Source organism: Parasteatoda tepidariorum, chromosome 4 (assembly GCF_982258835.1).
Source record: "Parasteatoda tepidariorum strain Cologne lab strain chromosome 4, Ptep-v5.0, whole genome shotgun sequence".
In the NCBI taxonomy this organism is placed as follows: Eukaryota; Metazoa; Arthropoda; class Arachnida; order Araneae; family Theridiidae; genus Parasteatoda; species Parasteatoda tepidariorum.
Genome location: NC_141758.1, coordinates 54291930 through 54350635, shown reverse-complemented (window position 1 = coordinate 54350635; position 58706 = coordinate 54291930). Strand labels below are relative to the sequence as shown.

At 30.4% G+C, this 58706-nt stretch overlaps 1 protein-coding gene across 1 annotated transcript; it reads right to left on the bottom strand.

Annotated features, from left to right (window-relative positions):
* Window positions 1–3123: 3123 nt before the first annotated feature.
* On the bottom strand, window positions 3124–38020 carry LOC107440352 (pancreatic triacylglycerol lipase). Its single transcript, XM_016053257.4, has 7 exons — window positions 37755–38020; window positions 35597–35865; window positions 10661–10807; window positions 10464–10572; window positions 8584–8700; window positions 7333–7440; window positions 3124–3457 (listed from the first exon to the last, which is right to left on the bottom strand). Exons 1-7 carry the CDS (start codon window positions 37939–37941, stop codon window positions 3150–3152), a joined length of 1245 nt encoding a protein of 414 aa, XP_015908743.1. The 5' UTR covers window positions 37942–38020; the 3' UTR covers window positions 3124–3149.
* Window positions 38021–58706: the final 20686 nt, after the last annotated feature.

Below are 58706 nucleotides of genomic sequence, written 5' to 3'. Positions count from 1 at the left end.
ATATTACAATAGCATTTTAATATATAATAGTAATTATTAATATATATATAAATTATTAATTATAATTTTCATCTGTGAAGATAAATCTCACCAAATTGGCGATTTTGAAAAAAGTTTGGTAACTTTTAAAATATTTTATTTATTTGTTTAGAAATTAGAACTAGTTTAGAAATTAAATATTTGACTCCATGCACTAAAACTGTGTTGTTTTTTTTAATTTCCTTGGGCTTTAGAGACTCGAAAGACAATTATATTTGTTTATAGTTCACATTCTTATTATTTTTAATTTTACTTATCCACCTTGCCATTATTTTTGAAAATATTACTTCCTTTTGAAAATTTAAAGCGAATCCCTTAGTTATAATCAGTGGACTTCCGAGGGGTCCGTAGACCACCAGGGATACATGGACCACAATAGGATTTGCGGTAATGGTATTAATGCAAATCATTGAATGTTGCTGAATCCTGTTTTGAGAATAAGCCTTAAAATAGACAGAAGTATTAATTTAATAGTAATATGTATTTAGAATCGGGACAGTTTTCGCTATTTGAGACGTTAAAAATTAAACAACTAAGGAAAACACTTTATTTACTCTGTTATCCTATTGTTTGGAGGCTAAAAATTATCTTTTAAAAATCTCGCTGAGTTTAGAAAAATAAGATATTTAATCACGATATATTGTATTTATTATGTTGTATTTTCAAGTATCAAATAAGAAATATAAAACATTCATCATTCAAAGGCGAAGAAAAGTTAAACCCGTTAATCTTAAGTGAAGAATAAAGCATTCATTTTGAGAAAAAAGTCAACTTTCACTAGGATAAGATAATAATTATATCAGCCCTATTAAAGGAATATGCGTGTGATAAATAGCACATGCTGATATATTTGCTCCTTTAAGCTTATCTTTTGGGTTTTAACTTATTAATGAAGTAATGAATATGAATAGAAAATAAAAAAACTGTTTGAAAAATAATTTATATGGCTGACTAGAAATAATTGGGCAAGTAGGAAATTATATAATTCGTATTGGAGGTAACCTGCGTGCACAAATTTCGGGATACTTTCTTCGTTTTTGACGAAATTGTTTCCTGGTATATATTCGGAGCAAAAATTTCGTCGAAGTGACAATATAACTGTCATCACTTTTTAGAAGAAATACATTTCGTCAAAATTAAAAAATATATTTCACCATTTTCTTTTTTTCTTTTTCAAAAAGGAAAACGTAACTCCTTATGAATTCAACTTTTCTAATGACCACTTCATCGTGGGCAACATAAATGGATCAATGTCGCCTAAGCAGCAGGGGATGAAGGACTGATAGAACCGAGAGATAAATTACACATATGACCTAACGGGATTCGAACCCGTGGTTTTAGTCCAATTCCTTGATCACAATAATCGGTTTATCTCGTCTCTTTATCTTCCATCGTCTTCTTCCTAGTTTAATAATTCTAGTTATCAATCTCACGCAATGGACTACAATGAAATTCCGAGTTGAGGAAATATTTTCGCCATACGTTTGAAACTACATGTTACGTCCCAAATCACGTGATTTCGTGACAAAATGATTCTAAACATTAACGAAATATATACAACGAATATATAAGAATTGCTTAATCATCAGAAGTAAAAATTTTATTTCTTAGTGTTAAGAACGAAAGAATGAACATTAGAATGAAAGGTGTACAGCTAGTCTGGAATACTCCCCCAGTAATTATCTGGTACTCCTGGGATAAACCGGGTCGTGCTTTGGCCTTCAGAGGTAATAGATGCGATCAGACCGCGTTCACTAGATTCATCAGTGGTCATATAAAGTACATGAGATATGAACAGCAGCGAAAGGTCTATCCCACTTGCAACAAATGTTTCTCCAGTGCAGACAGCCAGGTCCACCTCCTTAGCTGTGTGGATTTTGAAACGGAGGATTTTCTGAGCGACCCGGTCTTGTTTTTTGATTTCCTGAGGATGAATGGACTCATGGACCTGGTCTAGCTTCGCTAAACCAGTGGGGATGAGAAACAAACAAACAAAACAAGAACGCTATTCATTTTTTGTCGTTTTTAGATTAAATGGAAAAAAACAGCATTTTATTTAAAACTCCAGTTAAAAATAATAAAATGACTGCAAAAATGGTATCAATGTTCTTCTAAAACTAGCTGTAATTACTGCTTCAGAGCAGCATACATCTCCATAAGTATCCATTGGTGACGGTCTGGGAAACATCCCTGAGGATGATCCAAAGACATGCATCAGAATTTTGATCCTCTGCAGGAAGGAATGGCTTTACCGTCTTGGTAGCCTGACGACCAGCACGCAGTGTCGAGCACTATAACGGTCGAACAGTTTTGTTTGAGTGGTTTGTTACTCCTCTGAACACATTACATTAATAGAATTAAGTTTCGGTCGTGTGTTGGTAATAGATATTTTCTTTTCAGGTAACATAAGTGACGTCATCCATGCATATCATTACGGAATCTGTACATAAGACATGCATTGTTTAAAGCATATGCCACTTCACTATGTTGTTTCCTGTGATGATGTACCATATCTTGTTAAGCTGTATTCAAAGTAATTATTTTCAGTTGTTTGCTGTATCGAGATGACACTGCATGTAATTAAAAAGTTTTTAAATCTACAAGTTTCCTCATGTGAGTTAACACATTCACTAACTACTGTGCATGCTCTGCTAACAGGTTTAGCGAGGATTGATGCCGCGCAACCTCGGTCTCTACACAGACTGATCAAAATGATCAGTCCACATGCTTACTGACCGATGCCAATGATTCTGTCCTGGGAACTGTATCTTTACGATCAATCCACTTTGGGACTAAAGGATATAAACCTCGAACATAATATTATCGCAATAAACATGAAAGAAGACTGGAAAATAATAAATCAAGAGTCAACTGTGTGGTTCTGGAGCACCTATGAATAGAGAGCACCTCCATTGCTGTAGGAGGCTCCACGGACTTGACTCGGAGACCGCAAGATATTGGCGTGCGAGAGAGCTTTTGGGAAGATGACTTCAGTCTTTTGTTATCTTCTATTTTTATTGTTCCTCTGTGTTATTATTTGTATTCCCTGACATTGGAAATAAAAAAATAATAATAAATCAATAATTTCAAAAACATAATTTTATTTAAATTTATCCAAAATATAAATACGAGTATTTATTTGTGCTAGTTGGCATATTAAAATCATCTTTTTTTTGGCAAAATGGTTCACTTGATGTCGTACGTAGGTAAAATTTTGGATGTTTTTTTAAACCCAATATCTTTTGTGCATGGTATCCCATCTCAGAAATGACAGAGTTAAAATTAGTGCACATTTTGCTCTGGTACATCAAGTAGTTCTGGCACATCACAGCAGAGTAGTCGCAATCTGTTATGGACGATATGAAATATTCATAGGCTCTACTGTGATCACAGGAACTGGCTATCAAATACTGAAAACCTATATAAAAATTTTAAAAATATATAACAGTTTTTTTTCATGAACATTTATTGAAAAACTAGCTAAAAATTGAAAACAGATATTAATTAAAATTGAAAATACGGTAATGTGATGCATATAGTATTTTTTCCAATGCACAATGCGCAAAAAACGGACCACCCTGAATAAATTTTGACTAATGATCGGATCTTCACGTTTTAGGTCTCATCTTAATGATTTGAGGGGGTGACCTCGAATATTCTAATTAATTAGTGCAGAGGATATTTTAAGTTACGTAATCAGACACAAAAACGTACTTTAAATGAACATACTTTTTTTAACGGATTCAGATTTCTGACCATGAAAATATAGGGGGAATCCGCAATCTTGGAAATATGATCCCCATAAAATGTTTGTGCACAATAATTTATTTGTTGTTGTATACAATAATTTATTGTACATTCGCTTTATTCGAAAATAATTCCTTTCAAAAGTTTACTTTTAGTAACTTTTATTATTTTATAATATGGAATGTAATGTATGTAATTATTATATCATTTTAAAGGTTGAAATTTTAGATGGGAAAATACAAAATTTGAGCGAAATCGGTCGAATAGTTTCTGAAAAGTCAAATTTTAAAAAGTCGTATTTTTAAAATTTGATTTCTCAGGTCACCGATCTCACTCAAATTTTCCGTAAAATTTTAAATTTGTTATGAAAAACATTTTTTGGCTCTAAAACAGAATCAAAACTAAGTCATTAATGAAGTAGTATTCAAATCTATCACATCAAGTTATAAATATTTCATGTACTGTAAACCAATGTGTTTTAGAAAAACGCATGAGACTTCCAAAAGTGTATTATAACTCTGAAAATAGTTAAGGCACTTTTAACATAAATCATTGGGCTCTTTTTGTATCTAACTATATTATTTTCTGACATTTCATTTTAAATATTAGTGCTGTAATTGAAATTTCCTAATTAATTACATTTTAAAATCATATTAACTAAATAATAAACATGTAATTAAATAGAGAGTAATTAGTGTAAATATGTGCAAAAAATGTATAAAACTATACACAAAGAGGAGGCCCCTAATCTAAAAAATTAGAATTTTTATAAATTTTATCAGTTATAATCAGTTATTACTTTCTTAACTGTTTACCATCATTCAAATAAAACGATGCTGCAATATTTTGGACAGTTTAAGACGAAGGTGGAAAAACTGTTTTTAAATTAGTTGTTTTTCACGGTGTATATTTTTGGACAGTTGACTGAAGAGTTGTGGTCAGTTGATGTTAGGGTTTTGTACAGTACAACGTATAACATGTTTTCACCATTGATTTCAACATAATGCCTTGCAATGGAATTATTTGAAGATATTAAAGTTACTATTTTGTAGAAGAAGTTCATTGATTTACCATTAGTTGGAGGAAAGAAATATTTGTAGAATATTTATTCAGAAGACGATGATTAACACGAGTTGGATAAGATATGCATTGTTGTATTTCCAATTGTTCATTGTTGTATTTCCAATTGTTCATTGTTGTATTCCCAATTGTTCATTGTTGTATTCCCAATTGTTCATTGTTGTATTCCCAATTGTTCATTGTTGTATTCCATAGCGATGCAGGCCATTAATTATAGATTAAGCACCATAAATTACTTTAATAAAGAATCAGATTATGATTAACAGTAAAAATGTTTTATTTTTGAAAAATACGGAGCTCCAAAGTAAAGAGAAATCTTCATTCTTATTCTACATATGAACTGTTAAAAATAATAAATTTTGAAAATGGCTTGGAGGGTGTGGCCGCTGGGCTTAGTTCTACAGGGCACCTCAGTTCACTCAGTAATCCAAAACTGCAACTATTATGTGTATGTTACAGTTACAGAGTGAAATCCGTTATTTCGTAGAATAACTAGGTATTTAATGAAATAACTAGGGAAGTCAAAGTATATAAAATGATTGAGTTCTACGATTTAAAACGGTATTCTATAGAATAACGATTAGTCAAAGTAAGAAATACGGTATCCGAAAGCTCTTTGAACTAGTTCAAGTTGCTTTAAATCAATTTTGTGCGGCTTATAGCTGCTTTGTAATGACGTCTGTGTGTGTACACTTCATTCAGTTGCTTTTAGACGTATTTATTAATCTGAGCAATATGAGCAATAATAAATTATATCATCTTCTTTTCCTTATTATTTATCAATTAATCATCCGCCATAGAGATAAAATGTATTTTTCGAGTGATTTGAGCTGTTTATGATCAATTAATTTATGAAATAACTTAGAAATTGTTTATTTTTAGCTCTAACAGTCTATCATTAGTTATTTCATTGCATAACTAAATAAAGTATGAAATTTTTCATCTATTACATACTTTAACTGTTTTATCTAGCTATTTCATGAAATACTTAGTAATTCTATAAAACAACTGAATTTTACATTTTAACTGTAGCACATGTATACATTAGAATAGCTTTCGCCAAAGAAACTTAAGGAATCCATGTCTTGGCTATTAATTGATTTAATTTCCTACCAAAGCTTTTTTTCATAGCCTCACCAATATAAATATATTGACGAGAAAGAAAGTGTGAGAAATAATGCTGAATTTTAATGAATTCACTATATTAGCAACTATATAATGGTTGACGAATTCTATGCTGATGTATTAGGCAGATGAATCTCTAAAATTAGATTTTATTCTGCACTCAATTCAAATGTATGGTATTAAAAGATTATCGATTATATAAATGATTTCGATTTGCTGATGATTAAATAAGATAGTAATTCAGTTTTTAAATATTAGCAAATATTTTATGCTTATTTCAGCATAACATGCCTAATGACTTACTAAGCCTACATTCAGTAAAAAGCAACAAAAAAATAAAATTTGGGACAAGTGACAGCAAACAGTCTTGATTTCCTTTGCTAAAATATTCTGTTTTTAGAAAATCGCGAAATAGGTAATTATTGGGAGTACAAATTAGTTCGGTTCATTTTTAAGATATGGCTCTGCTGTTATGAATGCTTCATAGTGACAGCTGGTGTCGGTGGTTTCAGAGAGGTTAAACATCTGTCAATAATATTCATTTTACATCGCTTTGAGTTTCATACAAAAACCCTGTTTTTTACTTTTTTGGGTATGTCAAGTTTTGTGGTAACGAAGCACCATTTGCGAGAGGTTTTATGCTTCTGCTTTAATTGGAAGAAAAGTGCAGTTGAAGAGCATCGAATTCTTGCAGAAGTTTATGGTGACAATGCTCCAACTGATAAATCATTTTGAGAATGGTTTCGATATTTCAGGAATGGTGAATGATGAATAGTGTTGTATACTATGAGCTGCTACAACCTGGTTATTCCATTACGGGCGATCAGTATAGGCTACAATTGATTCATTTGAGCCGTGCATTACGAGAAAAATGGCCGGAATATGAGCAAAGACATGACAAAGTTATTTTTCTGCCTAATAACGGTCAGCCTGATGTCGCAAAAGTTGTAAAAAAAATATTTGGAAACGCTCCAGTGGGATATTTTACCACACCCGCTGTATTTGCTGGACATTGCTCATTCTGATTACTGGTTGTTCCGACGGATGCAGCACGACGGCAGGTCACCAGTTCACTTCTTTCTCAGAAATCGAAAATTGACTCCTAACTTGGTCGCCTCAAAAGACGAGGCGTTTTTTCGAAATGGAATTCGAAAATTGCCTGAGAGGTGGGAAAAAGTAGTAGCCAACGATGGACAATACTTTGATTAATCTGTTCATTTTGTTCTGAAATAAATGCATTTTTGATCACAAGAAAAACGGACCGAACTAATTTGTACATCCAATAGCATTCTGAAAGAAATTTAATTCTATTTGTAGATCTAAAGCTCTTTCTGTTGATACCTGCAAGAATTGAATTCAGCATTTCTACATTTGTCAAACATCCAGGTTGATGATTGCCACCATTAGGATAATAGTCAATGTCTCCAATCATTTGCTCAAGACCTAAACCTAAAAAGACAATAAATTTTGTATTTTCTAACAAACTAAACTGTTGGAAGGTACAATTAATGGAAAACAGAAGAAAATGTACCGTTTTCTGCATTTTGTTTAGGAAACCAGCGGTTTATTCTCACAAGTTTTAAAATTCGTCACTAATATTCTCGAAGGGAGGGGCTGGAAAAATTGTAAAAAGATATTTTTTAAGCATGTCAAACTATTTCAGCAGAAATGTCTGCACCTGTATCGATAAATTTTTGTCCTCTGACTACGCTACGTTGTTGCTGAAAATGATGAAGATTTTGAAAACATTGTATTATTAGCTTTACCAAGTTGACTATATCATCTGCTTCAAATTTGTAACTAGTTTTAAAACATAATGAGAACAATTTCGCTGGTTTCCTAAGAATACGGTTCGGAAATGATCGGAAACCAGAAGTTTATTCTCGATGGTATCGAAGTTAATGACTAATATTCTCAAAAAGAGACTGAAAAATATAAAAAATATTTTTTTATGCTTCTCAAACTATTCCAACAGAAATGTTTGTACCTCCATCTGTAAATTTTTATCCTATGATTGCACAAAGTTGTTGTTGAATAGTGAATATTTTGAAAACATTGTCTTATAGCTTTCCCTATTTGACCTTGCATTTTTTTCGAACTCAGTAACTAACTTTGTAACTGATTTTAAAACTTAACGAGAACTAATTCTATACGTTCTTAAACAGTTTCATTTTGCTCAGAAATAAGAATATGCTGTTTCAATTCTTAACACATGAAATTTTCAAATTCAGTTATTATTTGACACTTATAATTCTTTTGAATGCTATTTTGACACTTTTTTTTTACAGTGTAGTTGAATTTCAGCAGCCTGAAATTCAGCACGCACGGTATTTTTTCCAACAAGTTTATCAGTTAATCATTTCCGAACCAATTATCGAATTTTTTACTTCATTGTAATTCCTGTATATTTTTTAACAGACAATAGAAATTTTAAATTTCCAAGTTATACAGTATTTGTAAAGCAAAACAAAATTGCAATTTGGACGTTAAATACAATTGAAACGATAAGTTGGACACGCAAAGCAGCTCTTACGACTTTTTAATGTAGGGAGACATTTAATTTTTTTAAGATCTAATTGTATTCATCTTTACCTTGTATAAAATTATTAGCTGCATTTGTATGAATAATATCCACAAACTTAGCATCGGTTCGATCTAATCGCAAAATAGGTATGGCATTTTGAAAGTATGGACCAGCAGGATCCAAACCTAAAAATTAAAAAGCATAAATCTTTTAAAATAAAGAATTATCTAACTGCGAACAGAATTAAGGAGAAAGATATTGCTTAGAAATCAATTCATTAGAAATATACATTAAGAAATTTGTTCTTCAATGGCATAATTAACGATAGTATAATGTAGACTAAAAAAATAATTGTACTTACAAATAAAAAATGAACAGTAAGTCAAAGCATTAGAGCCACATAAGGAATCATCTTTTTTTTCTGTTGCATAAAGTTTTTTTTAACTTACCTTAGATACTTTCGTATCACTGACTTCAATTCTGATTCCCTCTACAGTCAACATTTTTAGTCCATTTTTTGTCGAAATATACAAGTTTAAAATAGTTATATATAACAGGTGATAACGCAAATGTTGCGACAAATTTCTAGAAGAGTTAGGGCACATCATTATAATTTAAAAATGAATTGGAACCCATACCCGGAAATATTATCATACGCCGCTATTGTGAATTGTTTCTTCGTGTGCTTCTGAACAAAACATAATAGGGAAGCGCCCTTTGCCGCGTATGATGAGATTGCCGGGCATGGGTTTCTGTGCAATTTTAATCCTGGTGATGCCCCCTAACTCTCCTAGAAGTTATATTTTATATCCGTCGTTGAACAGACGACCCAATTTTTGGGTTTACGATTACTAATGTTCAACTCCGTAGCTTTGTAGTTTTCAATCCAATCCAGAAGACAAGGGAACTCCTCGATCAAGTATTGGGAGAAATTTGCCTTCGTGGAAGACTTTTTGATGGAACTAACCCGCATTTGCGTTACATGGAGAGGAAGACCACGAGAATCTCCAAAGGGTACCCAGATGGCAAGGGGATCAATCTACCATTGAGGATATTTCACATCAGCACTGTGGTCGGAGCAAGCCGGATGCGGCATTCGTATCTACAAGCCATTGCCGGAATCGAACTTCCCCTAATTAGAAGGCGAACGCTCTATCCCCTGTCCCATCGGCTCACCTCCTATTTTATCTAATATTTTTAAACTTCTACATTTCAACAAAAAACATTAGTTGACTTAAAATGTCATTTTTAAAAAAAATCTCTAGCTTCATACGCAAAACTATCTTTAGACTTGAAATCCCCACACCCAAATGAGGCAAGATCAAGTATTTGTATAGTAAATGCAACAAAATATTTGTTCCCAGTGTTATAATTCATCATCAAGCAAAGAAATTTCTAATCGAAAAATTTTCAAACAGGCTAAAAATAAAGTTTTATATTTAAGAGCTGAATCGGTTTATCAATAATTTACGCATTTTTTGTGAAATTTTGGTGTGTCTTTAGGCTGGCAAAAAATGGCACAGATCGATACAGTTATCACGATTTTTGCGAAAAAAGTTAAATCAATGAGAAAATCCACCCAACACCTCGTAGAAGAGAAAAGGCCTCAGCACGCATCAATTTAGACGGATCAAATCAGACAATTAATCACGAAGTAACGAACATAAACTGCACACTGGAAGAAAATAAGAAAGACGTCCCTACGTTCGGGCTACTAATCTGCGCAGTGGGAACAGGTACATTATGCTTGGATTACTAAAGGATCACATTTCTTGTTTATGTCTACCCGTGTAGAGGCCTTTTCTCTTCTAGGAAGTATTGATCAGCCAGGATTCGATATCATTCTCCTTCCCACGAAATATACAGTTTTGGAAGTGCTTGTCACAAACCTCTAACTACCATAGATACAGAGACTCTTAGTTAAATAAGTAACAGTAGCTGACTTTACCCGTTATTCTTGATACTCCATTCAATCTCTTTCCAGCAAATCCAGCTATATGAGCTCCCAAGCTATGGCCAATAATGTGGATGTGATCCAAGCTTATGTTCTTAATAATCTACAGGAGAGACTTTTGTGATGAAAGAAAATCTCTGCTTAGTTATGAAACTCTCAAAAAATATATTCGAAGATTCAATCATATTTACCTGCAAAATATTTATTAATTTAGCAACTTGGGCTCCGACAACTCTTCCATTGGCAACAGCTTGAGGATAGGGAGGCTGGTTATTATACGACCAATCAACGATTATCACGTTGAAAGATCCTTGCTCCAAAAGTGCTTTTTTTATACGCTGAAATAGTAATTTAATCAATTTACAGGGTGCGAATTTATGTTCGTTACTACTCTCTTAGCTATATATACATATATATATATATATATATATATATATATATATATATATATATATATATATATATATATATATATATATATATATATATATATATATATATATATATATATATATATATATATGAAATGGCTGTGCTAAATTACAAGATGAGATTGCTTACAGCACCACCTGGTGATGTCTGCAGAGTTAGTATTTTCATCTCGATAACTTTTTGTCATTTAGTCATGTAACATATATTTTTATGTATTTCCCTTCATACTCATGAATAACTATTTTTGTTGGATACCTATGAATGCGGTTTAGCAGTCATTTTAAATTATTTAGCTGTGATAGTGTTTTAATTCAATGGAACAATACTCCTGGATTTTAAAAAAAACATAATTAAAAATGATAACATTAGAAACTTAAATAACGTTCGCAGTAATAATTGACGTAAAATTGAACACCTCAAATTAATTACTCTGAAAATTATGGTATATTATTTTACGGTAAACATAAACTTCACAGTAAAATGGATTTTACAGATGATGCACTCAAAGTACCGGTACTTAATACCGTAATTTGATCCAGAATTCTCACACTGTATACCCATGATGGTTTTCCATTGATGGACTAACATAATCTTGATGGTAATTATCAATAATTTCATCATGAACCATTATATTCTTGATGGTAACCAACATAAGCAACCATCCCCCTAATGCAGGAATTCGGACTGATTTATGATAGTCCAACATAAGAATAGCAACTTGTTTTGATGGTTTGTTCCTGTTGAACCATCAGGAATTTCAATCATAGTATCTTAGAAATCAAAAATTGGCACGATCATGGACAACCATCATCCTAGAATAAGAATTCCGACTGATTTATGATTTTCCAACATAAGAAACAAATAAAAAATTGTTTTGGTGGTATATTCCTGAGAACAAACAAGAATTCAAAATCAACCATCAGGATAATGTATAGTTGTACCATCATGAACCATCACGGATCATCATGGATTGTTGGTCAATGAGAGTGAAATTTCTTTCGATGGTTAACCATCATAGTATAAAGTAGTTTACTGGAATTCGGACTGATTTATTATGATCCAACATAACAGAACCCAAATTGTTTTGGTGGTATATTCCTGAGAACTAACAAGAATTCCTAATCCACCATCATGATAATGTATAGTTGTAACCATCATGAACCATCACGGATCATCATGAACTGTTGGTCAATGAGAGTGAAACTTCTCTTGATGGTTAACGATCATAGTATAAAGTAGTTTACTGGAATTCAGACTGATTTATGATGATCCAACATAAAAGAACCCAAATTGTTCTGGTGGTATATTACTGAGAACTAACAAGAATTCCTAATCAACCATCATGATAATGTATAGTTGTAACCATCATGAACCATCACGGATCATCATGAACTGTTGGTCAATGAGAGTGAAACTTCTCTTGATGGTTAACGATCATAGTATAAAGTAGTTTACTGGAATTCAGACTGATTTATGATGATCCAACATAAAAGAACCCAAATTGTTCTGGTGGTATATTACTGAGAACTAACAAGAATTCCTAATCAACCATCATGATAATGTATAGTTGTAACCATCATGAACCATCACGGATCATCATGAACTGTTGGTCAATGAGAGTGAAACTTCTCTTGATGGTTAACGATCATAGTATAAAGTAGTTTACTGGAATTCAGACTGATTTATGATGATCCAACATAAAAGAACCCAAATTGTTCTGGTGGTATATTACTGAGAACTAACAAGAATTCCTAATCAACCATCATGATAATGTATAGTTGTAACCATCATGAACCATCACGGATCATCATGAACTGTTGGTCAATGAGAGTGAAACTTCTCTTGATGGTTAACGATCATAGTATAAAGTAGTTTACTGGAATTCAGACTGATTTATGATGATCCAACATAAAAGAACCCAAATTGTTCTGGTGGTATATTCCTGAGAACAAACAAGAATTCAAAATCAACCATCAGGATAATGTATAGTTGTACCATCATGAACCATCACGGATCATCATGGATTGTTGGTCAATGAGAGTGAAACTTCTTTCGATGGTTAACCATCATAGTATAAAGTAGTTTACTGGAATTCGGACTGATTTATTATGATCCAACATAACAGAACCCAAATTGTTTTGGTGGTATATTCCTGAGAACTAACAAGAATTCCTAATCCACCATCATGATAATGTATAGTTGTAACCATCATGAACCATCACGGATCATCATGAACTGTTGGTCAATGAGAGTGAAACTTCTCTTGATGGTTAACGATCATAGTATAAAGTAGTTTACTGGAATTCAGACTGATTTATGATGATCCAACATAAAAGAACCCAAATTGTTCTGGTGGTATATTACTGAGAACTAACAAGAATTCCTAATCAACCATCATGATAATGTATAGTTGTAACCATCATGAACCATCACGGATCATCATGAACTGTTGGTCAATGAGAGTGAAACTTCTCTTGATGGTTAACGATCATAGTATAAAGTAGTTTACTGGAATTCAGACTGATTTATGATGATCCAACATAAAAGAACCCAAATTGTTCTGGTGGTATATTACTGAGAACTAACAAGAATTCCTAATCAACCATCATGATAATGTATAGTTGTAACCATCATGAACCATCACGGATCATCATGAACTGTTGGTCAATGAGAGTGAAACTTCTCTTGATGGTTAACGATCATAGTATAAAGTAGTTTACTGGAATTCAGACTGATTTATGATGATCCAACATAAAAGAACCCAAATTGTTCTGGTGGTATATTACTGAGAACTAACAAGAATTCCTAATCAACCATCATGATAATGTATAGTTGTAACCATCATGAACCATCACGGATCATCATGAACTGTTGGTCAATGAGAGTGAAACTTCTCTTGATGGTTAACGATCATAGTATAAAGTAGTTTACTGGAATTCGGACTGATTTATTATGATCCAACATAACAGAACCCAAATTGTTTTGGTGGTATATTCCTGAGAACTAACAAGAATTCCTAATCCACCGTCATGATAATGTATAGTTGTAACCATCATGAACCATCACGGATCATCATGAACTGTTGGTCAATGAGAGTGAAACTTCTCTTGATGGTTAACGATCATAGTATAAAGTAGTTTACTGGAATTCAGACTGATTTATGATGATCCAACATAAAAGAACCCAAATTGTTCTGGTGGTATATTACTGAGAACTAACAAGAATTCCTAATCAACCATCATGATAATGTATAGTTGTAACCATCATGAACCATCACGGATCATCATGAACTGTTGGTCAATGAGAGTGAAACTTCTCTTGATGGTTAACGATCATAGTATAAAGTAGTTTACTGGAATTCAGACTGATTTATGATGATCCAACATAAAAGAACCCAAATTGTTCTGGTGGTATATTACTGAGAACTAACAAGAATTCCTAATCAACCATCATGATAATGTATAGTTGTAACCATCATGAACCATCACGGATCATCATGAACTGTTGGTCAATGAGAGTGAAACTTCTCTTGATGGTTAACGATCATAGTATAAAGTAGTTTACTGGAATTCAGACTGATTTATGATGATCCAACATAAAAGAACCCAAATTGTTCTGGTGGTATATTACTGAGAACTAACAAGAATTCCTAATCAACCATCATGATAATGTATAGTTGCAACCATCATGAACCATCACGGATCATCATAAACTGTTGGTCAATGAGAGTGAAACTTCTCTTGATGGTTAACGATCATAGTATAAAGTAGTTTACTGGAATTCAGACTGATTTATGATGATCCAACATAAAAGAACCCAAATTGTTCTGGTGGTATATTACTGAGAACTAACAAGAATTCCTAATCAACCATCATGATAATGTATAGTTGTAACCATCATGAACCATCACGGATCATCATGAACTGTTGGTCAATGAGAGTGAAACTTCTCTTGATGGTTAACGATCATAGTATAAAGTAGTTTACTGGAATTCAGACTGATTTATGATGATCCAACATAAAAGAACCCAAATTGTTCTGGTGGTATATTACTGAGAACTAACAAGAATTCCTAATCAACCATCATGATAATGTATAGTTGTAACCATCATGAACCATCACGGATCATCATGAACTGTTGGTCAATGAGAGTGAAACTTCTCTTAATGGTTAACGATCATAGTATAAAGTAGTTTACTGGAATTCAGACTGATTTATGATGATCCAACATAAAAGAACCCAAATTGTTCTGGTGGTATATTACTGAGAACTAACAAGAATTCCTAATCAACCATCATGATAATGTATAGTTGTAACCATCATGAACCATCACGGATCATCATGAACTGTTGGTCAATGAGAGTGAAACTTCTCTTGATGGTTAACGATCATAGTATAAAGTAGTTTACTGGAATTCAGACTGATTTATGATGATCCAACATAAAAGAACCCAAATTGTTCTGGTGGTATATTACTGAGAACTAACAAGAATTCCTAATCAACCATCATGATAATGTATAGTTGTAACCATCATGAACCATCACGGATCATCATGAACTGTTGGTCAATGAGAGTGAAACTTCTCTTGATGGTTAACGATCATAGTATAAAGTAGTTTACTGGAATTCAGACTGATTTATGATGATCCAACATAAAAGAACCCAAATTGTTCTGGTGGTATATTACTGAGAACTAACAAGAATTCCTAATCAACCATCATGATAATGTATAGTTGTAACCATCATGAACCATCACGGATCATCATGAACTGTTGGTCAATGAGAGTGAAACTTCTCTTGATGGTTAACGATCATAGTATAAAGTAGTTTACTGGAATTCAGACTGATTTATGATGATCCAACATAAAAGAACCCAAATTGTTCTGGTGGTATATTACTGAGAACTAACAAGAATTCCTAATCAACCATCATGATAATGTATAGTTGTAACCATCATGAACCATCACGGATCATCATGAACTGTTGGTCAATGAGAGTGAAACTTCTCTTGATGGTTAACGATCATAGTATAAAGTAGTTTACTGGAATTCAGACTGATTTATGATGATCCAACATAAAAGAACCCAAATTGTTCTGGTGGTATATTCCTGAGAACAAACAAGAATTCAAAATCAACCATCAGGATAATGTATAGTTGTACCATCATGAACCATCACGGATCATCATGGATTGTTGGTCAATGAGAGTGAAACTTCTTTCGATGGTTAACCATCATAGTATAAAGTAGTTTACTGGAATTCGGACTGATTTATTATGATCCAACATAACAGAACCCAAATTGTTTTGGTGGTATATTCCTGAGAACTAACAAGAATTCCTAATCCACCATCATGATAATGTATAGTTGTAACCATCATGAACCATCACGGATCATCATGAACTGTTGGTCAATGAGAGTGAAACTTCTCTTGATGGTTAACGATCATAGTATAAAGTAGTTTACTGGAATTCAGACTGATTTATGATGATCCAACATAAAAGAACCCAAATTGTTCTGGTGGTATATTACTGAGAACTAACAAGAATTCCTAATCAACCATCATGATAATGTATAGTTGTAACCATCATGAACCATCACGGATCATCATGAACTGTTGGTCAATGAGAGTGAAACTTCTCTTGATGGTTAACGATCATAGTATAAAGTAGTTTACTGGAATTCAGACTGATTTATGATGATCCAACATAAAAGAACCCAAATTGTTCTGGTGGTATATTACTGAGAACTAACAAGAATTCCTAATCAACCATCATGATAATGTATAGTTGTAACCATCATGAACCATCACGGATCATCATGAACTGTTGGTCAATGAGAGTGAAACTTCTCTTGATGGTTAACGATCATAGTATAAAGTAGTTTACTGGAATTCAGACTGATTTATGATGATCCAACATAAAAGAACCCAAATTGTTCTGGTGGTATATTACTGAGAACTAACAAGAATTCCTAATCAACCATCATGATAATGTATAGTTGTAACCATCATGAACCATCACGGATCATCATGAACTGTTGGTCAATGAGAGTGAAACTTCTCTTGATGGTTAACGATCATAGTATAAAGTAGTTTACTGGAATTCGGACTGATTTATTATGATCCAACATAACAGAACCCAAATTGTTTTGGTGGTATATTCCTGAGAACTAACAAGAATTCCTAATCCACCGTCATGATAATGTATAGTTGTAACCATCATGAACCATCACGGATCATCATGAACTGTTGGTCAATGAGAGTGAAACTTCTCTTGATGGTTAACGATCATAGTATAAAGTAGTTTACTGGAATTCAGACTGATTTATGATGATCCAACATAAAAGAACCCAAATTGTTCTGGTGGTATATTACTGAGAACTAACAAGAATTCCTAATCAACCATCATGATAATGTATAGTTGTAACCATCATGAACCATCACGGATCATCATGAACTGTTGGTCAATGAGAGTGAAACTTCTCTTGATGGTTAACGATCATAGTATAAAGTAGTTTACTGGAATTCAGACTGATTTATGATGATCCAACATAAAAGAACCCAAATTGTTCTGGTGGTATATTACTGAGAACTAACAAGAATTCCTAATCAACCATCATGATAATGTATAGTTGTAACCATCATGAACCATCACGGATCATCATGAACTGTTGGTCAATGAGAGTGAAACTTCTCTTGATGGTTAACGATCATAGTATAAAGTAGTTTACTGGAATTCAGACTGATTTATGATGATCCAACATAAAAGAACCCAAATTGTTCTGGTGGTATATTACTGAGAACTAACAAGAATTCCTAATCAACCATCATGATAATGTATAGTTGCAACCATCATGAACCATCACGGATCATCATAAACTGTTGGTCAATGAGAGTGAAACTTCTCTTGATGGTTAACGATCATAGTATAAAGTAGTTTACTGGAATTCAGACTGATTTATGATGATCCAACATAAAAGAACCCAAATTGTTCTGGTGGTATATTACTGAGAACTAACAAGAATTCCTAATCAACCATCATGATAATGTATAGTTGTAACCATCATGAACCATCACGGATCATCATGAACTGTTGGTCAATGAGAGTGAAACTTCTCTTGATGGTTAACGATCATAGTATAAAGTAGTTTACTGGAATTCAGACTGATTTATAATGATCCAACATAAAAGAACCCAAATTGTTCTGGTGGTATATTACTGAGAACTAACAAGAATTCCTAATCAACCATCATGATAATGTATAGTTGTAACCATCATGAACCATCACGGATCATCATGAACTGTTGGTCAATGAGAGTGAAACTTCTCTTGATGGTTAACGATCATAGTATAAAGTAGTTTACTGGAATTCAGACTGATTTATGATGATCCAACATAAAAGAACCCAAATTGTTCTGGTGGTATATTACTGAGAACTAACAAGAATTCCTAATCAACCATCATGATAATGTATAGTTGTAACCATCATGAACCATCACGGATCATCATGAACTGTTGGTCAATGAGAGTGAAACTTCTCTTGATGGTTAACGATCATAGTATAAAGTAGTTTACTGGAATTCAGACTGATTTATGATGATCCAACATAAAAGAACCCAAATTGTTCTGGTGGTATATTACTGAGAACTAACAAGAATTCCTAATCAACCATCATGATAATGTATAGTTGTAACCATCATGAACCATCACGGATCATCATGAACTGTTGGTCAATGAGAGTGAAACTTCTCTTGATGGTTAACGATCATAGTATAAAGTAGTTTACTGGAATTCAGACTGATTTATGATGATCCAACATAAAAGAACCCAAATTGTTCTGGTGGTATATTACTGAGAACTAACAAGAATTCCTAATCAACCATCATGATAATGTATAGTTGTAACCATCATGAACCATCACGGATCATCATGAACTGTTGGTCAATGAGAGTGAAACTTCTCTTGATGGTTAACGATCATAGTATAAAGTAGTTTACTGGAATTCAGACTGATTTATGATGATCCAACATAAAAGAACCCAAATTGTTCTGGTGGTATATTACTGAGAACTAACAAGAATTCCTAATCAACCATCATGATAATGTATAGTTGTAACCATCATGAACCATCACGGATCATCATGAACTGTTGGTCAATGAGAGTGAAACTTCTCTTGATGGTTAACGATCATAGTATAAAGTAGTTTACTGGAATTCAGACTGATTTATGATGATCCAACATAAAAGAACCCAAATTGTTCTGGTGGTATATTACTGAGAACTAACAAGAATTCCTAATCAACCATCATGATAATGTATAGTTGTAACCATCATGAACCATCACGGATCATCATGAACTGTTGGTCAATGAGAGTGAAACTTCTCTTGATGGTTAACGATCATAGTATAAAGTAGTTTACTGGAATTCAGACTGATTTATGATGATCCAACATAAAAGAACCCAAATTGTTCTGGTGGTATATTACTGAGAACTAACAAGAATTCCTAATCAACCATCATGATAATGTATAGTTGTAACCATCATGAACCATCACGGATCATCATGAACTGTTGGTCAATGAGAGTGAAACTTCTCTTGATGGTTAACGATCATAGTATAAAGTAGTTTACTGGAATTCAGACTGATTTATGATGATCCAACATAAAGAACCCAAATTGTTCTGGTGGTATATTACTGAGAACTAACAAGAATTCCTAATCAACCATCATGATAATGTATAGTTCTAACTAGGACTGAGCTATAAATCGATATATCGCGACATATCGATTTAACGCCTATATCGGCAAACCGATACAGCGACTTTCATTCCAAGCGATGCATCAGAAATCTGATTTAAGCCGTCGAGTGAAGAAGACGATATAACGATATAGCGATATAGCGATACACGCAAAGACTTTCTCTTACGTTCCGATGCCAACTCGCGCTGTGGAAGACGATATTGTTTCGTTATGTTGAGACCGCCTTGACTGATGAGCGGTAGAATCAGAATCACTTTTGAGACCTTATATCGTTATATCACATGTTCGTTTTCGCACCTTCGCGATTTGAAATCGTTTCTTGTAGATTATTTTCAATGGGATTAACTTCGTGATCGCCGTCGTAACCTTGTTCTGAACGCAATCTATTATTGAAAAGACTTTATAAAGAAAAGTTTCTTCATTAACTAGGTAAGTTTTTTATTTATTTTCTGACAAAACTTTTTTTATATTTTTAAATGTGAAAATTATCGGAAATCTAATTTAAGGCACCCATAAGGAATTAAATTACAAAGTAAATAAATTTGTTAGGTTATTTTTTTACTTTCTTTTAATTTATTAAAAACCTTTCGGATAAAACTTCTAATAATTTAATGGGCTTCTATTACTGATTTTAAATTTATAAATCTTGAGTTGTTTTTATTTTTAGAAATAAAGCTAAAACAAAACTTATTTTTTTGGACATAAGTCAATAAACTTTATTTGTTCAAAAGAATTTGAAAAGTTTGCGAATTTTATTCATTTCTTTTTTTTTTATCAATTACTACTTCGTTTTATTAGAGAGTAAAATCATTATTTTTTTTTAATTTTCGTTTTATATTATTAGTTAATTAGCTAAATATATTACCAAATATCACAATTCGTTTGTTTTTATTTTTAAGAATTTAATTAAGAAACTTTGCCTTACTTTGTTTTTCGTTCATAATTCGGTCATTATTTAATTTAATTTAATTATTTATATGAAATAATAATAAAAATAGTGCTTAAGAAGCATTTTTTTTCTAAAATTTATTTAGCTCTTTGTTTTAAGCATACAAATAATTTTTTAACGAACTTATTTTTTAAATTTTGTTCCTATGCTGTTAGGTAAATATATTGATAAATTTCACTTTTATTTATTTTTTTATTTTTAATCTAAGAAATCTTTTGTTATTTGCGTGATCATTTTTAGAAAATATAATAAAACTTGTGTTTACTTGTTCATTAAGAATTTGAACATTACGATCGAACTTAATAATTCTGTAATTATTTACGCATAATAGTACAAGCAAATATTGATTTGTTAAAAAAAGTTTCTTTTTTAAAAAAAAAAAAAATATTTTTAACACTTTGTTTTAAGTGTATAATGAATTTCTTAACAAACTTTTTTTTTAATTTTTTAAATTTTCTTTCAATAATTTCAGCTAGATATCTTTATAAAATTCCCTTTTTATTTTTAAACTGAGAAATCTTTCAGAGAACGAAAATTTTAAGAAATTATTACAAATCTTATGTTTACTTTTTAGTTTAAAATTCGAACAATTTTTAATTTTAAACTTCGGCTTTTAGTCAATCTAACTTTTATTTTAATTAAAATATATTTTGAAATTTTAAAATCAGCTTTTGTTTAATAACAATATTTTTTTTCATTAAGGGTGTTTTAGGGGTTAACTTAAATTAAGACTGCTTATACCTTATAAACGATAAAGAAGTGCAAATATTTCATTCTGTATCTACACACATTTTTTCAATAAATATTTTAAGTAAGATTTGTACATCTTAGTCCATTTATTTAATATCTTTCTTTAGCAAAACATATATATTTTCAAATTTATAAATTGATTTAAATCAATATGCGTATGAAGTCTTGATAGAAATCTGACTTTCTGTGCCTTAAAGTAAATGAAATTCAAAAATACTATATCGCGATACATCGCTATATCGCGATGCAAAACTGACGATATATCACGATATATAATTTCTAATATCGCCCAGTCCTAGTTGTAACCATCATGAACCATCATGGATCATCATGGATTGTTGGTCAATGAGAGTGAAACTTCTCTTGATGGTTAACGATCATAGTATAAAGTAGTTTACTGGAATTCGGACTGATTTATTATGATCCAACATAACAGAACCCAAATTGTTTTGGTGGTATATTCCTGAGAACTAACAAGAATTCCTAATCCACCATCATGATAATGTATAGTTGTAACCATCATGAACCATCACGGATCATCATGAACTGTTGGTCAATGAGAGTGAAACTTCTCTTGATGGTTAACGATCATAGTATAAAGTAGTTTACTGGAATTCAGACTGATTTATGATGATCCAACATAAAAGAACCCAAATTGTTCTGGTGGTATATTACTGAGAACTAACAAGAATTCCTAATCAACCATCATGATAATGTATAGTTGTAACCATCATGAACCATCACGGATCATCATGAACTGTTGGTCAATGAGAGTGAAACTTCTCTTGATGGTTAACGATCATAGTATAAAGTAGTTTACTGGAATTCAGACTGATTTATGATGATCCAACATAAAAGAACCCAAATTGTTCTGGTGGTATATTACTGAGAACTAACAAGAATTCCTAATCAACCATCATGATAATGTATAGTTGTAACCATCATGAACCATCACGGATCATCATGAACTGTTGGTCAATGAGAGTGAAACTTCTCTTAATGGTTAACGATCATAGTATAAAGTAGTTTACTGGAATTCAGACTGATTTATGATGATCCAACATAAAAGAACCCAAATTGTTCTGGTGGTATATTACTGAGAACTAACAAGAATTCCTAATCAACCATCATGATAATGTATAGTTGTAACCATCATGAACCATCACGGATCATCATGAACTGTTGGTCAATGAGAGTGAAACTTCTCTTGATGGTTAACGATCATAGTATAAAGTAGTTTACTGGAATTCAGACTGATTTATGATGATCCAACATAAAAGAACCCAAATTGTTCTGGTGGTATATTACTGAGAACTAACAAGAATTCCTAATCAACCATCATGATAATGTATAGTTGTAACCATCATGAACCATCACGGATCATCATGAACTGTTGGTCAATGAGAGTGAAACTTCTCTTGATGGTTAACGATCATAGTATAAAGTAGTTTACTGGAATTCAGACTGATTTATGATGATCCAACATAAAAGAACCCAAATTGTTCTGGTGGTATATTACTGAGAACTAACAAGAATTCCTAATCAACCATCATGATAATGTATAGTTGTAACTAGGACTGAGCTATAAATCGATATATCGCGACATATCGATTTAACGCCTATATCGGCAAACCGATACAGCGACTTTCATTCCAAGCGATGCATCAGAAATCTGATTTAAGCCGTCGAGTGAAGAAGACGATATAACGATATAGCGATATAGCGATACACGCAAAGACTTTCTCTTACGTTCCGATGCCAACTCGCGCTGTGGAAGACGATATTGTTTCGTTATGTTGAGACCGCCTTGACTGATGAGCGGTAGAATCAGAATCACTTTTGAGACCTTATATCGTTATATCACATGTTCGTTTTCGCACCTTCGCGATTTGAAATCGTTTCTTGTAGATTATTTTCAATGGGATTAACTTCGTGATCGCCGTCGTAACCTTGTTCTGAACGCAATCTATTATTGAAAAGAATTTATAAAGAAAAGTTTCTTCATTAACTAGGTAAGTTTTTTATTTATTTTCTGACAAAACTTTTTTTATATTTTTAAATGTGAAAATTATCGGAAATCTAATTTAAGGCACCCATAAGGAATTAAATTACAAAGTAAATAAATTTGTTAGGTTATTTTTTTACTTTCTTTTAATTTATTAAAAACCTTTCGGATAAAACTTCTAATAATTTAATGGGCTTCTATTACTGATTTTAAATTTATAAATCTTGAGTTGTTTTTATTTTTAGAAATAAAGTTAAAACAAAACTTATTTTTTTGGACATAAGTCAATAAACTTTATTTGTTCAAAAGAATTTGAAAAGTTTGCGAATTTTATTCATTTCTTTTTTTTTATCAATTACTACTTCGTTTTATTAGAGAGTAAAATCATTATTTTTTTTTAATTTTCGTTTTATATTATTAGTTAATTAGCTAAATATATTACCAAATATCACAATTCGTTTGTTTTTATTTTTAAGAATTTAATTAAGAAACTTTGCCTTACTTTGTTTTTCGTTCATAATTCGGTCATTATTTAATTTAATTTAATTATTTATATGAAATAATAATAAAAATAGTGTTTAAGAAGCATTTTTTTTTCTAAAATTTATTTAGCTCTTTGTTTTAAGCATACAAATAATTTTTTAACGAACTTATTTTTTAAATTTTGTTCCTATGCTGTTAGGTAAATATATTGATAAATTTCACTTTTATTTATTTTTTTATTTTTAATCTAAGAAATCTTTTGTTATTTGCGTGATCATTTTTAGAAAATATAATAAAACTTGTGTTTACTTGTTCATTAAGAATTTGAACATTACGATCGAACTTAATAATTCTGTAATTATTTACGCATAATAGTACAAGCAAATATTGATTTGTTAAAAAAAGTTTCTTTTTTAAAAAAAAAAAAGTATTTTTAACACTTTGTTTTAAGTGTATAATGAATTTCTTAACAAACTTTTTTTTTAATTTTTTAAATTTTCTTTCAATAATTTCAGCTAGATATCTTTATAAAATTCCCTTTTTATTTTTAAACTGAGAAATCTTTCAGAGAACGAAAATTTTAAGAAATTATTACAAATCTTATGTTTACTTTTTAGTTTAAAATTCGAACAATTTTTAATTTTAAACTTCGGCTTTTAGTCAATCTAACTTTTATTTTAATTAAAATATATTTTGAAATTTTAAAATCAGCTTTTGTTTAATAACAATATTTTTTTTCATTAAGGGTGTTTTAGGGGTTAACTTAAATTAAGACTGCTTATACCTTATAAACGATAAAGAAGTGCAAATATTTCATTCTGTATCTACACACATTTTTTCAATAAATATTTTAAGTAAGATTTGTACATCTTAGTCCATTTATTTAATATCTTTCTTTAGCAAAACATATATATTTTCAAATTTATAAATTGATTTAAATCAATATGCGTATGAAGTCTTGATAGAAATCTGACTTTCTGTGCCTTAAAGTAAATGAAATTCAAAAATACTATATCGCGATACATCGCTATACCGCGATGCAAAACTGACGATATATCACGATATATAATTTCTAATATCGCCCAGTCCTAGTTGTAACCATCACGGATCATCATGGATTGTTGGTCAATGAGAGTGAAACTTCTCTTGATGGTTAACGATCATAGTATAAAGTAGTTTACTGGAATTCGGACTGATTTATTATGATCCAACATAACAGAACCCAAATTGTTTTGGTGGTATATTCCTGAGAACTAACAAGAATTCCTAATCCACCATCATGATAATGTATAGTTGTAACCATCATGAACCATCTCGGATCATCATGAACTGTTGGTCAATGAGAGTGAAACTTCTCTTGATGGTTAACGATCATAGTATAAAGTAGTTTACTGGAATTCAGACTGATTTATGATGATCCAACATAAAAGAACCCAAATTGTTCTGGTGGTATATTACTGAGAACTAACAAGAATTCCTAATCAACCATCATGATAATGTATAGTTGTAACCATCATGAACCATCACGGATCATCATGAACTGTTGGTCAATGAGAGTGAAACTTCTCTTGATGGTTAACGATCATAGTATAAAGTAGTTTACTGGAATTCAGACTGATTTATGATGATCCAACATAAAAGAACCCAAATTGTTCTGGTGGTATATTACTGAGAACTAACAAGAATTCCTAATCAACCATCATGATAATGTATAGTTGTAACCATCATGAACCATCACGGATCATCATGAACTGTTGGTCAATGAGAGTGAAACTTCTCTTAATGGTTAACGATCATAGTATAAAGTAGTTTACTGGAATTCAGACTGATTTATGATGATCCAACATAAAAGAACCCAAATTGTTCTGGTGGTATATTACTGAGAACTAACAAGAATTCCTAATCAACCATCATGATAATGTATAGTTGTAACCATCATGAACCATCACGGATCATCATGAACTGTTGGTCAATGAGAGTGAAACTTCTCTTGATGGTTAACGATCATAGTATAAAGTAGTTTACTGGAATTCAGACTGATTTATGATGATCCAACATAAAAGAACCCAAATTGTTCTGGTGGTATATTACTGAGAACTAACAAGAATTCCTAATCAACCATCATGATAATGTATAGTTGTAACCATCATGAACCATCACGGATCATCATGAACTGTTGGTCAATGAGAGTGAAACTTCTCTTGATGGTTAACGATCATAGTATAAAGTAGTTTACTGGAATTCAGACTGATTTATGATGATCCAACATAAAAGAACCCAAATTGTTCTGGTGGTATATTACTGAGAACTAACAAGAATTCCTAATCAACCATCATGATAATGTATAGTTGTAACTAGGACTGAGCTATAAATCGATATATCGCGACATATCGATTTAACGCCTATATCGGCAAACCGATACAGCGACTTTCATTCCAAGCGATGCATCAGAAATCTGATTTAAGCCGTCGAGTGAAGAAGACGATATAACGATATAGCGATATAGCGATACACGCAAAGACTTTCTCTTACGTTCCGATGCCAACTCGCGCTGTGGAAGACGATATTGTTTCGTTATGTTGAGACCGCCTTGACTGATGAGCGGTAGAATCAGAATCACTTTTGAGACCTTATATCGTTATATCACATGTTCGTTTTCGCACCTTCGCGATTTGAAATCGTTTCTTGTAGATTATTTTCAATGGGATTAACTTCGTGATCGCCGTCGTAACCTTGTTCTGAACGCAATCTATTATTGAAAAGAATTTATAAAGAAAAGTTTCTTCATTAACTAGGTAAGTTTTTTATTTATTTTCTGACAAAACTTTTTTTATATTTTTAAATGTGAAAATTATCGGAAATCTAATTTAAGGCACCCATAAGGAATTAAATTACAAAGTAAATAAATTTGTTAGGTTATTTTTTTACTTTCTTTTAATTTATTAAAAACCTTTCGGATAAAACTTCTAATAATTTAATGGGCTTCTATTACTGATTTTAAATTTATAAATCTTGAGTTGTTTTTATTTTTAGAAATAAAGTTAAAACAAAACTTATTTTTTTGGACATAAGTCAATAAACTTTATTTGTTCAAAAGAATTTGAAAAGTTTGCGAATTTTATTCATTTCTTTTTTTTTTATCAATTACTACTTCGTTTTATTAGAGAGTAAAATCATTATTTTTTTTTAATTTTCGTTTTATATTATTAGTTAATTAGCTAAATATATTACCAAATATCACAATTCGTTTGTTTTTATTTTTAAGAATTTAATTAAGAAACTTTGCCTTACTTTGTTTTTCGTTCATAATTCGGTCATTATTTAATTTAATTTAATTATTTATATGAAATAATAATAAAAATAGTGTTTAAGAAGCATTTTTTTTCTAAAATTTATTTAGCTCTTTGTTTTAAGCATACAAATAATTTTTTAACGAACTTATTTTTTAAATTTTGTTCCTATGCTGTTAGGTAAATATATTGATAAATTTCACTTTTATTTATTTTTTTATTTTTAATCTAAGAAATCTTTTGTTATTTGCGTGATCATTTTTAGAAAATATAATAAAACTTGTGTTTACTTGTTCATTAAGAATTTGAACATTACGATCGAACTTAATAATTCTGTAATTATTTACGCATAATAGTACAAGCAAATATTGATTTGTTAAAAAAAGTTTCTTTTTTAAAAAAAAAAAAAATATTTTTAACACTTTGTTTTAAGTGTATAATGAATTTCTTAACAAACTTTTTTTTTAATTTTTTAAATTTTCTTTCAATAATTTCAGCTAGATATCTTTATAAAATTCCCTTTTTATTTTTAAACTGAGAAATCTTTCAGAGAACGAAAATTTTAAGAAATTATTACAAATCTTATGTTTACTTTTTAGTTTAAAATTCGAACAATTTTTAATTTTAAACTTCGGCTTTTAGTCAATCTAATTTTTATTTTAATTAAAATATATTTTGAAATTTTAAAATCAGCTTTTGTTTAATAACAATATTTTTTTTCATTAAGGGTGTTTTAGGGGTTAACTTAAATTAAGACTGCTTATACCTTATAAACGATAAAGAAGTGCAAATATTTCATTCTGTATCTACACACATTTTTTCAATAAATATTTTAAGTAAGATTTGTACATCTTAGTCCATTTATTTAATATCTTTCTTTAGCAAAACATATATATTTTCAAATTTATAAATTGATTTAAATCAATATGCGTATGAAGTCTTGATAGAAATCTGACTTTCTGTGCCTTAAAGTAAATGAAATTCAAAAATACTATATCGCGATACATCGCTATATCGCGATGCAAAACTGACGATATATCACGATATATAATTTCTAATATCGCCCAGTCCTAGTTGTAACCATCATGAACCATCACGGATCATCATGGATTGTTGGTCAATGAGAGTGAAACTTCTCTTGATGGTTAACGATCATAGTATAAAGTAGTTTACTGGAATTCGGACTGATTTATTATGATCCAACATAACAGAACCCAAATTGTTTTGGTGGTATATTCCTGAGAACTAACAAGAATTCCTAATCCACCATCATGATAATGTATAGTTGTAACCATCATGAACCATCACGGATCATCATGAACTGTTGGTCAATGAGAGTGAAACTTCTCTTGATGGTTAACGATCATAGTATAAAGTAGTTTACTGGAATTCAGACTGATTTATGATGATCCAACATAAAAGAACCCAAATTGTTCTGGTGGTATATTACTGAGAACTAACAAGAATTCCTAATCAACCATCATGATAATGTATAGTTGTAACCATCATGAACCATCACGGATCATCATGAACTGTTGGTCAATGAGAGTGAAACTTCTCTTGATGGTTAACGATCATAGTATAAAGTAGTTTACTGGAATTCAGACTGATTTATGATGATCCAACATAAAAGAACCCAAATTGTTCTGGTGGTATATTACTGAGAACTAACAAGAATTCCTAATCAACCATCATGATAATGTATAGTTGTAACCATCATGAACCATCACGGATCATCATGAACTGTTGGTCAATGAGAGTGAAACTTCTCTTAATGGTTAACGATCATAGTATAAAGTAGTTTACTGGAATTCAGACTGATTTATGATGATCCAACATAAAAGAACCCAAATTGTTCTGGTGGTATATTACTGAGAACTAACAAGAATTCCTAATCAACCATCATGATAATGTATAGTTGTAACCATCATGAACCATCACGGATCATCATGAACTGTTGGTCAATGAGAGTGAAACTTCTCTTGATGGTTAACGATCATAGTATAAAGTAGTTTACTGGAATTCAGACTGATTTATGATGATCCAACATAAAAGAACCCAAATTGTTCTGGTGGTATATTACTGAGAACTAACAAGAATTCCTAATCAACCATCATGATAATGTATAGTTGTAACCATCATGAACCATCACGGATCATCATGAACTGTTGGTCAATGAGAGTGAAACTTCTCTTGATGGTTAACGATCATAGTATAAAGTAGTTTACTGGAATTCAGACTGATTTATGATGATCCAACATAAAAGAACCCAAATTGTTCTGGTGGTCTATTACTGAGAACTAACAAGAATTCCTAATCAACCATCATGATAATGTATAGTTGTAACTAGGACTGAGCTATAAATCGATATATCGCGACATATCGATTTAACGCCTATATCGGCAAACCGATACAGCGACTTTCATTCCAAGCGATGCATCAGAAATCTGATTTAAGCCGTCGAGTGAAGAAGACGATATAACGATATAGCGATATAGCGATACACGCAAAGACTTTCTCTTACGTTCCGATGCCAACTCGCGCTGTGGAAGACGATATTGTTTCGTTATGTTGAGACCGCCTTGACTGATGAGCGGTAGAATCAGAATCACTTTTGAGACCTTATATCGTTATATCACATGTTCGTTTTCGCACCTTCGCGATTTGAAATCGTTTCTTGTAGATTATTTTCAATGGGATTAACTTCGTGATCGCCGTCGTAACCTTGTTCTGAACGCAATCTATTATTGAAAAGAATTTATAAAGAAAAGTTTCTTCATTAACTAGGTAAGTTTTTTATTTATTTTCTGACAAAACTTTTTTTATATTTTTAAATGTGAAAATTATCGGAAATCTAATTTAAGGCACCCATAAGGAATTAAATTACAAAGTAAATAAATTTGTTAGGTTATTTTTTTACTTTCTTTTAATTTATTAAAAACCTTTCGGATAAAACTTCTAATAATTTAATGGGCTTCTATTACTGATTTTAAATTTATAAATCTTGAGTTGTTTTTATTTTTAGAAATAAAGTTAAAACAAAACTTATTTTTTTGGACATAAGTCAATAAACTTTATTTGTTCAAAAGAATTTGAAAAGTTTGCGAATTTTATTCATTTCTTTTTTTTTTATCAATTACTACTTCGTTTTATTAGAGAGTAAAATCATTATTTTTTTTTAATTTTCGTTTTATATTATTAGTTAATTAGCTAAATATATTACCAAATATCACAATTCGTTTGTTTTTATTTTTAAGAATTTAATTAAGAAACTTTGCCTTACTTTGTTTTTCGTTCATAATTCGGTCATTATTTAATTTAATTTAATTATTTATATGAAATAATAATAAAAATAGTGTTTAAGAAGCATTTTTTTTCTAAAATTTATTTAGCTCTTTGTTTTAAGCATACAAATAATTTTTTAACGAACTTATTTTTTAAATTTTGTTCCTATGCTGTTAGGTAAATATATTGATAAATTTCACTTTTATTTATTTTTTTATTTTTAATCTAAGAAATCTTTTGTTATTTGCGTGATCATTTTTAGAAAATATAATAAAACTTGTGTTTACTTGTTCATTAAGAATTTGAACATTACGATCGAACTTAATAATTCTGTAATTATTTACGCATAATAGTACAAGCAAATATTGATTTGTTAAAAAAAGTTTCTTTTTTAAAAAAAAAAAAAAATATTTTTAACACTTTGTTTTAAGTGTATAATGAATTTCTTAACAAACTTTTTTTTTAATTTTTTAAATTTTCTTTCAATAATTTCAGCTAGATATCTTTATAAAATTCCCTTTTTATTTTTAAACTGAGAAATCTTTCAGAGAACGAAAATTTTAAGAAATTATTACAAATCTTATGTTTACTTTTTAGTTTAAAATTCGAACAATTTTTAATTTTAAACTTCGGCTTTTAGTCAATCTAATTTTTATTTTAATTAAAATATATTTTGAAATTTTAAAATCAGCTTTTGTTTAATAACAATATTTTTTTTCATTAAGGGTGTTTTAGGGGTTAACTTAAATTAAGACTGCTTATACCTTATAAACGATAAAGAAGTGCAAATATTTCATTCTGTATCTACACACATTTTTTCAATAAATATTTTAAGTAAGATTTGTACATCTTAGTCCATTTATTTAATATCTTTCTTTAGCAAAACATATATATTTTCAAATTTATAAATTGATTTAAATCAATATGCGTATGAAGTCTTGATAGAAATCTGACTTTCTGTGCCTTAAAGTAAATGAAATTCAAAAATACTATATCGCGATACATCGCTATATCGCGATGCAAAACTGACGATATATCACGATATATAATTTCTAATATCGCCCAGTCCTAGTTGTAACCATCATGAACCATCACGGATCATCATGGATTGTTGGTCAATGAGAGTGAAACTTCTCTTGATGGTTAACGATCATAGTATAAAGTAGTTTACTGGAATTCGGACTGATTTATTATGATCCAACATAACAGAACCCAAATTGTTTTGGTGGTATATTCCTGAGAACTAACAAGAATTCCTAATCCACCATCATGATAATGTATAGCTGTAACCATCATGAACCATCACGGATCATCATGAACTGTTGGTCAATGAGAGTGAAACTTCTCTTGATGGTTAACGATCATAGTATAAAGTAGTTTACTGGAATTCAGACTGATTTATGATGATCCAACATAAAAGAACCCAAATTGTTCTGGTGGTATATTACTGAGAACTAACAAGAATTCCTAATCAACCATCATGATAATGTATAGTTGTAACCATCATGAACCATCACGGATCATCATGAACTGTTGGTCAATGAGAGTGAAACTTCTCTTGATGGTTAACGATCATAGTATAAAGTAGTTTACTGGAATTCAGACTGATTTATGATGATCCAACATAAAAGAACCCAAATTGTTCTGGTGGTATATTACTGAGAACTAACAAGAATTCCTAATCAACCATCATGATAATGTATAGTTGTAACCATCATGAACCATCACGGATCATCATGAACTGTTGGTCAATGAGAGTGAAACTTCTCTTAATGGTTAACGATCATAGTATAAAGTAGTTTACTGGAATTCAGACTGATTTATGATGATCCAACATAAAAGAACCCAAATTGTTCTGGTGGTATATTACTGAGAACTAACAAGAATTCCTAATCAACCATCATGATAATGTATAGTTGTAACCATCATGAACCATCACGGATCATCATGAACTGTTGGTCAATGAGAGTGAAACTTCTCTTGATGGTTAACGATCATAGTATAAAGTAGTTTACTGGAATTCAGACTGATTTATGATGATCCAACATAAAAGAACCCAAATTGTTCTGGTGGTATATTACTGAGAACTAACAAGAATTCCTAATCAACCATCATGATAATGTATAGTTGTAACCATCATGAACCATCACGGATCATCATGAACTGTTGGTCAATGAGAGTGAAACTTCTCTTGATGGTTAACGATCATAGTATAAAGTAGTTTACTGGAATTCAGACTGATTTTTGATGATCCAACATAAAAGAACCCAAATTGTTCTGGTGGTATATTACTGAGAACTAACAAGAATTCCTAATCAACCATCATGATAATGTATAGTTGTAACTAGGACTGAGCTATAAATCGATATATCGCGACATATCGATTTAACGCCTATATCGGCAAACCGATACAGCGACTTTCATTCCAAGCGATGCATCAGAAATCTGATTTAAGCCGTCGAGTGAAGAAGACGATATAACGATATAGCGATATAGCGATACACGCAAAGACTTTCTCTTACGTTCCGATGCCAACTCGCGCTGTGGAAGACGATATTGTTTCGTTATGTTGAGACCGCCTTGACTGATGAGCGGTAGAATCAGAATCACTTTTGAGACCTTATATCGTTATATCACATGTTCGTTTTCGCACCTTCGCGATTTGAAATCGTTTCTTGTAGATTATTTTCAATGGGATTAACTTCGTGATCGCCGTCGTAACCTTGTTCTGAACGCAATCTATTATTGAAAAGAATTTATAAAGAAAAGTTTCTTCATTAACTAGGTAAGTTTTTTATTTATTTTCTGACAAAACTTTTTTTATATTTTTAAATGTGAAAATTATCGGAAATCTAATTTAAGGCACCCATAAGGAATTAAATTACAAAGTAAATAAATTTGTTAGGTTATTTTTTTACTTTCTTTTAATTTATTAAAAACCTTTCGGATAAAACTTCTAATAATTTAATGGGCTTCTATTACTGATTTTAAATTTATAAATCTTGAGTTGTTTTTATTTTTAGAAATAAAGTTAAAACAAAACTTATTTTTTTGGACATAAGTCAATAAACTTTATTTGTTCAAAAGAATTTGAAAAGTTTGCGAATTTTATTCATTTCTTTTTTTTTTATCAATTACTACTTCGTTTTATTAGAGAGTAAAATCATTATTTTTTTTTAATTTTCGTTTTATATTATTAGTTAATTAGCTAAATATATTACCAAATATCACAATTCGTTTGTTTTTATTTTTAAGAATTTAATTAAGAAACTTTGCCTTACTTTGTTTTTCGTTCATAATTCGGTCATTATTTAATTTAATTTAATTATTTATATGAAATAATAATAAAAATAGTGTTTAAGAAGCATTTTTTTTCTAAAATTTATTTAGCTCTTTGTTTTAAGCATACAAATAATTTTTTAACGAACTTATTTTTTAAATTTTGTTCCTATGCTGTTAGGTAAATATATTGATAAATTTCACTTTTATTTATTTTTTTATTTTTAATCTAAGAAATCTTTTGTTATTTGCGTGATCATTTTTAGAAAATATAATAAAACTTGTGTTTACTTGTTCATTAAGAATTTGAACATTACGATCGAACTTAATAATTCTGTAATTATTTACGCATAATAGTACAAGCAAATATTGATTTGTTAAAAAAAGTTTCTTTTTTAAAAAAAAAAAAAATATTTTTAACACTTTGTTTTAAGTGTATAATGAATTTCTTAACAAACTTTTTTTTTAATTTTTTAAATTTTCTTTCAATAATTTCAGCTAGATATCTTTATAAAATTCCCTTTTTATTTTTAAACTGAGAAATCTTTCAGAGAACGAAAATTTTAAGAAATTATTACAAATCTTATGTTTACTTTTTAGTTTAAAATTCGAACAATTTTTAATTTTAAACTTCGGCTTTTAGTCAATCTAACTTTTATTTTAATTAAAATATATTTTGAAATTTTAAAATCAGCTTTTGTTTAATAACAATATTTTTTTTCATTAAGGGTGTTTTAGGGGTTAACTTAAATTAAGACTGCTTATACCTTATAAACGATAAAGAAGTGCAAATATTTCATTCTGTATCTACACACATTTTTTCAATAAATATTTTAAGTAAGATTTGTACATCTTAGTCCATTTATTTAATATCTTTCTTTAGCAAAACATATATATTTTCAAATTTATAAATTGATTTAAATCAATATGCGTATGAAGTCTTGATAGAAATCTGACTTTCTGTGCCTTAAAGTAAATGAAATTCAAAAATACTATATCGCGATACATCGCTATATCGCGATGCAAAACTGACGATATATCACGATATATAATTTCTAATATCGCCCAGTCCTAGTTGTAACCATCATGAACCATCACGGATCATCATGGATAGTTGGTCAATGAGAGTGAAACTTCTCTTGATGGTTAACGATCATAGTATAAAGTAGTTTACTGGAATTCGGACTGATTTATTATGATCCAACATAACAGAACCCAAATTGTTTTGGTGGTATATTCCTGAGAACTAACAAGAATTCCTAATCAACCATCATGGTAATGTATAGTTGCAACCATCATGAACTATCGCGGATCATCATGGATTGTTGGTCAATGAGAGTGAAACTTCTCTTGATGGTTAACGATCATAGTATAAAGTAGTTCACTGGAATTCGGACTGATTTATTATGATCCAACATAAGAGAACCTAACTTGTTTTGGTGGTATATTCCTGAGAACTAACAAGAATTCCTAATCAACCATCATGGTAATGTATAGTTGCAACCATCATGAACTATCGCGGATCATCATGGATTGTTGGTCAATGAGAGTGAAACTTCTCTTGATGGTTAACCATCATAGTTAAAGTAGTTTGATGGCATATCAAAAACCATGAACGCCAAATGGAAAATGGTGGATGATATTGAACCTTTATGAATCACACTGAAACTAACATAATCCGTCAAAATTTTTCGATATGACCATCAGGAATTTTGACCTGGGTAAATAATCATTTTTGCTGGGTAATTACGGTTAAGAATATGGTTATCAGATAGAATACATAACTACATCTTCTTTAAATCTTAGAGTGTGTTAGTTCAGTGTATAATTAAAGATAAAAAATTACAACCAAAGAATTTTAAAAAAATAAATAAGTAAAAATAATCTCATATACTTACATATCTTGTGTCATTCGGTTGCACATTGACGTTATAACCATGAATTATTATTTTAGTTGGATAGTTTTGGTTAATATTAGCATCTGAAATAGTATCCTCAGTTAAGTTCATCTTGTATGGTTCTTCAATGTTTGACGGAGTAAATAGTAAAAACTCAGTTTTGAAAACATCAACTGGAGCAAAACTAAGTGGTCTGTCAGGAATACTGAACCATGGGGGTCCATTATAGAAACACCCGAGTCCCTCATAGCATTTGGTTTGAAAAGGCACTGAAATTTTTATTAACAGATACTCATAGAATAATTATAAGAAAGATTCTAAACAAAAAAAATCGAAACTTATACAAATTTAAAATTCTTATTAATATGTGTAAGCTTGTTTTAGTCTTGTCTAATCCAATATGGATGCCTGCTCATCAAAAAAATCTTGCAATATTTGTTCTCAGCATTTTATCGAGGATAGTGCTGCGAGGATAGTGATACCATAAACAGCAAGCATCTGCGGATAAATGCGTTCATTACGCCAATGCCACAAAAAATCGAACTGCTGCGAGTTGTTCTGTCCTGTTGAAACGTTCCATCTTTGGCGCGATGTAGGCCTAAATCTAAGGTGGGCCTACATCTCTCAAATATTAGTATGCCATAGGCACGGCTTTACACTAACTTTTAAGGCTCCATGCGAACTAATTTAATTAGTTATACACAATCTACAATGAACTCCTCTTATCATTTCCCTGATATTCCTTATAGCGAATTCCTTATCTTTAATCCTTTTGGCCTTTATATTCCTTATCCTTGCAAATAAACCTTTTCATTTGTTCATTTCCAATGTAGCATAAGTTTTATTTTAATTTTTATATAGTTTGTAGGCTACTAAATTTAAATTTTTGCCATAAAAACATCTTTCTTTTATAATGAGTGAATTTATTACAAGTTTGAATGAGTGAATTGGAAATTGATAAAATTAAGCAAGTCTAATGGTATGAAATTTTAAAATGGTTAATGTAAAGGGTCACATTTTGAGAAAGGTTAATTGCAATGTATGTTCATGCTCATGTCAACTTTAAAAGTGTTGTATTCCATTTATATTTTAATTGACACAGCGTTACGAACAGATCCATAGTCTGTAAAGAATTATAGCCAGTGTTCAAAAACCTTAACTTTTTCTTTAGAAAGAGAAACATTTCTAGCTCATTTCTTAACCCCTTAACTGCCGAGTAAAATTAACGTGATTCACTCCCCAGTGCCACCGTTTTTTGCTCAAGTGCACTTTCTTACACTGTGTTTTGGTGGAGAAAATGATGCACGCTTTGCAATTTAAAAACAGTTTAATTTTATAAGACAAGAAATAGGAAAGAAAGAAAATACAAAATTTAAATTAAATAATAAAAATACAATATGAAAGATGTTAAAACTTAGCTGTTGTATGATAAATCCTGAAACATGGTTGGACACATAAACCAACATCACATTCATCGCACTGATAGTTTTCATATGCAGGTTTTTTTTCTTGAACAAACAGCACATTTTTAGCGATGCATTTTTCTTTGAAGACGTTGATGGAAAGAATAAAAAGCACCAAATACATACGGGAAACAAAAGCGAAAAAAGAATAAACCCGACCTTACTCAAATAAATACACACAAGCGATTAATACGATATCACTTTTCCATAACATCCTTTTCCCACTCCCCCTCCTCCGAAATTAGTAATACATTCGCAAAGCAAACACTTTCAAGGTCATTTTACAGCATTCTGAAGTAGGAGGGGGGGATGTTCTATTTATGTAGCAGCGCAATGCAAAGCATCGTACTTTGGGAAAGCGTATATATACGCCTGCGGCAGTTAACGCATCGTCTGGCCGAGACGTATATATACGCCCGCGGCAGTTAAGGGGTTAATAGAGAATGCATCACTGAATTAGTTACAAAATATGTTCTCAAATATGAATACTGCCGTCATATGTACTAAAAATTAAAAATAAGGTAAAGGTTTAAAATTTGTACGGTCTCTTTTAACATTGATTGAAAAACAATCAAAACTGAACTATTCTTTAATTTAATATTTTATGAAAGAAATTATAATTATTATAAAGCTATGCCTTTCACCACAAAAATATATAAAAAATTGAGTTTGGGGATAGCGTAACTTGTACTTACAATCAATCAACGGGCCCGTGACGAAAGGAATAAAGGTTGCATTCAAAAGTTGTGACTCTGCAGAGTTTATCCAAGTGGCAATCATCAAAATTACTAGCATTTTTGAATCTTTTGCTTTATTGAAATAAGGAATCAAAAGACCAGTTTTTCGTCTGAATACGAATGCCAGTAAATGAAGAAAACTCATACGTAAGGTACTTCTAAAACTTTTTATGCATACATGTGTTTTTCTTATAATGATAGCCAGAAGTTATAAGTCAGGTTTATTTCCTGAAAAGAAAAAAAAATAATAATATATATTTTTTTATTTGAAAATAAGAAATCATTCGATATTTTTTGTTGTAAACTACTATTAGATTAAAATTAAACATGTATTCCTTTTTATGAAAAACAGAAACTACTACAAGTCAATTTATCTTACAGAAAAATGAAGAATTTTAATGAAAAATTCAGAATATTCCTGATTTTTAGAAAAGGAAGACTGTTGTTTAAGTTATGGAATTAATTTATTATTCTTAAAATAATAGTCTCTATTTTTGTTTCAAACATTAATAGTGGAAATTTCGAGAGCAAACAAGAGACGAGAATGGCTCAGTTCGAGTGTTGACTTGGCCTCGTTAACTGAAAGACGTTTTCTGACTTAAACTCGTGCAAAAATTCTGGCATTTACTTTCTAACCAACGTTCAAACTAAACAGACACAGGAAAATCTGATTTGTTCAATGCTAATTAGTGAGGGTCAAAGTTTAACACCACCATAATTGTGATATCCGAAAACAATAACTAATGACACTATTATTTTTATAACTATTTTTGCACACTAATATCATGATTCAAAATTTTTTTGACTCTTAGATTATTCATTATCTGTTTTAATTTTTGGTTGCTCGAAGTTCAAAGTGCCTAAACAGTTAATTATGTGTACATATAGTACTATTATTCAACACATGATAGTCAAAATTTACAACGGCAGAATTATTCGACAGAAACTTAAGAAGTAGTGGGAAAATTTGATATGCCAGCTAAGCTAATTAACCTGAAAAAGACTAACTACACTTAGAGGGTAAAGTACAACGTGAAACTGGAGAACGATTTTTCTGAATCTTCCATACGGATAGAGAATTGCAACAGGGTGATGCTTTGTCATGTCTACTGTCAACTTGACTCTAGAAAAATCTCTAGGAGTGTCTCGTCTCATAAAAAGAGACGAGAGACTCTATCTACCAGAAGACTCTTCAAAGCTTGGCATTTGCTGATGATATCGCCTTAGTTAGTGTACCCTGAAAAATTGTCATAGGAGCATTCAATTTATTATGTAAGGTTCGCATATGTCTAATTTTATTAAGGCAGAGAATAGTTTAACTTTCATATAAAAAAGGTGGCAACATTCAGATATGTAAATAGAACGCTTCGCAAACGCATATATTTCGCTGTTATTATTTTTCATTAAATACTTTTATAAAATATCTCTTCGCTTATTTACTGTATTGCATATTAATTAAATTCCTTGTCATTCAACTTTATCTTATATGGCGCAGCCGTCTTTTTAAAAAAGAACCTTTTTACAACTTCTTCTTTCATATAAAAAAGGTGGCAACATTCAGATATGTAAATAGAACGCTTCGCAAACGCATATATTTCGCTGTTATTATTTTTCATTAAATACTTTTATAAAATATCTCTTCGCTTATTTACTGTATTGCATATTAATTAAATTCCTTGTCATTCAACTTTATCTTATAATTAGAAGCTGAGGTTGGTAAATTTGGCCTAAAAATAAACAAGGATATAACTAAGTTCATGGAGACTTCCCACACTACACCTAATTCATAGCCATTTACAGTGAAGAATTACTTCTTTGAAATAGTTTCACAGCTCAAATATCTTGGAACTATCATCACTGTTAACCATGACTTGACCCTCAAGATAAAAAAAAACAACAGGCTCTTCAGTAAATCATGGTCTCAAAAACCAATTAAAATGTGGATTTATAAGTTTAAAATAAAAAATTAACATCTATAACAACTAATTCAACCTAAGAAAATGAATGTCTGTCCTAAGAGAATGAATTTTATGGCTGTAACCAAATTACACGAAAATAAAAGCGTGACCTTTGAATGGAAATTCTTAAGAGAAATATTTGCTTGCAGTTTAGGAGAATAATATATTATTGTTTGCATTCAATCAACCATTTATTCTTTACTTAACTCCGAAATTTATCTAAAGTACAAACAACCTGCAATTTTTAAAGTCATAAGATGCAATGGACTACGATGGGTCGGACATCTATTCTGATCTGATAATGCAAACCCAGTAAAAAAGCTCACCTTCATTAATCCTAATGGAGACAAAAAAAAAATGATGATCACTCCAGTCCTTCCCTTCCCCAACGAAGAAGTCCACCCAGTTTTGCCCCATCCTCAGAAAGTATTAATATTATTCGAAGATATATCTTAATTTTAAACTATATATTTCTATTTATGTACTATTAGAGTTAACGATTTTTAAATTAAAACTACATTTTATATCATATCATAATTGCTGAAGAGTTAAAACTTTAAACAATATATTTGTTAAAAATAAAGAAACTGTAAAACCATTTTAAGTAACTATCTAAATATCTCACGGGCATATTCCCACATACATCAAGCAAAAAGTAAAGCATTCCCTCAACAGCCCGTTCTGGATCAGAAGAGTTAATGAGGTTCAGGCATTACATTCGTGACCAATGTGATTTGCATTGCACACACGTCACTTTTACCTCTCAGATTAGCTAGTACCCATCGATCTGAAGCAGGATGTACTTCAAACAGCTACTGAGGATCGAACCCCAGTCCTTCGCAATGACAGTTCACTGCTTTAACCACTAAGCCTATTCCCACATGTATAAGCATCTTTTTACGAAAAAATTCTTTAGTGAATATTCATGAATTAAGATGCTATTGCAGAAGATATATAAAACTTATTTTAATATTTTTTCAATTAATTTTCCCACGGAGCTGTATAAATTTGAAATAATTAAAGCAGATTGTTATAGGCTGAAATATTATAAAAATGCAAAGGATAACTATCAATTATTCCTTTATTAACATTGATTAATATCGATATTCTTTTATCGTTAAAAATTTTGATATATATATATTTTTTTTTTTTTTTTTTTTTTTAGCGTGCAGGAGGACCTAATTTTTAACAAACATGAGATTGAGTCAAAGAAACTTTTTTCGACTCAAACCCCTACAAAATGTTCCTCCACTATAACTGTGATGTCTATCAATGTTTGCAGTGCTTTTTTAATGGTTTGAACTGATAACATTCATATATTAGGAACATTGAATAATAAATACTTATAACAATACGACACTATAATGAACAACCATACTGTACGGATTTGTTTCAACAATATTGATTTTCTATAATTCGTAGCTAAAAAGGACATTATCAACAATGGTATTAATCATTCGAATCTGTTTGAATGTTAGCGATTGACGTTAAAACATTTAAATTCTGATTTGCGATATGAGCGATTTGTGCAAGGAAGTACTGATCAGAAATTGGAAGTTGGAGAGGATTAAGCATCCAAGACCTCGACCTCCAGAATGTAAGTATAAATAATGTATTTCTTTTAATTTTTATGCATTTTTTGATATCCGATTGTGTAATAACTATGAGGAACGAAAGTCTTCTTAACAGTGAAAAGCAATTCCATAATTCTTGACATTCCTATTCAGTTTTATAAATCTTTTAGAATGATTTTCCTCACGGTAATTTAATACAACAGTAATAAACATGGATAAAACGAAGGGCACATCCTAAAAATTGAAAACTGGATTCAAACTTAAGGACTGGAAATATCATTCAATAATCAAGAATGCTCTCCTTTCATGAAATAGTTGTCAATGCGTATTTGAGCAGGTACTTTTGAATATCTAAATTATGTTGATTTAATGTTTTCTATGGAATCCTCCAGAAGTAATTGTTTTATCGTTATTGACGTATTTGGCTAAACCTTGGAACTTTTCGACAATAACTAATAAAAAACATAAAATTAAGGTAATCTAAATGAAAAAAGAAAATACTGGCTCAAACGCTTAGGTACGTGCAGTCCTTAGTATGTCAGTATGTTTTAATACTTTTCAGACTATAGCATTTTTACTCTAATATGATCGTGTATGATAGAAAAAACTCCTTTTGTTATCTATCAAAAGCGTACGAGCAAATTCATACCAGTTCAAACACGTATGATTTGATGGTCCTTAGTATGTCAGTATATTTAATTACTTTTCAGACTATAGCATTTGTATACTAATATGATCGTGTAATTATTGAAAACAGCTTTTTTAATGCCTTTTTTCCAATGCCCACCTGTGTTAACATCCGTCAATTCAGGCATTTACAGGGCGATTTTGTTGGCCTCTCTTTCAGGGGCACCATATTAAGTGGGCCAACCTCGCTCCCACAGTGAGGACAGATAGTACAGAGAAGGAAAGAACATCCATGTCTTGCCCGGGATTTGAAACCAGAACTTTTCTGATGCAAGGACAGTTCCCTGCCCCCTACACAGGCCGGTGTGCGCTTTTTGAATGTACGGGGGGTGAAAATTAAATTGATAGTACTCAGAGATCCGTAGCTCTAGTTCTGCGCAACGGATTCTTCAAATGTAGATCATGTCGTTGAAGCTTCCATCGAAAAAAATAGTTTGAAATATTTTCAATAGATGGCCTTTTCTTTTAAAATCGCATGAAAAATTAATAAGGTATGTAATTTCTGTATGAAAACTATGCGTATTGTTTGAAAAAATCATTTGACCACATTTTGAATATGCCACTCAACAGGAAGAATTCTCATTGATTGTAAAACTCTTTTACCAGAGCGAGTGCATTGTTTTCAACACACCAAGATTATTGGCTAATGGAAAACTTAAAAGAGATGACCCATGTTCATAAATGCAGTTACAAGACGAACGAAATCTTGCGTCTATTTAAAAAATTAGCTCTTTGCGTTACATGGTTAAACCGAAGAATAAAGAAAGAGGAAGAAAAAAGAAGTCCAGCTCTTCGAATACATAACTGTCGCGACATAACTGAACATTGCTGTCTTGATTCAGAATGTTGTATTTTCCTTTATACGCGGGGATCACACTTAACCTTGGAGAACTGATTCATTATGCCAATGAAGACTGAACTTCTTTCCCAGTGTATATTTGTTGGTTCTAGCTATTTATATATTCTTTGGTTATATCCTTGCTAGGCGTGGTTCTTAATAGCTGGAATTGTGTGAATTTAACGAGCTTTTTGTTTTAGGCTTGTGACGTCAGAAGACTTCTTTCAGGTGCCTTTTTCAGTCCTCGTGTAAATATGGTGTAGGTTTGCGTAAACTAGATTTCTGGATGCTTTAGCGGGAAGGGAGAGCTTCTGTTAATTTTATTTTCTTCATTACAGTGCCACCTGTTACGAAAAATTTCAAACTATTTTTTCGACGGAAACCTCGATTTCATATATAATATGTACTTGAAGATTCTTCTAAATCCGTTCTGTAGAACCGGTGGTATGCGTCTTCGAGTATTATCAGTTTCATATTAACCACCTTGTATATTTTTGATTATATTAGGTTTTTCAAAGATTATTAGAATAATAAAATTAGAGGTTATGGCTAAAAAGTTTAGTTTAATTTACAAACGTTACTAAACCCGTATTTTTACAACAGCTCGGTATTTTTAGTAAATATTTTTATTATTACTTATCGATTCAGAGATATTTTATTTCAAAATAAGGCAAAAAGAAGCACTTATTTATTATAGAATTTGGTAAAAAAAAAGATATTTGAGCAAAAAATAAATAAATATGTTGTAAATATTTTTTTATTCTGATAATTGGTTTTAAAATTAAGCGTCATTGAAAAGTTTGTATTAATAATTTACTCTTGTGTTGTAACACCATATTTTATCAACCTTGTATATTTTTTCGCGTTTCAGATAGAGGGAGTGCGATAATAGAGATGGAAAAAGCTGCGAAAAACTTGCAGCAGAGAAAAATTGGAGCATTTTACTCTGATAAGTTTGAGACACCATGGGTCAATTACCCCTATACTAAAAAAAAGGAAACTGTGTTGATAAATAAAACCTCCAGCACAGTAGCTGTTGATTGTGGCACATCAACGCCTGAATATCGTTTAAGCATTAAGGATCAAAAGAAAAAGTCTTTGCTTCATGTTCTATGGCCTTTTTCATTTAAGAAAAAGTTCAAAAACAAAGAACATGCAAATCTAATAAAAAATAATGCGTTGGATACAGTTACTGTTAATGGTGACACATTGTCTCCTGAGCACAGTTTCAGCTCTAAAGAGCAAAAGAAAAATAGCTGGCTTAGTTTTCTATGGCCTTTTGCGTCAAAGAAAAGCAAAAACCGAGAAAAAACGAAGGTCATACTAAAAAAGGAAATCTCCAACACAGCTGGCTTTGATATTGAAACCTCATCTTCAAGCGTTTCTAATATACTTGGCGATGATGCATCCTCCAAAACTTTTACCAGCTCGGAAACAGATACCAAAAACATTAAATGTGGAGTAGCTGATACATTTAATGATGTTTTTGCAAGCCATAAAGATGTGGCAGATATTGACATGACCATACCTAAAGATGCAAATGTTACTTTAAACCTCGACAGCAAGCGCCATGTTGTGATAAATATGAATCAAGATTCAGACGTGAAACTGAACTTCAATGAAGATATAGTCCCAGCAGTTAACTTCGACTACGTGTTAAGTAATCTCGACCCAGTGTTCGATACTCTTGACCCCAAAGATCGAGAAAACATCTTGCAGCTCCAGGAAAGACTGAACAGCCTGTGTAATAGATTGCACAGGAATTTTGAAGATGTAGTTGAGGCTGCCGTATTGAAAGCTGCAGCACGTCGTGTAGAAAAAGAGATAGACAAAAGGGAAATAAAAGAGGAAGCAATTGTTTCTACTGAAACCAGCATAAACGAACCAAACAGCCATGTTGGTTGCATAGAAACATTGAAGATGTAGTCAAAGCTTTCATCTCCTCTTGTGACCCAGTGACCAATTTGGCAACATTTTATATACTTTTATCGCCAATTTCATTTCTAAGTAAAAATCGCATGTTCTGCCATTATTTAAAACTTGGGTCTAAAGAGGATATTGAAATTGAAGAACATTGTTGACAAAAAATAGTAAACAAAAAAAGAAGAAAAAAGAAACAAGTGCTTACTAAAAACATTTTAATTTTTTCAAGACTAAACAAATGGGAACTTGGGATAGGTAATTGAATTGATTTGTATCTACAGCAAATAAAGTGGGGGGAAAAACCAAAATAGTAGAAAAGGAAAGACAAGATGTTCTAATTGAAACCAATATAAATTTAACTGATTATTAAAACGAACATGAATTGTCTAAACAGCCTGTGTAATGACGAATCAAGAAGAAAGTAACGGTGTAGGTGAAGCCGCTATATTAACAACTGCAGTTCATCGTGGTAGAAAAAATATTTACTAAAAAAGAGGAATAAAATTTTTATTCTCTAAAACCAATATAAACTTGATTGGACATTCAAAGACATAAACAGACTAAACATCTTGTATAACTGACTGGACTGCACAAAAATTTTGAAGGTGCCAGACTTGAAACTGAAACACATGAAGGAGTAAAACAGATTGACAAAAAAAGGTGTAATAAGGGCCGATTGTTTTGTTGAAAACATTTTGAAGTTTCAAAGGAAACTAAACTTGTGTAATTGATTGCACAAAAACATTGAAATTGTAATTGCACATTGGGGAATAACAAAGAATAAGACTAAAAAAATTGTGTGATCACAAAAACAATAAACTAAATAACTCGTATAATTGTGATTACACAAAAACATTGGACTAAACAACTCGTGTAATTGATTGCACAAAAACATTGGACTAAACAACTCGTGTAATTGATTGCACAAAAACATTGGACTAAACAACTCGTGTAATTGATTGCACAAAAACATTGGACTAAACAACTCGTGTAATTGATTGCTCAAAAACATTGGACTAAACAACTCGTGTAATTGATTGCACAAAAGCATTGGACTAAATAACTCGTGTAATTGATTGCACAAAAACTTTGGACAAAAGAAATTCATATAATTGATTGAAGTTATAGCTAACAAACTGAAAACTGCAGCACACGGTAGAGTAAAAAAGTTTTGCAAGGAAAAAAAACATGAAGACCGGTTGTTTTCATTGAAAACATTTTGAAGCTTCACGTAAGACTAAACAACTTGTGTAATAGATTTGTTATAAGCATTTAAAATATAATTGAAACTACATCACATTAAGTAGGAGAAAAATCAAACAATAAGGAAGTAAAAGAGAGATATTCTTTTTACTAAAAAAACCTTTGAAACTCCAGATATTAAAAAATCTGTGCAATTGTTTTCACAAAAACATATAAGTTGTAAGAGAACAACTGCCATTTTCAAAGCTGCAGAGCTTAGTGGAGTAAATAAGGATTGAAGAAAGGAAGAAAAAGAGGGACCTGCTGTTTTTATGGAAAACCAACATAACCTTGATTGAATATCGATACCAACTTAGGCTAAAGAAATTATGTTGAAGATAATCTGGACACTTAATGATTTATCAGTAATATTTTTCATCCTGTGATTACTCTGTTTCTTATGGCTATCCTATATATCATGATTATTTTGTATCTTATCATTACTATCCTTTAAATTTTTATTAAAGTTATTCACTTCTTAAAAGCATCATAGTCGTTATTTAGTTTATATAAGTAATAATAATAATGAGGAGGAGGAGGATCTGTGGATGAAGGGAGAAGTTAAAACAGAGGACTGTATGGCATAGAGTTGTGAAACAAGCCAGGGCTCACCAAGGGCTGTAGAAGAATATATATATATATATATATATATATATATATATATATATATATATATATATATATATATATATATATATATATATATATATATTTAATACATTTATTTTACCTTTTTAAATTAAAAAAAAAGAAAATAGCAGTTTAAATTCTGGCAAAATGTTACAATTATTATCTACATGGAGGAAAAATATTCTGGTAACATTACCATAGTGTAAGGTAATGAAAGTTCTGGTAAAAAAAAATAATTCTTTTAATAAAATTCAAAAAATACGGTGTATAAACCATTAATTTGATAATTTTATTAAATAATAGAATAGCAATCTTTTTTTTAATTTAAAACTATAATTTACATTTAGAATAATGATTAGAATCTACAAAATGTTAGAAACAGAAACAATAAAACGACTTGTTTTGAAAAAAAAATTTTTCTCTGATGAATAGTACTTCTCAATAATAAAATTTCTTGATTTTCCTTAACAATCGTGTTGATAAAATTTAATAAGTAAAATAATTTTAATAATATCGTTGATATTTAATAAATAATCAAAAACTGAAGCGGCAAGATATTACTTGATTATGAACTTCATTTGCTTCAAAAATATACAAATTGGAAATAAATAGTCTAGAAATTTCAAGTGCTCTAAACATAGGCTTCCTTTTTATTACATCACTTATCTAGATGACTTGGAGTTTGTTTGTTTTTTCTTTTATTTATATGAATGCTGCTTTCCTTGTTAATACCACCTCTCCATAGTACTTGGAAAAGCACATCAGCTCATTTTGATGCCCTGGTATCATGTTTTATTCATGGGAATGCAGATTTCCGTGTTAACATTAATTCCTCACTACCTCTCCATAGCGCGTGGAAATGCATTTTACCTTGATTTGCCCCTCTCGGCTACTATTGTCTTTTTCTTGTTATGTTTTTCATCTTTTTGTTTACTCTCACGGCTACTGTGGTTTTTCTAGTTTCGTTTCTCACCTTTGCATTTTTCATTTTTCGTTGGAAACTTTACGTTTTATATTTCAAATCACTTTTGTCTCTTCTCTTTCACGTCCTGAAAATAAGCTCCCATTTTCGAGCTACTTTTTATTTCCAATTTGCATATTTTGGATACAATGCAGTGGTAGACGGGTTAGAGTCCCCTTGACGTCTAGCTAACAGTGAAAGGTTTTCGTGGTTTCCCTCTGCATGTAACATATATGTGTGGTAGTTAAATCAAAAACTCTTCCACGAAGGCGAATTTCTCTTAATACTTGATCAAGGAGTTCCCTTACGAGGGTTGCTATTTATATTTCTGGCCTTGGCAACAGTAAGTGTTGCTAGGCGACCACAGACGATTTTAATCGAAAGTTTGATATTTTTAAACATAAATTCAGCAGACGATTTACCATTATAGCTTCATTTGTGTTGTTGACAGTAAATTGAAAAGTTCTTCTCTTTCAAAAAATGGAATTGAATCGTGAACATTTTCGTGCCATTATTTTTCATAACTTTCGACGTGGATTGTCAAGACAAGAGTGCTTCGATGAACTTAATTCTTTATTCAGAGATAAAGCGTCATCCTACAGCACTGTAAAAAATTAGTACAACGAATTTAATCGTGGTCGATGTTCGATCCAGGGCGAATACCGGGCAGGTCGTCCAAAATCCGTTGTTGTGCCAGAAAAGATCGATGCTGTGCGTGAACTGATAAAGCAAGATCGTCATGTGACATACCGTGAGATAGAGGCGTCTTTGGACATTAGTATGACTAGCATCAATAAAATATTGCATGAACATTTGAGCGTAAAAAAAAAATTTCGCGTTGGATCCCGCATAATCTGACAAACGCTCAAAAAAAGGCTCGTGTCGATTGGTGCAAGGAAATGTTGGAAAAATACGTTCAAGGTACATCAAAGGCTGTGTATAACATCTACACAGGTGACGAATCATGGATCTATGCATATGAGCCGGAAACAAAACAGCAATCAACTGTATGGGTCTTCCAAGACGAGGCAAAACCAACAAAAGTTGTTCGAGGAAGAAGCACATCGAAACAAATGATTGCCTGTTTCTTCGGCATTAACGGTCATGTGGCAAGAGTGGCGTTAGAGCAACGCAGGACGGTCAATTCTGAATGGTACACGACCATTTGTTTGCCAGAAGTCATCGGAGAAATTCGAAAAAAGCAGAAGAACAGGCGAATCATTCTTCATCATGACAATGCGAGCTCTCACACATCAACTCAAACAAAGGCATTTCTGACGGAGCGAAAGATCGAACTGATGGGTCATCCGCCGTACAGCCCTGATTTGGCACCCAATGACTTCTTCTCATTCCCACACATCAAAAATAAATTACGTGGACAACGATTTCGACCCCCGAAGAAGTGGTTGATGCATTCAAAACGCATGTTTTGGAGTTACCTCAATCGGACTGGAAAAAGTGCTTTGAAAATTGGTTCAAACGCATGCAAAAGTGTATTGATCATCATGGAGAATATTTTGAAAAACAATAAAACCAATTTCGATCCTACATATTTGATTTTTCATTATTAGGCCAGAAATATAAATAGCAACCCTCGTATCTTCTGGATAGGGTTCAAAATTACAAGGCTGCGGAACATTGGCAGTCGTAAACCCGACATTAGGTCGGCTGTTCAAAGACGATTATAAAATATAAAATATTTAAAATAATAAATTTGTATTTAGTACAAGACTTTATTTCTTTAATTCTTGTTTACATTTAGTTGCTTAGGTTTATAAAAACACGTTTTAAAAGCGTTAGTATCAACAAAAGACATTAATATATACTTTTCATAATACTAATTTGAAGACACTGTTCCCAAAACATCAAACATAGATAGCTTGAGATAGAGCATTAAAAACCAAAGAAAATAACTAATAAATATTTGAACTACCATTAAAACTTGTTTATATCAATTAAAGCTAGCGAATCACTTATATTATAAAACATGTACTTAAACCAATGGAAAAATCTTTCTCTAAACTCAAATAATTAGATAGCGATCACCATGTCTTTAAATACCTACTTTCGCGCGAATCGATTTAGTATTGCCGGTTTAATATATATGCATAAACCTTGGCGAACAGAAAACAAGGGGCGCGCTCAAATGATCAGAAAGTCGGGTCAATCGTGGTTGCCGGGAGAAAAGTGTTGCACCAAGCAGACTCCTCAATTCTGCTTTTAACATGTAAAGTCTATGGCGGGCTTGTCATACTTTGAATCGATTTTTCTTGTTCAAGAATCGGAGTGATCAATTTAAAAAAAAATACTAATAATTTTTTCAATCTTTCCTATCCACGAAAATGTAGGTTAATTTTTTTAATCTTTATTACTTTTTGTAATATTGCCTTTGAAACACAAGTCACTTTCTACCTTTGAGTAAGGGAGGAAGGCAACTTCCACCCCCAAGTTCACTAATCTTCTCGGTGGGAGGTCTTGCTCCCTTTTGAAAGTCTTTTTCTCTCTCAGTCCTTCTGAAGAACTGATATGGGAAACGCTTTAAAAACCGATAGCTTTCTTTTTAGTTATAAGCTTGTAATTTATTATGAAAATTATATTTGCTGATAATTCGTTCATTCTATATACATTTTATTTATTTAGTAGTAATAATTTTCTTGTTTTTATTCATTTTGAGAATGGAATTTATTTCTTAAATACATTATTCCCCCTTTTTTAAACTTTGTTTCTTGTTTTTTAGAGATGTTTCAGAATTAAAAAAATTAGCTGCTGAATAAAGTGAGATTAATTAAAATCGAATAAATGACGTAAAGATCTTCCAATATACTATAAAGCATCACAAAACTGCAGTTTTCCTTTTTTTTAAAAAAAATATATCATACACTCATTTGTAGGTTTAAAAAAACATTTACATTAAAAAAATTCAAAAGGTTCCAATTTTTTCATTCCGTAAATAGTTTTAATTACTCCAATAGCTGGATAGTATGTTTTTTCACGGTAAGGAAAAAAAATAGCTAGTACACAAGACCACGCATCATCCAAACATGAACAAGCACTTAACCCTGTTTTTAGGGCTTTAATGTAAATACACAAGAACACTAAAGTATTATGAAATTTTCATTTTAATCAGCAAATGAAGAAAAATATGAAAATACACGCATGTATTGTAAAATTCTTTAAAAAAAAGGGAAGTAAAAGAACATTAGTGGTCATAACTAATATTCACGAGAGAAAAATACAAACGGTATCAAAATATAATGAATCGATGCTTAGGAACGCAACACTGAAAATATTGAAACCAGTTTGATTGCCAGATGAAATAGAAAGAATGAGAAATGTGATTATTATAAACACCATGAAATTTCATCACGATAAATTAAAAAATAAAAATAAGCTGTAATACTTAGAGTTAAGCTACTCTTTGTTACTTCAGACAGTCAAACTGGTTTTGATGTTTTCAGACCTGATTCCTTAGTTGATTCCCTGATCTGTAGTTCCTAATTAATACACTTTTTAAAACTGTTTTTCGCAATATTCTAAAAATATATATTAAGAGTAGTAATTATGCTATATCTTATGTATTTAATAACGAGAAATTTTTCGAATTCATATTAAAAGTGTATAATGTAATTTTTATTCATAATATTTTGCTAGAACAAAGTATGTAATCAATGTGTTATTTTAATTTCTCTTCCCTGACCCTCTTTTGCCGTTCATGGAGAAGAGTTTTAGTAGAAATTTCTATACTGCAAACTTTAATTAGTGTAATTATAGTTAATTAAAATATAAGAAAACTAACCGTCATTAGCATTACATAAAGAGGAAAAACACGAAAGCCTCCCAGGGTAAGCCAGCATGCCATCTATATGAATATATCTCCTAGATAACCATAATTTTCTGTATTTTTGTATTTGATAAAATTTTGTAGAGTAAACTTGTCTCAATCTGTTGTTATGTTGTAAGTTTTAATCAAAACCAATAAATGCCTTTTTCTTTCAAAAATTTCGTTATCGTACTTTTTTATAAATTAATTTCGATTATTTTGATAAATCTTTACATTAATTACAGTGAGCAGTCTCACAAATCTATGTACTAAAATGTAAAATAGCATAGAATTGTTTTATTTTGTTGTTTTTAATGATCCATCGAAATGATCTATTAGAAAAATAAATTTAAACTGTCACTTCAGCTTATTAGTCGAAAATGTTATAATTTATTTTTACGACAGAAATAATGGTATTTTTTATGAATCCTCAAAACTGAAATGAAAGAGTTACATCAATTTTCTTATAATATTACTTCTACGTTTAGAAAATTTTAAAGCTTATCAAAGATAGTTTTTAAGGAATTTCTTAGAAATAAGTTATACTTTTGTAAGTTATTTATTTGTCCTTTTATTTACGACATCTACAAATAAAATGCGTTCATTACCCACTTTTACCATTATTCTTTGTTATTAGGGTTATAATAATTTTAATTAAAATTAAAAATTAAGTCGTTCCTTTATTATATAACGTAATCACAAGATATTACTTGATAAAAATTATTTGATAAAATATAAATACCTTTTAACAAGCAAAAGCTGATAAATGAAATATATTCACTTTTTAATAAGTTATATTTTACTTTATTCCTTTAAAATAAACTTCATATAAAACTGCGCTCTCAAAATATGCAGTTTAATAAATTTATACTAAATAACTGTTTTAGATCAATAAGGAATTTCTTTTGTATTATTGTTAAATAATATCTCTGGCGATAAGTTTTTAAAGTAACTATAACTGAGAAGAAATAATGTAAGTAAAAATGATGAATATGAGTTTGTGGGTGAAGTTTTAAATGTATCCGAGCTAAATTATTTGAATAAGTTAAGTGATATAATCGGAAACTAGATCTGTCTTAATATGATTTAAAATTTTGTGATAATTAAATCGAATAATTTTCAATTTTGATGTTTCAATTTGTTTGTGACAAATAACAAATAACCCCGGTGTTTATTTTTTAAGATTGAATCATAATTCCAGTTCGGAGTTATTTATACAATAATAATTGTAGTTAGCAAAAGTAATAATTAAAATGAAGTGAGTTTTTAGTGAAGGTTAATTTAGTTCATTCAAATTGCGAAATTCAAATATTTAAGTCTAAATCAAATTTACATAGTAAGCAACCATATTTGCTTAAATAATGGATTAATTGTTAACATAGTTTTTTAAAGTGGTAGAATTTAATTAGTTTCAAAACGGTGTAACAATCTTTAAAAAAAAATTATTAAAATTAAAAAAAGATTGTGAAAAATATTTGTATTTGAATTGTAATTGAAAGAAGAAAATTAAATGCGTAATAAAAAAATAAAATCTTGAACTCAAAGTTTTACTTTAACATAAAAAGTTTTAAAAATTAGCAAATCAATTTTAAAAAAATTAACAAACTTTATTTGATCTATAGAGAAAATATAAATTTATTTTTAATGTAGTTACTTTATATGAATTACTTTCATATGACTACATAGTAAAATTTTATAAATTTAAATACTCTGGTTATTATTAGTTCTCTAAATAATCAAATCAAAATAATAAACAATTCAAGATATAATTAGAAAAAGTGCATGTTAAATAAAATGATAAAACTATTTTGAAAATAAATAAAGTCGTTTTAGAGTTAAAAAAAATATTTTTTAAGTTTTTCTTAGAAAGAGAAAAAGCATAATATAAGATGAAGAGTGAGTTTCTTCTGATATCTTTTGAAAGCTAGTTGACCCCCGCAGGTTGCAATCCCCCTTCTGTGACAGTGGTTAGTTTCGGGTTACTTAACACACGCACCCCCACAAAAAATGTAGGGGAGACAGTGGAACGGGTTTTGGAGGTGCAATATATTTCGTCCCTTTTCGAACCTATCCTTACTGAAGGTTAGAATTGAAATGGAAAGGCCTCCTTAGGTATTCTTTGGTCAAGGCATAAACATTCTGATAAATTTATTATATTTATAATTAACACAGTTTTGTTGACACATTTAATAATAAAAACACTATCAGGTTTTTATATTTAACTAATAAATACTAAACACCAGAACTGAATACACATACAAATAATCAATACGAAAAAATATACTCGCCCACAAATACATTCAGGAAGAAACAAAATAGTGTAAAGATTATTTATGACCTGCTGACAGTGCATGCAATCTTTATAAAAGAAGAGAAATTTTAATCAGTTCCTGGCCGTAAATCATTTCGACAGTATGAGGGTTTTAGTTAAATCTATATAATGGCTTTCGCTTATTACATGATATCATTTTTAGTATCTAAGAGGGTAATCATTTTGATATTCATATTATTATATTACACATTATTGTATTATATATTATTATATTATATCTTGTTGTATTACATTTTATTGTTTTACATATTATTATATCATACATTATTGTATTATATTTTATTGTATTACATATTATTATATTACACATTATTGTATTATATATTATTATATTATATATTATTGTATTACATTTTATTGTTTCACACATTATTATATTATACATTATTGTATTATATATTATTATATTATATATTATTGTATTATATTTTATTGTATTACATATTATTATATTATACATTATTGTATTATGTACTATTATATTATATATTATTGTTTTATATTTTACTGCATTACATATTATTATATTATACATTATTGTATTATATATTATTGTATTATACATTATTGTATTATATATTATTATTATATATTATTGTATTATATATTATTGTATTATATATTATTATATTATATATTATTGTATTATATTTTATTGTATTACATATTATTGTATTATGCTTTATTATATTATATATTATTGTATTATATATTATTATAATATATATTATTACATTATATATAATTATATTATATACAATAACTGATTTTCAAGAAGTTAAATTTATTGTTAAAGAGACAAATAATTTTACTATAACAGATTTAATTAATAAACATTGCTTTTATTCCTTGGCTCAATCTCATTTTTAAAAAAAAATTACCAAACTTAGAAAACTAATTTTTTTTTTCTGACTATAGTATCAGCAGATATATCTGCTAATACTATGCATACTTATAAGTATTAGCTCTGATTTCATTTTAAAGTAGAAACTAATCATGGTAAGCTATTCGTAAAGCCGCTGGACGGAATAGTTTGCATGTATGAGCTTTTATACTTGATCAATTCATTTAAAAAGTAAATTTCTAAATTGAAGGTTCATTAAATAATTTTAATCGTCCACTGTAATAAACAGTTTTTTCAATTAGTATGAGTGGAGCCTTGACCTATAAACAGACAATCCCGTCGAATGCTGGTAATACATGTTGACTTTATGCATGAGTGAAGAATAAAGTCTTTAAACGTCTTTTTATCCATGTATGTAGGCCCTTACTTATAAATACTCACCCTATGAAAGACAGAAAACCGATAAAAAGGTTTATTCCTAGTTTGAATTTGTATGTAAAGTCCTTCAAATATTACTAATTTAAATGTTTTTTAATGATTCTACAATTTAAGTATTATATTTTATTATTTTTTATAAGCTTCTTTTCCTATTATGAGTTTGTTACTTAAAGTTTCTAATTATTATTATTATTCTAGTGCCTTCTTCCAGCACAAAATGTAATTTGCCACTTATATTTTTATTCATTATTTTATACAATAAAGCTAAAATCACGTTCACTATATTTTTTCTTCTTACTAACTTTTGTTAACTATTATATTAGTAAATCTAATTTTAACGCATTTTTTTTTTTTCTTTATGACGGTAAATTCATTTTCTGCTTTTTCTTCTTTTGTCTTAAACTCAATTACAATTATTAGAGTTAAGAAATTTTCCTTGAGATCTTGGGAAATTTTCTTTCTCTGTCTATTTCCCAAAATATTTCAAAACATTTCAAACTTGTTAACACATTTTGTGGGGAAATGACCTTGAATTGATTTTCGAGACCACTTAACTTTCAGAGAAAGCAGTTAAATCCCTTTCCCTTTCTGTTTCCACTTCAAACGGAAAACTCAGGCAAAATTAATGGATTTTATCAGTAACAATTAAACTTAAGAACACGTGTAATATATGTTTAAAATTACTTTGCAGTTATAATTTTATACAGCAAATAAATGAAGCCATAATTTTTTACATAAGTTTAGCTTTTTACAGTTGAAAATGTATTTAGCATGATAGTGTAACCCTGGATGATTTGCTCTATTCTTGCTTTCCATGCAGATTTCTTTTATGGCTAAGATTTATACAATAAATTAGCAGATAATAATCTATATATATATATATATATATATATATATATATATATATATATATATATATATATATATATATATATATATATATATATATATATATATATATATATATATATATATATATATATATATATATATATATTATATAAAACGCTAATACGTACGTATGTAACAATGAAACCGATGATATTTCTTTTCTCGCGTTGGCAACAGTTTTCATTTTTAATTGATAGGCTTCGGTGCGCAAGAGCACGTAGTGAGCATCATATGTCTAATCGGGTGAATTCTCACCGAATTATCAAAAAAATTCCCACAAAACTATCTTCATCGAAGCCGATGCTTTACATCCGACGTTCAGTACTATTTCATATTATTTTACAACACATGGTTTCAGCCCTCTGGTGGGAAGGACTTTAAAGCAAAACTTACAACAGTTACTTTTCTCAACAACTGAAATTTAGAATAGTGTGATTAAGAAAAATATGTGAACTGTTTGCAATTTCAAATTAATATTGAAATGCACTGGTTTAGAATTTTCTACAGTGAAAAGTTTTCGGAACTTCAGTGTTCAAAAAAGTATACAAAAGCTAGACGTTAAGAACGTTTCCAATGAGCGAGCAAAGCGAGCATCGGATTGCGAAGCAATCCGAAATGAACTGCGAAAGCTGTTCCGGGGGTTGGAGAGCGCAAGCGAGCAGGGGGCGAAGCCTCCTAGTATATATATATATATATATATATATATATATATATATATATATATTCTTTTTCCAAGTTATCTCTTGCATGATTAAAATCTTTAATTCTAATACGTGCAAACATGTTATAAAACATAATTAAGCTGGCAGATGCAGCAACATTTGTGTCTAAAAACTTTCCTTAATGACCTTCCTTTCCTAAAAACTTTCCCCTCCTTTAGAATGCTCCACAAACTCTAGGCTTTTTTTTATAAAATAGTTTGTTCCAACTTATGAATACAATATTATTCCAAATGTTTTGAATCTTCTCCACAGGTAATTATTACTTGCAATACTTATCTCAAATACTATTCCTTAAATGAGAATTTAGCATAATATGCAGCTATCAAAACTTCGCTTTAAGATTTTCCATAAGAGAAAACCTGCTTAAGGAATATTTTTACATTTTTTGACACAGAAATAAAGAGAAGTTTTAACTAGCAACAGTTACAAGAATATAACATTAAAGTAGCTCATTTATTTTTTTAATTAAATTTTTAAAAAAAAGATGTGCATTGAAATTAATGAGCACTACTGCATTTAAATTGACATGAAACAAATTTGAATTTCATTGGTATTCCTATTTCAGCATTTATATGTTCAAAAAAATTATTATTACAAAACTTCGTTTTCAAATAAATTCTTGATGAGCATGGGCCCGCACAAGGTGGGTCCAAAGGTTGCACTTGAACCAATTGGAGATCCCATGAGTTAAAATTTTTATTTTCAGTAATCATAGACAATTCTTGATACCATACTAAGTCTACAAATATTCAAAAATTGAGTGCAAAATTTTAATGTTATATTAATAAATATTTTTTCTAATTGAAAGATAAAGCAAAAGATTAATAAATTATAAATTAACCCCTTAACGATCGGTTAATTTTCAAGAAAACGGTCATAAAAGTGCCTATTTTTTTTGGTTTTTGTCATTGTATTACGTATTTGATTAGTGCTACAACTAATTTAAAATAAACTAACTATCTGCAATTACCTTAAAAAATATCCTGGTACTGCCATCAGGTGTGCAAAATGAGAAATAAAATGTTTTCCGGTCAAAAGAAATGAATTAGTTTTATTCTTATTGGCGCTTTACTACTGAACACTCCAGCCCGTCAATATCACGGGAGCGAGAAATAGTGGGCGAAATATCACCTCGTCATTTTCACGGGAGCGAGAAGGAATTTATTTCCTAAATAAAACAGCGAAAAATATTTTTCAGAAATACTAAAGAGAAATAATGCATACATAAAGGTAAATAATAATATATACTCAAATATCACATTTTCTTATGATATATGCTCCGATCGAAAATTTCGTCTAAGTAATGAAATAACTGTTATCCCTCTCACTTTTTCAAAGAAACTCATTTCGTCAAGATTAAAGAAATATTTCGTAATTTTAATTTTTTCATCAAGAAAACTTGCAGTATCTAATGTATCAAAATTTTCTAGTAACCAATTTAATACGGGCACAACACAAGAACAACTAGACTAGTGAGGCAAATTACACCCACATCCAAAGCTGAATTCGAACCCCATATCTTCCTGGTGTGAAGCCAACTCCTTGACCACCAAACAGTCCGGTCTACTTAGTCCATAATTCATTTTCGATCGTGCCTTCTTATACTAGTTAACAATCTCCTCCTACAATACACTACGATGAGATTTCGAGTTGAAAATCGTCATATATCGTCATATCGTCATAATAGTTGATTTTCGTCATATACAATGAGAGTTCGCGTTTCGACACAAATCACGTGATTTCGTGACAAAATGATTCCCAAATTAACAAAATACTACTCAAAGATTACTAAATCGTCAAAACTGATGGTTTTATTTCAGACAGTATGATGCTTGAAATATTATAATGAACATATTTCCTAGTTTCCCCCTCAAGAAAAATTTCTGTCCTTGCTCTTGTTAATAAGTTCTTATATTGTTCAAAACAACAACAAAAAATCGTAAAGTGAATAAATTTTATTAACTAAAGCATATTACGAACTATAAATCACGGGCCACGATGGCTCAGGGATAGAGCGTTCTCCTTCAAATGCGGCGAACCGGGCTCGAAA

Coding starts and splice junctions, on each gene's coding strand:
- LOC107440352 (XM_016053257.4), bottom strand. CDS start 37,941: ATGAGTTTTCTTCATTTACTGGCATTCGTATTCAGACGAAAAACTGGT. Junction 10,573..10,660: donor AATTAATAAATATTTTGCAG/GTAAATATGATT, acceptor TCTCTCCTGTAG/ATTATTAAGAACATAAGCTT. Junction 3,458..7,332: donor GCTGAATTCAATTCTTGCAG/GTATCAACAGAA, acceptor ATTTTTATATAG/GTTTTCAGTATTTGATAGCC.